The following is a 59338-nucleotide window of genomic DNA, read 5'->3' as shown; positions in this document are numbered from 1 at the left end:
CTGTATCCCACTCCCATGACAACTGCAGCATCCTGCTCCCACGGCAAGGAGTAGGGGACCCATTTGGGGTGCCAGTGCCACTCTGGCTTCAGCAGGAGCCCAGTGCCAGAGGGGCAAAGGGTGAGAGCTCGAAGGTCCCTGGGGACCCAGTACAAACCAGCACTCATTTCCTTTGGGGTGCTGAGAAAACACCAGGAGCCATGGGCACCCCTGGGACACATGAGGATGCTGGGATCCATCTAGGACAAGAATACACTGCTCCCCATGCCTAACACCCCAGCTCCCCACTCAGTGTGCCTCCTCCAGCCTGTTGTCCCCCTCCCCAGGCCTGGGCTCTGCTCCTGTCCCAAGAGACCAGGGCGCTGAGCAGGGGTGCTGAGCGTTGGGCCAGCCCTGCCCTCTACCGTCATGGGAGCTGCTCCCAGCAGGGCTCAGCCGCAGGCTGCTCTGAGCTGAGCCACTGCAAACTCCTCGCATGGCCCGCAGAGCTGTGCAGGCTCTGGCAGGCTTCCCACGGTCCTGCAGCATCACCTCCCACCCGACCACTGCTGCTGAGGGGACACGAGGATGCATCCTGGACCCTGCGTGGCACCATGGTGACCCCTTGCACCACAAGCCCACCTCCCGGCTGCCCGAGGGGGTGCGTAGGCAGTGTCACCCCAGCGCAGGTGCCCTGCTCCCCAAGCTTTGAGAACATACAGGCACACCAGCACTGGTGATAACCGCCTCCCCCGGCACCCCAGGTCAATAACCGGGCGGCTGAGGCACCCAGTGGGGATGGGACGGCGTGAGGGCACGCCAATGGGCGCCCGCAGTGGCGGGAGAGGGAGGGGAGCACCAGAGGCTGCTGGTTAAACTGGAACGAGGCGCGGCAGCCTCCCCACGGTCTCTGCCCTGGGGACTCTGACCCCACGGGCCAGCGAGGAGAGCCAAAGGCAGGCGGTGCCGAGTAGCCCTGCAGCCGCTGGGAAGGAGCTGGGGAGGAGCAGGGCAGGATGGACCCCACCGTGGAGCTGGCAGAGGACCCCAGGTGGGTGCTGGGGACCCCATGCCACTTTGCAGCTGGGCAAATCCAACTTTTTGGAGCAGGGTTTTGGGTTATTCCCTCTGTAAAGGAAGGGAGGCACTTGGGGGTGAGGCGAGCCAGCCAGGGGACACCGGGGACTCTGCGGGGCTGGGTGTCTCCGTGTCCCTGCCGGCCCTGTGCAGCACTCCCCTTCTTCTCCGCAGGTTCCCCCGCCCGTTGGTGGAGATGCTGATCAGGAACTTCAGCGTGCCGGCAGCCTGCTTCTCCCTGCCACCCACCTCCGGGCAGCTGCTGCAGCGTAGGTGTGGGACTGGGTGGGGGGGACCCTCCTCTTGCCACGGCCGGGAGCAGGACAGGGATGAAGGAGGGAGGGTGGCTGCAGCAGGTACAGGCAGGGAGCAGCCCCGAGGAAGGGGGAGGCAGTGGGGTGCTGCCAGGGTCTCAGCCTCCCACCTCAGCCCTGCCTGCAGGGCTGGCCCCAGGGAGGACCAGCGCCAGGGCAGGTGACACAGCAGCAGGGTAGAAGCACCAGGTCTGGCATGGCCAGATGTGCCGAGGACACAGCAAGGGGCTTCCCAAACCCATGGAGTGGTGGGTCAGCTGGCAGCTCCCTGCCATAGTGGCCCCAGGGGGGCCAGGACAGGATGGAGCCGGCTTCTCACCCCTCCCTGGCAGAGCTGGACGTAGCCCAACTCGCCATCATGGGCCTCGCCACCATCATGACGCTGCTCTCGGTCGCGATCTTCGTGGAAGAGGCTTTCTACCTCACCCGCAAGATCCGCTGCCCCATCAAGATGAAGACCCTCCGCTGGAGCAGCTCGGCCCCTACAGTGAGCTGGGTGTGGGGGTGGTAGGGGACATCACCCCGAGGGGCCAGGGCCACCCAAGGGGTGCCAGCCCACAGGAAGGGGGAGCGGCGGTGTCCCAAGCTCACGTCTCCCCCAGGTTGTGTCTGTGGTCAGCTGCTTTGGGCTGTGGATCCCGCGCTCCATGATGGTGGTGGAGATGGCTACCACAGCGTGAGTATTGCCTACCCCGGTCACGGGCACTGAGGAGCCCACAGGGCCTGACCTGCCTTCCTCCTCTTCTTCCTCAGGTACTTCGCCATCTGCTTCTACCTCCTGATGCTGGTCATGGTGGAGGGCTTCGGGGGGAAGGAGGCAGTGCTCAGCACCCTGAAGGATGTACCCATGGTGGTGAGCACTGGGCCCTGCTGCTGCTGCTGCCCCTGCCTGCCCCGAATCACCATGAGCAGGTGAGGGAGAGCTGCTCCTGGGGATGGCTTTCACTCCCTGCTTCTGCTGGGGTGGAAGAGAAGTCCCTGGGCAGGGGCTTGGGGACCTCAGGCTGCTACCGGTCTCTCTCGCTGTGCCAGGAGAAAGCTTCAACTGCTGATGCTGGGGACTTTCCAGTACGCGTTCTGCAGGGTGGTCGCCGTCTTCCTGGGGCTGGTCCTGGCCGCTGATGGCAACTACAACCCTGCTGATGTGAGTGCCAGGGCATGGGGATAGGCAGGGTGACATCCTGGATGGGGAGCATCCACCAACCCTCGCCTTGCCCAGCAGCTTTGTCAGCCCTGGCACGTTTTCTGTGTGTGTCCCTGCTCAGATCTCAGCGGAGAGCGTGGCCCTCTGGATCAACACTGTGGTTGGTGTCTCCACCCTCTTTGGGCTATGGGCCCTGGGCATCCTCTTCCGGCAGGCCCGGCTGCACCTGACTGAGCAGAACATCAAGGCCAAGTTCTCCTGCTTCCAGGTGAGCCCTGGTCCTGCTTGGCTCCCCACTACGTGAGGGGCTCCCCTGGCATGAACAGGATGAGGTGGGGTGGGGGGAAATGGCATGGCAGGAGCCGCTGGTGGGCGAGAGCCAGGTCCGGCTGTGGGAGAACGGGGAAGGTGAAGGGCAGGAGCCTGGCAGCAGCACAGCTCCCACCATCTCGGGTGTTGGTGGTTGCAGGTCCTCCTCCTCCTAACGGCACTGCAGCCCGCCATCTTCAGCATCCTGGCCAACAACGGCAGCATCGCCTGCTCGCCACCCTTCTCCTCTAAGGCCAGGTCGCAGCGTAAGTCAGGAGACGGGGGAGCGGTGCCATGTGCTCCCGGCTGAGCCCCGCCATCGCACGGCGGGGCGTGGGGAATGGGCATGGTGGATGAAGGTGGCTTCAAATGACCCTTCTCTTCCAGAGATGAACATGCAGCTGTTGATACCGCAAACCTTCATCTTGGCAGTGGTGACGCGGATATACTACCGCAAGCAGGATGACAAGCCGGGCTACCAGCCCGTCAGTGTCACACCCACAGGCACTGACATCAAGGCGTGAGCAGGAGGGAGCAACTGGGGTGCTAAGGGGCAGAGCGAGGTGAGGGGCTGGTCTGCCCTGTACAGCCATCTCCTCCTCTGGCCCTGGGGAGCTGCTGGCAGCAGAGAAGGCAGAAGGGGAAAGGGGATCTCGGCATGGGGTGAAAGGGTCTGAAACCTGAAAGCCACAAACCAAACGGATCTATGAAGCCGCCTCCAGCCCAGGGCGGCTCTTGTCTAGCACTGAATAAAGATAAATTTGTACCCGAGTCTTGCGTTGGTGACTGGGCTCAGATTGTCTCCTGCCCAGGCTGGGTGGGAGATGACTCCACACACGGGTATGAAGACGGAGCCCAGACCAGCACAGCCATGACACGGGGCTGTCACAGGGTGCCCAACACCCAGCTGTGACACTGACCTCTGGGTGCTGCTGGATGGGGTTGACGGCCAAGGTGATGCCAGGGCAGAGGCGTTTTCTCCTGAGACCTCTGGATGGGTCTGGCCCATCCTTGGGGCATGTCCTCCACAGCAGTGGCTGCTCCTGAGAGCACAGTGGGAGCATCCACACCTGCCAGCCTGGGGCCAGGCAAAGGAAGGAGCCTTGAAGCACCTTCATAACACAGGCAATTAGTTAATGCTGTCTTAACCAGCCTTGCTTGGGATCTGCTCCAGTAGCAGTATCTGCTCTGCACTCACAACAGAGCTGGGGACAGATATCAGGACAACGATGATTTGCAGAAACCACTGGGTAATCTTTTGACCTCCACTGAAGCATCTTCTCACTCCAACCACTGCTAAAATGGCAGGTGAAGAGACCACAACAGGAGCCAGCTGTGCTAGGACAGCAGAAGGGATCTGGCAGACACTGACTAAAATGACTTTGCATTTATTTGGCTAAACATAAAAGCCAAAACCCCAACTCCAGAACAAGCCAGTAAGACACACAGTGTGCACACAGGCCCATACAGAGAAACCAGCACAGCAAACACTGACCAGGAAGAGCCAGCTCAAACCAGCTGCTGCTGCACAGCTGGAGGTGACGGCAGGACTGGGTGATGCAGCATGACCAGAGATGGGCAGCAGATGCCAGATCGTCAGCGCTAAGACCAGAGCCTGCTGCTGGGCACCACCGAAGCTTCTCCTGACCTGCTCTCTGGTGCCCTCCCACCATAATACCTCTGGCCCGTGTGACATATTGGGGAAGCAAAGTCAGAAAGCCAAAGCTCCCAACTTTTATTTAATTGATTCATTTTGGGCAAAAAGCAAGTTTTCTGTCCCATGAGGAGGGGGGAAAAGTGACTCAGAGCTTTTCGCAGGTGGCTGTGTTCGAAGCGAAACTGCTCAGCCGGAAGATGCCCTGGTGATTCATTACGAGATTGCCAAATTTGACAGCCTCCTGCAACAGTACACAGCCATTACCAACATGGCTTTCTAGGCACCAGCAGAAGTGCTGGGACCCATCAATCTCATGGTTTTGCCAAGAAGCAACACCCAGGCAAGCAGCAAAATATGAGACTCACCGTGGCCCCCCCCGCCCCCATCAGAGAACCAGACTCAGCTCCTTACCTGCGGCAGGTAGGAAACCCACACCTTTACACCAGGGAGCCCTTGGCAGCGAGAAGCCCACCCTGAGGGCAGGGGGCAAGACACAGGGACAGTCCCAAAGTCACCACTACTGCCAAGTGTATTCGCTGCTCCAGCACCTGCCTCTGGTTACAAGAACCAGACTGCACCATGAAGTCCCAGCCCTCTATAAAATGCACAAAATCATGTCAGTGCAGGTGTGTGCCATAATTTTCTCAAGAGATTAAAGATCTTCTCCTACAACTTTAAGCAATATGCTGTTAAAGTGCCACACTCTTCATGTCTTGCTTCTACCAGCATCCTTGGCACCTTTCAGCTTTGCCCTGCTGCTGCTGTCCTTTGCCACCAGAAAATCCTCTCCCAGGGGCTGGCTGGCTGTTGGTGCCAGCAGCCTCATAGCCCAAATCTACAGAGGAACTGAGGTAGGGCTGTCTCGCAGGAGTCGACACTTCTGGATTTAGCAGCATCAAACTCCACACGTTCTTCAATGCATGCTAGTAAAATTTCGTTTTTCCACTCTACTTCTTACTTCATCTTAATTCAAGCATGTCTCTTCCGGATGCTTCTTTTGAAGAGTCTGGGATGGGTTAGGGGTGTGCAGGACAGCCCTGAAGCAGCAGCACTTGCTGTATCTGCAGATAACGAAATGTTCCTGGAGAACTTGGCTCATGTGTTTTGCCCAAAGATCAAGCTCTGTCCTATTCCTGATAGGACAGGGCAGTGCTGGACATGTGGCTGGTCCAGCAATCCAGGAGGAAACAAAAAAACAAAGGAAAAAAAAAAAGACTAGTCTGGGATTCGAGTGTCCAATTTAATTTAAGTGCAAGGAAGAAGCAGGGATTATTGGTTACAAGAAACAGCTCTGTTATTCCAAGCTACATGTAAAACCATGGCTGGCTTCTTACCAAGCACCCCAGGTTTGGCAGAGAGACCAAGAAATACGTTAAGGTCTCTGCAGAACAATCCACCATCCAAAACACTATTGTTATCCAAATTTACAGAACACTGTTACATAACTTGTGTTTAAAACAGTAGTAAGGCTCTAAAGCAGCCTGGCCTTCGTGATCTGGCTCGGGAAAGCAACGCAACACCCATACTGAGGGAAGGATGAGGAAGGGAAGGTGGGGAAGATGAGGGAAGAGAGAACGTGGATGATACAAAGTTAAGTGCTCTACCACTCATAAACCAGGGGATTAACAACTCTCTTGTACCAAGTGACCATTATTTGCTCCTTACAGCTTAAAATCCATAGCAGCCAGCCACACTCCCAGAACCATGCACATCCCTGCTGAGAGAGGTCCAAGTGGCAGATGAGGAATCCCCAAAATACCCTTTCCCATACCGGCTCTGGCCTCAACAGAAGCACAGAGTCTCCGTCAAGCCCTTTAGGCAGCGTGACAAAGGATCAGCAAGATAAAAGCTGGAAACAAGCAGCAGCCTGCTCCCACCACAGGGCCACTGCATCCCCTGGAAGCACTGCACCGTGGCAAAGCCTGTGGCAGCACTTGACGATTCGCCTCCTTCCACCCGCTGCTCCCCGAGCCCTGCATCCCGCTCTGAAGACCTCCCTGCAGAACTGCTGGCCAGGCTCTGAGCTGTCTGTCCTCTGCTCCCAGCATCGCAGGAGGATACAGGCAACTCAGCCCAGCAGCTCCACCCAGAGACAATGGATATCACAGGCAAACCCGAAGAGAAAAGCAAGTGAGAGCTTCACAGCTATGCAACAGCAAGTCCAGTCCCTCCAGCGCTGGCTGCGGGGACAGAGTGCACCGACCTGCTCTGCACACAGGCATGCAGCATGGGGAGGGCAACTGCCCGCGGGCAGCCGCAGGCCACAAAGCTCTGTGTTTATTACAGACACAACAGCAGGCACGACTTGGACCATGGTTTCAAACGAGCAGATTACATGTTTAAAATCTTAAAAAGCTGCAGCGCTCTCTGATGCTCTTTCTGGCCTGCCTCAAGGAGTAAGCGGGCACTGATTTGTGCATTTATTGTGCAAGCCGGGTAACTGTCACACAGGACCGGGACCCTTCACTGGGGTAAAACGTGCCCTTCATCTGTCCAGCTGCACACACCAACACGGACAGCAAACTGGCTGTACGAATTCACGTTTTGTCCTTATAGCAGCGACTTCATGGCACCAGTGTAAAGGACTGCTCCAGCCCTTAGAGCACAGCAACTGAAACACAGACAAACACGCACAGAGCACAGTGTTGAGGGGCCATTTAGACAGACAGTAAAACTTATTACACACCAGAGACCGGGACAAGGAACTTCTCAAAGCAGTACACACATTCATTTCCTACCTGGGCTCTCACACACCCAAGGAAATGCACAGACAGCAAGTGCCCTGAAGCAAAGATTCATTCTCTTCTCTCCAACAGCAACTGAGGGCTGAATTTTAGCTCAAGATTTAGCAGTCTTGTTAAGATTAGCTGGAAAGGCCTTTCCCCTGCAGCCCCCATACAATTTGGAGCCGCGAACGCTGCGCGCTTATGGGGTGTGCAACTCTATGATGCTGCGAGTTCTTCCAGGGTGTAACTCCTGCGTGCTAAACTGGTAGCCCCCGACCCAGCACGTCCTCACTGCAACACGCTGGGAAGATCAGCTAAGAGGCATGCAAACACTACAGGGTCTCCTGGATAGATTCCCATCGGTTCCAGCGCACCAGAGAAGTCTCTATTTCCTAGAAGGCTCTTTACACCACCGCTTGCTGCGTGCTCTCGAGGTCACGCTGGTTGAGGAACCGAGGGGTCTTTCGTTTGGCAGCAGCACAGATACCGCCTGGGGGTGGGGGGGGATAAGACAGAGGAGCTGAAGGAAAGAAGAGACAGATGGGGGTCTTCCCACTCTCCCTCTTGCCTGGAGGTTTAACAAGGGAAAAGAAACCAAACAAAAGCCACGCTTGAGTGCTATTCTTTGCGCTTTAAAAGAGTATTTTCTTAAAATATAAAAACCATCTTCCCCCTGGAAACCACTAGAACGTAAACAATAAAAAGGGGTTTTGGGGAGGAGAAGGGAGAGGAGGTTTGAATGTGCTTCCAGGCAGCAGCCCTTGCTAAGAGCAACGGGTGCCTCCAAGGCCCTGTGCTCACCGTCATCCCTGTTCCTATGGCTCTCTTGCTCATTTAGAGTTCCCCAGTGGGTCTGGACTTAGGATTCGGTGATCAGCTTAATCTTCTTCATCCTCACTGATGTCATAGGTGACTGCAGACTCGTTCCTGGAGCGGTTGGCCGGCGAGGAAGGAGGAGTCTTGGTTGAAAAGGGCCAGCGGAAGGAGGGAGACGGGGAGCGGTCGTGCGTGGGGCTACTGCTGGGACTCTGCTTTGGGCTGATGGCCTGCAGCATCCGGCCCTTGCCCTCCTTCAGCATGTGTTTCTAGCGATGCAAGCAGGAAGAGAGTTAGCATGGCTCAAACAGCGATGGAAATGGATGCTACTTACAGCTTGTGCAGCATTTGAGTAGTTGTGTCCCCTCAATGCTTTGGGCAATGTAAGAACAGAAAAAGCCCAAGCATTGCTCTAGGCTGTGGAAACTGCATACAGTCTAATCATCACCCATTTTCAAGCACTTCTAACATGAAGTGCCTGTGATATTTACCCAGCAGAACAGGAGAGCCTGGCAAAAACAAGTAGCTTCAGACTCATCCCAAGCCAGTGACAAAGTGACTGCCAATCTCTTGGCTGCTCAGTGGCCTGCAGGACACAAGCTGGAGTTTACAGGCCGGCTTGTGGGACATGGGGACTTTTCATGCTACGACCGTAACTGGTGTTATCCAGCTGGCAAGAGTGAGGGCTCCCTGTAAACAGGCTGCCCAAGCCTGGGACAACTTGTCTGGAGAATGGCAGCACATTGAGCGCTGCAACAAACCATAAACCTTTGCTCTGCAGAGTGTGGGCTCCAGAAGCCCTACAATGACTGCCAAGCTCTCCAAAATCCCCTTTCCCCTTTTCCCAGAGCGGCTCCTTACCAACGCGCCTTCTGGGCCAAACATCTCCAGGAAATTGCCGATGAACTCCCGGGACTTCTCTTCCCACTTCTGAATGAGATCAATACTCTTCTCCTCCACTTTCTGGACAAATTCCTTTGACTTCTCCTCTACATCCTTCACCCTCTTTTTCACCTTATCCACGCGCTCCTGGAGGTGGTATTTCTTCTCCTGTACAGTAAGCGGTGCATCAGAATACAGCTCACCAGATCTGAGTGGTGACCACCTCTGCTCTGTGTTATTACACTGAACTGCTGCTTAAGACTCAGCGTCTCCGTTAGTCTTGTGACACTTCTCCTTCACTTCAGTGACACTTCTTCCCTAGACTAAATGGCAGACACAGTGGGGCTGTGAGATGCTTTGTGGCAGGCAGTGGCACAGTACACAGAGCAATACTAAACCCCGAGATAAGCACTATCTAATAGGAGTGCATGGAAGAGGGAAATATTTATACAGTATACAGATTAGATTTGAGTGACCTGCTGTAGGTCTTCCTGTATATCATGATAGCACATGTCTTTTTGCTGGGCATTTTTAAACAGAGGCAGAGAGGCCAAGCAGCCACTACCTCTCCTGATTCATTTTTGTATTCCATGGTATTTAAAAAAAATAGCCATAGTATCTGAGTGATAAAAAAAAATGTTTACTACTTTACTTCCAACATCAGAAGTGCCTTCTGCCATGTATTCTGCTTGTGGGTAGAGCTGCTCAGCACAGGATCAAAGCATGTCCTTCTCTCCTACCCAAGCGCTGCTGCTCCTGCAGCTCCAGGAAGGGAATAGTACAGTGAGAACAGGGTCAGATTTTATCCTAACAAATTACTCTACCTTAAGAGGATGGCTGAGGGAAGAGGAGAGAGACGAGACACAGCAGCTGCTACCAAGAACAACCCACACTTCATTCAATTAAAGAACACACACATGTCACCACACACCCTGTCTCCAGTTCTTTCAACAGGTAAAATGTCACCAAGACATTTCTGACAATGGAGCACTACTAGCAAAACTCCAGTTCCTCTGGGTAAGTCCCAAGAGGCAGTTTCAGGGGCAGAAGTAGTATAATTTCTACTCCAAGGACACTGGTTTGGTGCAACTGCTTAGCTCTGCAGACTGGTCTTTTACTGGCATATTGGAGGACCCTGCTACCATCAGACAAGACTCTACACCTCCACACTGTAACTTTCTGCTCATGCAGCTTGTGGTGAGACACACTTCAACTCACGTTTATGAAGCTGACGTTTAGCTCTTTAGCTGTGTAGCCCCGCTGCAGGTTCCGCCTGGCATAAACATCATAGTCCCGCACAATCCGGGTGATGATATCTGATGTTGAGATCCCCTCAGTCCTCTGAGTTGGTGCAAACATGCCTAAAGTTGGGGAACAGGACCCAGGACAGCTGTAGCAAGACATATGGCAAAACGCTGCTGCCACCTCTTTTAGGAAACAATACCTCCTGTCAAGAGCTCATTTCCTAACTGTCCTCACACCACCATGTGTTTGCCCTTGAATGTACAATACCAGGGTCCTCCTTTCTGGGACTATGAGGAAGACTTAAGTAAGGCCAAAGCATGTCAAAACCATGTCAAAATACCATGTCTTCTAATGAAAAGCTCTTCACTTTAGCTGGTTTAAAGACTATTGACTATAATCCACTGCATATAGAATAGTGTGGTGACAAGGACAGGACAAGGGCTCCTGCAATTTCGTGGGTGGAAATATAACAAGCTCTGATGGCTGGGTTTGGATAGATTTAAATAAACTGCACCCCCACTAAGTTTTACAGCAAACAGCTAGAGGAGCCACTTTGCTAAGTTCATGAGATTCTCCATTTGTGAGAATCTGTAAGCCAAACCATAGTATTTTTTCAAAAGGTGGTAATTCAATCACAATAACTGGATTGGAAGTAGGAATTAATGCTGGGCGATCCTTGGCCTGGGACATGGAACAGACCCAGCCTTATGAAGTAGGGCCTAAAGCTGGGCTTCTTCCTGCCCTCAGAGCCTCCTGGGTAGACCTTGTTCCCAGAGCCACTGCCACTTCCCCAGGCATAATCCTGCCATACAGGAGCACAGGAGAAACTACAGCAGATCTTTGACAGGAAGCCCTGGAGAATCTGACCCAGACCCACCTGCTTCTTTTATATGCTTATAAACATCATCACTGCCAGCAGAAGAATAGGGGATGTCATCATGTGCAACAAAGTCGATCTGAAAATGAAGAAAGCAATGCGAGTCAACATTTTATCTTGAACCTGCAGGTCTCCTGCTTTTTGTCAAAGGATGGTAACTTTTTGCTCAACACCTCCACGCAGGGGTGTGACAGAGAACAGCAAGACACCTTCCTCTGTTAAAAAGCAACACAGAGTAGTCCCAAGTTCTCACTGGCAATTGCATATCAATTGTAAGCACAAAGCAGAGAGGAAAGGCTGGGACTAAGGACACAGCTGTTTTAAGCTCCACAGAGAAATAGCTTGTTAAGGGCAACAAGGGTAAACTAAGCAAACTCCCCTGGAGACTCCTTCACCTCCCAAAGCAGTTCAACAGATGTTAGAGACTCCTTTCACTTCATCTTACCAGCTGATAAAAGACTACTCTCAAGACAGCTTGCCTGGTCTCCTGCTGCAGGAAAGCTGATGTAGATCTAAGGCGCTCCTGCTGTAAGCAGGGAGTTGGACCAGACGCCCTCCAGAAATCCCTTCCAACCCATGTTATCCTCTCCCTACTGGATTTCACACCAATCTGTAACCAGCATCAACTTCTCCTGGAACAGCGAGAACCCTCACAGGCTTTTTCACCATGTCACAATCGCTACCTTATTTTAACACTACCTGCCAGCTTAGCAAATGCTTCTAGTTTCCCAAGAAACCCACTTGATTCCCGTAACCCAGTTCATTCTATATTTAAGGACTTTCAACAGAAACAGGTTGCTCAGGCAGAGGTCACCCCCATGGATGAATTCTTGCTGTAAACAGCAAGCACAGTCTAATCAAAATTCAGAAGGATTAGATGTTACAAATTACCCTGTGCTCTGCCAGGAACTCGGGGGTGAGTGTCCACGGCGCATTTCTCACCACTTCATCCACGTAGCGACAGTGCTGCACAGCATCATACCGTTCATTTTCATTCATTACCGTGAAGCCCTTGAAGTTATGGGTTAGCTCATCACTGCAGACTGAAGAAACAGGCAGAGAGAAAAGTGAGCCTGAGGTACTTACCCCAGTGCTTTACAGCAAAAGGACCCTGCACACACTGCTGCTTAACCAGGCAATGCCAGCTACTGACAGGGGCTGGGGCTGGCACTTTCAAACCCAGCTCTTCCAGCCACAAAGCACCAGGAACAGGGAGTGCTGCAGGGCACTAAACTCCTCAGCAATTCTAGGCAGGCTGTTTGGAGGATTTCTGACCAAGCTGTGGACCTACACCCCAAGCCCTCAAGGTCTCTAGAGCCTACAATGCTTACCAAGAAAACCAGCCAATACGGAAGAAAACTCTCCCGTATGAAATGGCACCTGGGGCTCTATCAGGCAGAAACCTGCTTATTAAACTATGAATGTACCTTTGTACTCGGCACTGGTGAGGCCGCACCTCGAATACTGTGTTCAGTTTTGGGCCCCTCCCTACAAGAAGGACATTGAGGTGCTGGAGCGTGTCCGGAGAAGGGCGATGAAGCTGGTGAGGGGTCTGGAGCACAAGTCTTATGAGGAATGGTTGAGAGAACTGGGGTTGTTTAACCTGGAGAAGAGGAGGCTGAGGGGAGAACTTATTGCTCTCTACAATTACCTGAAAGGAGGTTGTAGAGAGGTGGGTGTTGGTCCCTTCTCCCAAGTGACAAGTGATAGGACAAGAGGAAATGGCCTCAAGTTCTGCCAGGGGAGGTTTAGATTGGATATTAGGAAAAATTTCTTCACCAAAAGGGTTATCAAGCATTGGAACAGGCTACACAGGGAGGTGGTTGAGTCACCACCCCTGGAGGTATTTAAAAGACGTGTGGATGAGGCTCTTAGGGACATGGTTTAGAGGTGGACATAGCAGTGTTAGGTTAACGGTTGGACTCGATGATAGTAAAGGTCTTTTCCAACCGAAATGATTCTATGATTCTATGTCTCAGGCCTGGAAAGTGAAGCCCATGAAAAAAAACCATTCCCTAAGCTCTTTTTTCATAAAATGCCATACCACAGTCTAGTTCTTGGAAAGTTGTATTAAAACAAAGAGTGAGTTCACAGCAAATCAAGTCAACTTAATTATGTTCTACGAGAAAGTAAATGAACTACTCTTCATAATCTGCAATGTAAGACATTGAGAAGTAGGGAGTTTTATTCTGTTATCAGGCTCAAAAGTAAACAAAGCATTACCAGTCTAACTGGTATTGGACATATTTATGTTCTACACAAACAGATGATAAAGAGCGGGTGAGATTGCTCCCAGCTTGGAGCTTATGTTCACTTGGGCTCTGGCCTCTTGTCTCAGTTCCTGGTGCAAGAGGAGCAGTTCATTGCTCTCCATCTCCTCACCAGTCTCCCAGAGGCAGAGAGCGTGGTTACACACCTTGCTACATTAACGTGTTAATAGTTTGACCTGAAGTTATTTTCCTGTTTGATGTACAACATTTTTGTACATGGGGATGTCTTTCCGCCTGCAAGATTTCTAAGCTCAGAGCGTTTTGTAGGTTGCAGCAACTATTTCAGCTCTCCTCCCTCCCTTCCTCTTCCAGACACTACTGTAGCACACACAAAAAAATGCAGAAGTACCACTATAAAAATGCCCTCAGCAGCGAGTGAAACTGTGATAAGGGAACAAACCACACAAAGACGTTATGATTGTTCTATCGCAGGATCAGGGTTTCATTTTGCTTCAGGTAGTTGAGAAAACTAGTTAAAATTCTCAGCTCTGATACTTTAACATGATTATGCAGCCTGACCAGAGGTCACCTCCTGATAAACATGTTTTTAAGGTAGGTGAAGCTACGGGCACAGAGGCACTGCCTGGACAGAGGCAGAGTGTATTACAGCAGCTAGAAGTGTTTCTTCTTTCCCGTTATATTCTTGAAGGAGGCCTGGCTGAAACACCTCTGCTAGATCCCCTCAAGCAGTCAGCAGGATATTCCTGGCATCATCTAAAGACCTTTGAACCTAACAGACAAAGTGGGGAACCCTTTTTTGCAGAAATGGGGCCTCACTGATTTCCATGTGGCCAGGCACCGTGCCCGTGAAACCACCGTTATCCCCACGCTCCTAGCGGGACCTGTTTGGGATTAGCCATAAGCAATCCCCAGCAGAGAGCTGGAGTAGGGGGGTAACTTGCAGGGTGATACAGGTGACACAAAGCTCAACCAGTCACGGAGGGACTGTTCCTCATTTGTTAACTGTCTTGTTCAAGAGGCAGATGCTCAACTGCCCCTAATATATTTTGATACTCAGATGTGCAACTCACCAGTATCTGCCACAAAATAGAAGGGTCAAATTAGAACAGCCTGATCAGAAATCTTTTCCTCAAGCGCTTGTTTGGTACAGGATATCTTTCTGCAGACATATTAACTCTCAATATATTGCAATAAGACTCCAAAAACATTTGAGATGCAGGGAGAGCCACTAAGGCTATAAAGACAAAAACTGTGCTATGCCATCTGTATGCACAACCACGGATGGAGGCAAACTGTACTCCTTCGACAGCCAAAGTCAACAAGGTCACTCCTTACCTCCGACAATGAGGTATGTGTTTGGGAAGAGGTTCTTTGCTTGCATCAAGGCCCGGGCATGTCCAGAGTGAAACAAGTCAAATATTCCATCTGCATAAACTCTGACGGGGCGATCCACTGTGCCAAAGAGACAGAGAGACATTTGTGAAGATGCCTTCCTGGAGAAGCAGCTGCTGCTCATGCCCCCATTTGGGGTCCTCCTGAAACTCATGGGGGTATTGCAGAAAACTGGCAGAATGCAGAGCCATAGCCAGGAAAGATTTGTGAAGAGAAATGGCTGGCGCTCTGCCTTCCCACATGGAAACAAATGCTGCTGAGCACAGAGCTGAAATACAACCATGTTCAACGACAGACTCAAAAGCTACCACACACCCATCAAAACAAGGTGAAGGGAGACCAAGGGGAAAGCAAACCCTGAACATTTCCCTCCTACAGAAATCCAAATGCAGCATTAATTTTTCGCACAGCAGTGAGCTACCAAAGGGGAACTGGCCGAAACATTTCATAAATGCCTGATTTCCCCCTGCCAGCCATGATGGCATCTCAAGACCTCTTCAGCATCCTCCTCTGCAGCCTGCTCCCACAGCTACCAGCCTGGCTGAGGGACCAGACTGTTCTGATTTTCCACCAGCATCATTGGATCCCCTCAGGCCTGTGAAATACATTACTGTATCCAAAAACCCAGCTGGACTACTGAAAGAAAAGCAGATACAATTCTGCTGAACCGCTGGCATTATCAGCTAAATCCATAGGTAAATAAGGAAGAACAAAGTTTTCCTCAGGCCACCTATACCAGGGGAAATTGTAGCTCTTCTCTTTGAGGTCAGCACAGATGTAAAGTGAGATAGTGTAGCACTGCCACGTAGTAGCAGAAGGCTCCCTGACTTCTGGTCTCCTGGGACCACACAGGACTCCAGCTCTCTTGCTACTGGTAATAGAAAGCCACACATTCTTGGTATCCAACACACCTGGGAATGGCCTGCTGCTCTCTGGCCCAATTCAGGCAGACGGACTCAGAAGAACAGTGTGAGCAGAGGCACACCAAAGCTGCACTGAGGAAGGGGAAGAGATAAGACCTAGCAGGAGAGCTGAAACCCCATGGGCCTGAGCAGGGCCCTGAAGGATCCTAGAAACTGGGAGGCAGCAAGAGGCAGAGTTGATGCAAAGGTAGGGTTGTTGAATTCCAGCTAAGCAGAGCAGTCAGTTTGAGGACAGCCTCTTACAATCACTTTTCAGCAAATCCACTTCAGTCTGAAGATGCCAGGAGGCTCTGGAGAGCCAAGATCTGGCAATCTGAGACTGCAAAAGCTTTCTGTATGCCAGAAGAGGGCTGGTCCTGGCAGGCCTTTATTAAAGTGCAATCATGTTCTGGAAATTGGCTGGGACATCCTTCCCTTTTCCTCCACACCTGCAGCAGCTACAGTTCCTGAGCACAGGCATAAATAGCAACAAGGAAGCATGCAGTGTATTTTAGTCTTAGCAGGCAGGATAGCCATCACTGTTGAAATCGGAGACCTTTGTGCAGGCTTTGGAGACTTTCAGCTGGGAAATTAATGCGGACTGTGAAAAGCACTGGATTTCCAGAACCTCCTGCGGGAAACCACTGCCAGGTCTGAGCAGCTGGCTCATCTCTCAGCAGCAGTCAGGCAGGTAGAAGTGCAGCATTTTTATTGTCTCAGTTTCCATAACAGAGAGGCCAAGTAAGACGGCACTGTCTGCACACTCTGGCAAGAGAGGGCATGCATCCTTCAGTCAGGAAATCAATCCTGCCTCTGCCTCCTCTTTGGAATTGCAAAAAGAACAGTGTTTCTCCTAGTCTGGTTTAGAGAATAAAAGGACATGTTCTTGTTGTGGGCCTGGCGTACTGTGTTTAATGACACTGACTTTAATTCAAATCCAGGCTAGAATGGGACAAAGATGCATGTTGGTTTTACTTGCCCATTTCAAATTTCAGAAGAGATGACTTTTAAAGTGCTTAACTTTAAGCTGCCTCAGACAAAGTAATGCAGAATAATGTTCAGCTCTGATACTACTCTATAGCTGTCAGTGGCACAGGAAAAACTAAAACACAAATATCTATTTGATTCAAATAGTCTTACTGGTGAAGATACAGCTCCTCACACTCAAAGGCTCCAATTTCAGTTGTACTGGCAGGCCCAGTTTCACGTGGGAACAGTTATCTAATCACCAAAGCATTAACTAAGTCATTGGCTGCAAACCTGGTCTGACACACAAGGTTGGATCAGTCTCAGAGATATCAAAAATCATACCCCGCCTCCCCAAAACTCAACATGTATACAACCCTTCCAGTCTGGTTTTTACTTACAAGGGGTCCCTCTCATCGCTTCTTCATATGTCACTCTGACGTATGGCTTGCTGTAATCGATTTCCACTTCATCTGAAAATGGAGCCGGTTCCCTCAGTCCCTAAACAGCCAGAGAAGGTTAGCTGTGAGAATGCAAAGGTGAGTACACTACATAGCAGCAGCACTGTGACTGCAATGTCCTAGTCACTGAGTGACTCACCGTGTCTCTGCACAATTCAAACACATGTACTGAAAGACCAATTAGTGTTAAACCTCAAAAGAGCCCTGCAGGCTGATTAGCCTGAGTTTAGAGAGAGAGAGAGAGAGAGAGAGAGAGAGAGAGAGAGAGAGAAGTCGACTTAAGAAGGTGATAATTATACTGGACCCAAGAAAAGTGGAGGCTCAGATCTGCAACTGGTAAAAACAGACTTGACAAACAGCAGTTCACAGCAACGCAAGCCAAGCTTGATCAAACCTCACTGTCGCAGCTCCAGCTATGCCCACCCGGGCAAGACCATCACTTTGCTGTGCTTGAGTGCTTGTGCTGTGACATACAAATTGTAACAGGTCCTCGATTTGAGTATATGAACGAGCAGCAGAAGAACGATACCAACAGCAGCACAAACTCCCAGGGAACATGTGTATCGTCACCCATTTCCAAGCCATACACAGTGAGAAACCGGCATCAATCTGTGGCAGAATATCTCCAACTGCGCAGGAAAACCCCTCAAATCTGCTAGCTTGACCACAGCAGCATGATTAACCAGCAGCTAACATCCAGGTATCATTTCTGGTCTCCTCTGAATGAAAACAAAACATCTGCCCTTCCCACAACAGAACAAACAGCTCAATTTCCTTCTAGCAGGAAGGTGTGCGGCAGCAATGGATGTCTCTTTCCTGAGCCAGAAAACTAGGAAACAAGCTTGCAGATCGCTACAATAATACCATCAAGCTGCAAAAAGCTAATCAGCAGTTTCCTCTCTGGAAACAGGGTGGATTTTAACAACAATCCAAGGATATTAAGGCTCTGTGGGAGAAGTCACGCAACAGCTCAAGCCTCCATTCCCAAAGCTTGCTTCCCTAATTCTCATTGCTGGTGCTGCTCTTACTTCGTTACCATCTGTCAAATGCCCTGGGACAGGACTGAAATACTCCTGAAGAGCAAAATGTTGTTATCAAAGAGGAAAGCTGCAACACATCACCATATTTTGCCAAGGACTATGACCCCAGTGTGACGTGGCAGGGATGGTAGCTGGCTTTTGGCAGAGATAAGGAAAGAGCAACTAGAGCACACATGATATGCAGGACAGCTCCACAAAGAGGGCAGAGAAGAGCTGTAAAAAGCCCATCATCACAATATTGTAGCAAGGACAAGTTAAAGTCAACTCTTTATACTGGCATTAACTGGCACAGGTCCCCTTTAAAAGAGACGCCACTAGCTTTAGCTTGTTAAAGCTGTCCCAAGGTTGATCTAGAAGGAGAAGTCCTTTTTTTTTATTTATTTATTTTATGAACACTCCTGGAGTATCAGCAACATAAATGCAGTCTCCTGCCAGACCAGGAGAATAAACGAACAGTCACCTTCCCACTGTTTCAGAGCACGGATTCAATAGATTAATTCTGCAGGTGCTTACAACTTCAGATCCTCCTGCAGCTCCCCTGACTTTAACAGGACTGCTTTCTGCTAGGTGCATGAGTTGTTATGTGCTTGCTTGGAGTATTCCTCCCTTCCGCCGGGTCACTTAAGAAAACCCACCTGTGAGAAATGAATGCTTACTTCTCCATGGATATCTATATGCATGCCTGTGTGGGTTCAGCTTAAGTGACTACAAACAAGCCAGACACACCACAAAAGCAGCTTAGCGATGCTTGCCTCAGACCTAATTTAAGACCACGTTGTAAGCATGTTATTAGTACGAACAAAGGAAGACTTTAAACTGGCTTTGCAAGAAGGATAGCTACTGTCATTTGCTTCTTCCCCCCACCCCCCTTGTTTTCTGTGTCCACAGAAAAACCACCACATTTCTCTTTCCGATGTTATGGCTCCATGTCCTAATCTTGCAGGCACCTAAAGCTCCTATCTCTGCTTACTTACAAATGAGCGTCGGGACATTTTTGGAGGGATTCCATCCAGCTCTGCGGCCCCATTGGGGCCAGATCCATCTTTTCTTCTCTTTCGGGAATTCAGCCTGGAGGAGGTCGGCGGCTCCATCTTGCCAAGCACGTCCAGTAAGAACTGGAACAAAATGAAGGAGAGGGGAAAAAAAAAAAAAAAAAAGAGATATTTCTCAGCTCTTCCAAAGCAGAATCAGTCAACAGCAGGCACAGCGTACAGAAGGTCAGCGCAAAGACACAGCCACCTAACAAGGGGCTTAGCCAGTTGTATTTGGTATCAGCTGCCAAGGCTTGACAAACAGTGCCTGGTGGGAATACTGAATCATTTAATGCAACTCGGAGCTGTTCTACAGAGAGAAGCCCGCAGCAGTTCGCTGGCTGGAGAGAAACTCATGCAAGAGTTGCAATGCAAGTTATAAATCACTACTACAAGGCCGATCATGCTACTTTAGCATCCGAAAAACAACCTAAAGTTTAAGGCATGCCCAGCTCACATTCAGCCCTCGCCCAGCTCTCATTTTGATGAATGCAAACACTCTCCTACCCTTCTGTGCCTCCCCCTTGCCCACCAAGACAGCTGGTGGGTGTGCTGCATCCCTGTACAATCCTGAATAGAGGAAGGAGCAGGTTTAAGCAGGACAGGAGTGAGGGAAGGGGTACAACCCATGGTCATAACTTCAATAACTAGCTGGCTTGCTGTTTGCTTTGTTGTTTGTGCAAGACCAAGCTGCAGCTCCCCAGTAGGGACAGCTCACCTTGGGATGGCTGCCACTGTGCTCTCCTCTCATCCCCTGTCCCCACTGCAGTGGTGACTCAGCCGACGGCGAAGCAGCTGCTGACACCACATTAGGGCACACTTACTTCTGGCACTTTATGTACCAGGTTGTAATTAGTGGTGGTTCAGCTGAACTGCTTCTGTGATGAACAGACAGACAGACAACCAGTTTGGGATGGAAATCACGACAGCTATTTGGAAGTAAGCTATCCTTGGTTTTGAGCTGGAGTCATTGTATCTTCCCAAAAGGGCCCTGGAGCATTGGGAAGCCCAGCACTTCACGATCTGAGGCAAAGCTAGGAATTTATAGAAAGGCATGGCAGCAAACACTCCCTTTTCAGCTGCTGCAGGAGTTAGAAACGGGTGCTAGATTTGCAAAGCTTGTAACTAAAGAGCAGCATTATCTCTCTTGGGCACTTGAGGTGTGCAGCTCTCCACTGCAGCAAATGGCACTTCTGACCTGCCATTCCTGAGAGCAGCATGACCCCTCCGCCCAGGAATGATGCTTATGTGCATGCCTCAACACCCTAATAATAAGAGCCGTGTGGAATTTAAAATGTCTCCCCACCCACATGCAGTGGGTGTGCTGGAACATGTTAGGTGGGGCAAGCACAAGGTATGAGGAAGGGCAGATGTCCCTCTGACCACCACCCCTCTCCTTGGCAGAGGGTCCCTGCTGAGCGTTCCTACTCAGGACGAGCTGAGACTGTCCTCAGTAAGGGCTGCTGGGCAAAGCTCTGCTGTTGAGCAACCAAGAAGTGTGGGCTTTGTGAAAGAGAGCTGTTGAGAAGCAGATTTAGTGATAGGACTCTCAAGCACAAACGACTCCACGTCAAGGAATGTTCCAAAGTAAGGAGTCAAACGCAGTTTAATAACACACGAACATACCGCTCTCCCCACCCAGCATCAACAAGATGATAACCTTATGAACAGCATTAGGGCCAAACACAGCTGAACTGGTTTTGGGCTACATGCATATGAGTACCCCAGACTGCTCCGCTAGACCTACCACAATGCACTAAGAACAGGAAAAGAGAATCTTGGGTGAGTGGGGAGCCAAAAAAATACTGGGGAGAAGACAAAAGTGACAGTGAAAAGTAGCCACAAAGACATTTCAGAACCACATGAACCATCCAGTGCTCACTCCATAATGCCTGCGAGCCAAGTTTGCTGAGTTTCCCCCATTCCAGTAATTAATTTACTATTTCCTAACAACTGACAAACACATGGGAGTGTGCAAAAGCAATCTCTGGCAAAAAGAGTTTGCAACCCTGAGCTCCAAGTCTTCAAACACTTAAGCGAACATTTAACTTTCAGGCAAGATCTGTGCTATAAATGCAGAAGCTTCCAGAGTGCCTCTGTGAAAAAACAGGGTATGACACAAGTAATTCTTAGGTTTTGCAAGGTGTCATCTTGCAAGCACACTCTGGATCAGTTATTTTCTTCACCGCAGTGGTCCTAGCAAAAACCATGCAGTTCACAAAAAGCAGCAGACCTCTCTCTCTGGTTCAAGTAACCCCAGCATTCATGGAAACAGTGGGGGGAAACAGCAACAGATTTTCTTGTTAATTGGTCAAAATAATTTCATTGTGCTTCAAGTCACCTGTTGGTCTGCTCAGCTGAAATCTCCAACAGCTTTTTCCAACCCCTCCCACACCCAACCATCCGCTTTCCAGCACCCTAACTCACTTTTCTACTTCTCAGGGTCTACGTAGTCAAATGACGGCAAACAATAGCTTAAGCGAATGGATTTGCTTTGCATTAGATAAGCAGCAGTTGTCAGACAGCACCAGCCACGCCACAGCAGCAGCTCTACCTGACATACCATGGGAGAAACCAGCTTTGAGAACAGCACAAATACGCTCTATCTGCTCTGATGTTGCAGACTAGATGTTGTTGAAGGAGCCTCTGCAGTGTCCAGAGAGCTACGCTGGGTACCTCGTGAGTGACATAGCTCTGCTAATTACTCAAATTAATGCAGAAATTAAACAATAATTTTACCACTCTTCAGAGCTTTAAAACCTCTGTCTTGTGGCTAGTGCATTTCTGGGAAGTCCTCCCAGCACCAAACTCGTCTTCATTAAAAACTGGGAACGCATTGTTCTTAAAAACAAACCATACCTTACTGCAGTAAAGCCACTAATCTTAGAATGTTTCATTTTGACCCAAATGACTAAAATAGCATCCCAAACAATTACTTACTAACAATGGGATCCAGCATCTGTAGCTGAGCTTAACACATGAGCACACAGCTTTGCTTCCCCAAACGTGTAAAACACTGACTGTTCTAAAATTAATTACGTTTGCAGCAGATGGGCAAGCGGGAAGAGAAGATAGCTCTCAAAACTCATTCTGAAAAACTACAAGATAAAAAAACCAGGCATAACCAGAAGAAAGAGTCCTGCTGTAAAACATTAACATCATTCTATTTTGTCTAAGGTGTCACCCTCCTGCATTACTGAGAATATGAGAAACTGCTCGCTAGGAGCAAAGTTAAGAAGTGCCCCATTTGGGAAAGCCATGGGCAAATCACAGGCTCTGCGCCACTTTACAAAACACTTCGGGCTTTGCTTCCAAAACTTACTTCTTTGGTGCACATCCTGTATCAAAGAAGCGCCTTGCATCACCTGCCAGCTGGCTCCCTTTGAGAGAGAGTTGTACGCGCTCTGCGAGGAGCAGCTGACTGCCAGACTAGAGAAGAGTTGCTCTCCCCGTCAGGGAATCACTCCTCTCAGTCACCAAGTCCAGATATTGAATGAAGGAGGGGAAGTGGTGAAGGGAGAAATAGGAATTTTCTTTAAACTGTGGCAATAACAGCCTTCAGAAATCATCCAGCACTTTGCTGAGAGTAATACTATAAAGCTCAAGTCATTTCCCACCGAAACGCAGCCACTTCTGGGAGCGAAGAAGGACAAGCACTGATTATCCCAAAGAGAAAAAAAATATATAGGCAGGGAAGAAATGCAAAACTTCTCCCTTAGTGTGAGTTAACTACACCATCATCCGAGCTGGAATTTAACCACGACACCAAAGTTAACACCTCTGGCAGATGCAGAAGGTCAGAATAGGCTCGGCAAATCTTCTTGCTTAGCCAAAGCCTTACCTCACCATCTGCATCTTCGTGGACAGTACTGATGTTTTGTTTAGCCTTGGTGGTGTTGGAGAACTGCCTGCCTCAGACTACACCGGAGAAGGAGATGAAACATTTCTGCACCCTAAGCACACCGATGGCATGCGGACCTGGCCCATCTGCATTCTTTGTGTTTTGATATCCCAAGGAATTTCTTGAAGAATAGTATCTGCAAATCTACATGCACTAGCAGGAGTTCTTCTGCGCTTCCGCTGCTTTTCACTTGCAGATTTATGTGCCAAGGCAAAATAAATCCTGCTACTTAAACTCGAAGCCTGTGCAAACCAGGAGCTTACTGCAACAACTCAATAAATGCTCCAGCCCAAAGCTGCTGCATTTCCCGCCAGGGATCCGAGTCAGCGCAAGGCTGGCACACTGGAGCAGCGAGGCCCCTCCGACACCCGCAGCTCCCAGGCTCGCCGGGTGGCACAGCCTGCTCCCAGGCTCCCCCATCGTCCCTCTGAACTTAGAAGGCATTGGCACAGTCAGATGTGACTGTCATGTGCTGCAAGATCATTCCACTTTACAGGACCAAGCTATTTCTCTTCTGCTGACTCATCTGCAGGCAAATACTACTAAACTTTGCACTCTGCCAGCTGTCTGCAGAGAATTGCCTTGACACATGGACAGCTCATAAGCAAGAGCCTCAGGGAAAAGGAGTAAGTCCTGTCACTTCAGATAATTCCCCTGCCAGGCTGTAAAGTACCCAAACGACCCTGCATTCCTCGGTCATGGGGCCAAGAGAATCCTTTTCCCCCTGTTCTCCCACACCTCCACCCCCAGTTTATGATTAACCTTACTTGCGTGTATCCCTGTAGAGATCTGTTGTAGACAGAAAGACTCAGAAGAGGTTAATGACAGAAGACTCATCACAGTGAGAAACTGATGAAAGACTGTTTACAAGATGGGGGTTAACCTGTACATAATTACTGGGAGAGATCAGGATCTCTCTTCAATCTGTGCCTAAAAATCTTGCCCATCTCCAAGGCAACTTCATTCCCAGCCCAGGTTTGCAAGCCCCAGATTAGCCCCAACCTCCAGACTGAGAGCATCTGCTTAAAAACTGAGTGCTGATGGCTGCGACTCAGCCTGTTCACCTCCAGAGAAGACTGCGACTCTCCCCAGCACGGCTGCTCTCCCCACAGTCAGCATCTGCTCTGCCTAGACAGTCTAAGCCCTTATAAAGGTTACTGCAGGATCTGGCCCGCAGAGTCCTGTCTACACTTGAAACACAGGCTGCTTCAGCAACTCTGCTTGAGCAAAAGCAGCTATCCTGCAGCACATTAATAGCCACATGAACATATAAAAAGAATTCCAGTTCAGCCAATGCCACACACTGGTCCAAGAGCATCCAGGCCCAGACCTTTGCTATACTGGCTAAAAAACACCTCAAGCCTTGCATCCCCTACTGCTACAAGCAGGCTGATAACATTTGCTCAAGCAGAGCCCGATCATGCAGAAGATCTGGTACCCGTGTCCTGCAATCGATGAAAAGATGCTGCTTTTCACCAACAAAGTCCCAAATGGCTCAAGATAATTCTCTCCACCACAACTGAAAACAGTGCAGTGTGATCACCTAAGCAGCACTGCTATGAAACACACACACAAAAAAAGAGAAACTGCTGGCAAGACCTTCTCCATGAATTCACGGCCCTTCTGGGTACACCATAACCCTGAGGCACTGAGTGTCCTGGCATGCAATAAAGCCTCTGCTGCCGTTAGCGAAGCAGCAAGAGTAGGGTTTATGCAGAATATCAGAGAAGATTTAGAGCCTGCCCAGGGACAATAAAGTACAAGGACGGGTGTTCATTCTGTCCCGACTTTTGTGTTGAATTGCACGGTGTTTTGTTTTTAGGGCTTAACAACAGAGCCTTCTGAGACTTCAGGAGGCAACCTCCTTTAGTAGGTTTACACATCAATACCAAATCCTTGCTCCAACAATTATTGTTTGTGGCTCATTCTACAGTAATTTCAAGACAATTACAACCCAGATCTTGGACCAAGAAAGTTGCTAGTCACAAGTTTTAGTAATTCTGTATATACAGCAAATTCCTTCAGGAAATAAAGCATGGGTATTTGTCAACTGAATTTCAAAAGCAAATACGGTGGCTGTCCTCAGGCCCAGGAGTCCTGCGGGTGGAAACCGACAAGTACCTGCTTCTGACCACGCCAGTCTTCACCAGCCGCAGGCTGGGGGACCTTGTGCTCGCAACGGCACAGGGTGGGGACAGAGGAGGAAAGGCCACCTGCAGCATCCTGCACCTACCTTCACAGCGAGCGAGGGCTACTGAGGAGCATCGCAGCTCTCGGAATTCCTGCAGACTTTAACTCCAATTACAAAACCACTAATCAGCGCAGCCAGGACTTCGGTGGACACAAAAAGTGCGTTAGAGAGGATGTGTGTCTGCAGAGCAGTCAGGTCACACCTTCCTTCTCCGCAGTCAGGGCCACCTCCTCTTGTTCTGCTCCTCTCTCCCCGAGCCTTACCTGCGTCCCCTAGGTGGGGGGTGTCCCCCAAAGCCCCCACACTCCAAGCCCTGGGGTTGTACTCCAAAAGTTTCCCAAAGCATCTGCTGCTGTCTCCTCTCAGCCTGCGCCCACCGCAGCCGGCCCTGCCATCCCCTCAGCACTGTACCCGAGCCCAGCCTCTCCCCAAAACCCCACAAAGGAGAAGCAGCACAGCGCGCCCCCTCCCCAGCAGACACTGCCCCTTGCCCAAAGCCAAGGACCCCATGTCCCTACCAGCCAGCACCTCCCAGAGTCCCCCTGCCCCACAGCAAGCCTGCCGCACCGAGGCGGGGCTGCCCCATGCCCGTGCCACGGCCACCCCGCTGGGAGAGGGGTCGCGGGGAGGGACCCCTGACCGAGCCCGCAGGGGCAGTGTGAGGTGCCCCTCATGAACCTCCAACAGAACCCCCCCCACCTGCCTCCAGCCCCTGTGACGGGCACCCTCCTGGTCCCACTGCGAGTGCCCTGTCCCCTGCACCCCCAGCGACAGACCCCGCAGCCATCCCAGGGCCCCCCGCGTCCCCCCAGTGACAGACCCCGCAGCCCCCCAGGGCCCACCATATGCCCCAGCGACAGACCCCGCAGCCTCCCCGGTGCCCCCACGCTCCCCACCGACACCCCCCTACCAGCGCGCCGCCGGCCGCACGCACCTCCGCAGCCCAGGCCGGCCCCGCCGCCGCTGCCGGAGCCGGAGCCGCTCCCGGCGCCTGCCCCGCCCCGCTCCCGCCAACGCCAACGGGGCGGCGGGCGGAGCCGCTGCGTGTCGGGCCGGGGCGGCAGGAAGGGACCGGCCGCGCCCCGGGAAACCGCGCCCGGAACCTCCGTTCCGGCTCGCAACGGCTCCCCCGCCCACCGCGGCGCTGGTCTCGTAGCGTCGAGGGTGCCCCGGGGCTCCGCGCTCGGCCCAGGCGGCCAGCAGCGGGGGAGTGGCCCAGCGGAGGTTCGCTGCTGCGGTCCTTCACGTGTCAAACATAAATTCTGGGGACTATAGAAGGAGGGAAGCCAAGCCCCCCTAAAGCAGACCTGGCTGCTCTGGGCCATGGCAGCTTCGTCGCAGTCCTTCGCACTCACTGCATGGGCGGCCTCATCCTGCTCACGGTGGTGGTGCAGGAATACCGGCCCGCATTGCTTCAGCAGCTGCTTGATCTTTCTCCAGGGAAAACAGCACCCGTTACCCAGCCCAGGCCACAGCCGAGGGTGGCTGGAGCTGAACGATCACAGACTCAAACCCGCTTTGTACAACGCCTTTGTGAAACAGCTGTTAAAAGCCTCCGAAACAGAGCGAGCACAAGGTGAAAAATTGTGATTTAATCACCGTGACTTAACAGAAGTGTCAAAACGAGTCTGAGGGCATATACTATTTCCTGGCAAGTGTCTTTATGTGGAGGGTTTCACTGTTGTCCAAAACTTGCACTCCCAGGCTTGTGCTCAAACAAGCAGCACCATTGCATCTTCTCCGCAGCTCCCTTAACGAGTGGCAGCCACAGGTAGCGACACAGCAATCAGGGAAGTCACCCTCTATTTCCCATCAGAGGAAAATGAGAGGAAGCCACTTTCAAACAAACATAATAAACAGGAGTGTACTGCCTCCAGGATTGTAGCCAAAAGAGTGATTCTAGAAGATACATCGTAACTTGTTACCCCACTTTCCAAGAGTTGCATGGACAGAGTGACTTGTGCTCTAACAGCCGGTGAGGGTAGGATTCAGGATTCACCTCACCCAACTTCAGCACGCTAAAAGCCATTCATGCCGCTGAAATTGTTCAGCGGTGTTTGCTCCTTGGTCAGCACAGAGAGAACAGGCATCACCACACAGCATCTCATCCCATTTTCTGATGGGCACCTGAGATGCACTCTCGTGGCACCCAGTCTCTCAAGAACCAACCCAGTCCTCTTAACTTTTTGGAGATGAGGGACTTCAGCAGTCCTTTTCTGATCTACAGCAGCCTTTTCTACTGCTCCTTTCTGAGGCCTAACAAATTTGGGCTCCAAACATTCACTCTCATACCTCAAAACAATTACAGAGAGGCAAAGATTGAGAAAGCACTGCCATATCTACTTAAGAGGGCAATGAGCAGTGATTATTCACAGTGTCCATGGGTGCCAAATCACACTAAACCAACGAGGAGTTACAGCAGGGAGGAGTTTCGGCAGTCAGTGCAGTGTGTAGGCTGCTGGCCCGACCTAATGTCCTGAATACCTTGTCTTCCTATCAGTTAATATCATCTCCTGTCATGCTTAGCGGGGACTCACAGCCCAAATCTTATGGGAGTCACAGGAACAAGTCTGGATAACCAGAATATGAGGTTGGCTTTATGGGTTAATTTACAAAGAATCCTCAGAAAATGCTCATCTGCGAAGCACAGACAAGCAATCAAGGCTAGTGCATCTTGTAGAGTGGAGGAAAAGGACAAACAGTGGAAATAGCAAGGGTCAAGCCACAGAAGAGGAAGTATTAAATACATAGATTTATTATGTTACATTTCTTATAAATATTTCCTTCATTTCAGAAAATTAACAAAAATAAAAGCAACAGAACCCTTTCAAGATGAGAGTTGAGTTTGCCTTAAAAACAACGGCTATTGGCAATACACTTTTTTAGGACAAAACCAACTGTATAAAAACAAAGGGTGATTTAAATAAAGGGCATAATAATATTGTGCTTAAAGCTATATCAATATCCACAAGGAAGAAGGAATGTTGTAGTGTGTAGAACAGGTGTAGGACATGCTTTGTAGAGCTGGTATTTTGTTAGGTGCTAAAGGAAGAACATGATGCTTTTGTGCACTTTAACAAAAAATACCCTACAGCGTTCTCTCCCACCTCTGTCCTTCTGTGCAATATTTGCCATCTTCAATAGTAGAAGCAGCCAAATGCAGCTACCACACAAAACAGGCTGTCCTGGGGAAAACAGAGAAGGTTCCTTGTTAGTAAAGGCAAGCTCTTTGCTAGCCTGACTGAAAAGGCTAACCTAAGGGAACATTTAGACCAGAGCATAACATCATATTGTAATATATTGCAGTTTTCTGTCTTTTAGTTAGTTTCTTATTCACCTCACTTGTGGTGTAACGCAGGTCAGTGTGTCTGTATGCCAGAAGTGCCTCAATTTACTCCATCCACACACCTGCAGGTGTCTAGGTGTCAGTTTAAAATAAAATAAAAATAAAGTAATAATGAAACAAAACCTTGACTTTTGCCCAGTCCTGGATTCCAGCCATACTCCATGACAGCAGTTCAGCAAAGCATATAAGAAAAGACTTTATCTTTTGTGCTTCCTCTCCCCACCTGTAAAATGGTGTGACTATAATGACTTTCATATAGTACTGTATGTCCTACTCAGGAAATAAGTTTTAGTATGCTGGATATTATATCTAAGTATCTTTTATGAATCAGGATATAAATCACACTGTTTCAATAGTCTTGGTTCCTTCCTTCTAGTGGTTGTTTTTTTTCTGCTCCATATTTAAGGTCACTCTGCCCCTCATACAAAAGCAAGCAGCTTTACACTTTCCCATGGTAAAACAGCCGATACTTACATTCATGAACACATCGTGAGCATAGCTGTCAGTGTCAGCATCCCAGAAACATCGTGCAGCCATACTAGACAAAGGACACAGAGCAGAGCCATTACCCACAGAGTTTACGTGTAAGGACCTAAGTGATCACAGATACTTTCCTTGAAAAGCAAACTGAGCTTCCTTTAAAGATAAAGGAAATGGGAAGTGCTCTCCTGAATCCTGACACTAGATCCCCACTGCTGAATTCCACCACATGCTGTAACCCCCTATGTATGCGGATCAATCTCCATCTTCAAACTCATCAGCTATCGACCCTGCCACCTCCGCTGTGCAGCAGGGCTTGAAACCTCATTGCTACAGTGCTTAAGAATCTTTGACTTCTGGCCTATGTGTATCGGTGGCTAATTTAGCTTATTTGTTCTTGTCCTTCACCTCCTGCACCCTCATGGTACATAGTCCCAACTTATTTATAGAGAGCTATCGTATTCCTTGGCAGACGTCGTGTCACTGGACGACAAGCTGAGCTCTTCTAGTCCTTCCGTATCTATACTCTCTGTTCTCAGACCATCCTGCTGGTCTTTTTCTACACCTGCTTCAGTCCAAGCCTTATCTTGAAGACAAGCAACCGGACCGTAACAGGATATTACAGACAAGACCTCGTTGCTGCCTTGGCTAATGTCATCGACACTCCCCTTTCTCTGCTGCAAATGCCCAGCTCCCTGCCAGTCCCAGTCAGTCTCAGCTGACAGGATCCCTGTTGTTCCTAGTTCCTACACGTATGACTTAGTGTTATAAGACTGTCAAATTTAATCCTTTTTTTCTATTACCTTAGCCCTCAGGGTTATTCTGGTTTTGGGTTTTTGTTTTTTTTTTTTTTTTTTTCAGTCCAATATTCCGCTCTGCCTCTGGAATTCCCTGTTTACCCAGTATTTTGCATCAAGTATGTCAGTGATCATGCTTCAGTCTTGCCTCCTGCCTATTGCAAACCAGAGAATTTCCCCAATTGCTGTCAGTCTGTGTTGCTGGGCTTCACATTTCGAATTAGACCACCTCATTGAACTGGTCACCCTGGTATGTTCTTCTGGAGCAGTCTGCCTGCAGACAGACATTCCTGACAAAAGCCTGAACAGCAGGTACAGATATTCCTTCCTGACCTCCAGAACATTGAGGCAGCAGATCTGATTACAGCTCTGCTGCACTTATCTTCTGGGGGAGTACCAGGCACAATAATAAAGATAAGCCCAGAAGATAAAGCACATAAACCTTGTGGGCTGTTCTCTTTTGTCTTCTCCCTGCTCACTAGTAATGGAAAGCTACAGCCCACTACTGCAGCCAAGAGGAATTCTTTTGTCTGATTGCAGTCATCTGGAGCTAGACTGCAAGCGCTCAGCACCCACAGCCTAGGCTTGATTCCCATGACAGTACTGCATGGGGATCACAGAAATTTAAACTTCTGAAAAATGCGTACCTGAGGGGATTAAATGCAAATGAAGTACTTATGGAAATCTGGCTTTAGACAGAAGTGAGTTACCATGGCTCTTGTGCTCCAGCAGGGCCTTGAGAATGGACTGAGTGTGTGCTCCAGTTTGTCATGAATACAACGTAAAATGCCTTTCTGGAACACTTCTCACAAATGCTTTTCAGCATTTCAGCTTGCTAAGAACCACCATACAGCCAATTATCACCATGTCATTCAATCAGCCACAATCCAAGCCCCCACTTGCCACTTAAAGAGAAAAGAAAGTGCTTTACACTTTATCATCTGCAGAGAGATCTTTGTACGTAGGAAAGTTGGAAGCAGCTTCCAAGGAAAAAAACCACCCAAACCCAACAAAAATGATAGAAATACAATCAGAAGATGCAAAACTTACTTCACTCCTTCTCCTCTCTGCTCTCCAATCACAACCTGCACCACCATTTTGTACCTGTCAAATCCCTCCTCTGGAGAAAGAGAAAAAAAAATAATAGTGAGAGCAACAACTTGTTTAAAATATGAGCCCAAAACAGGATCCAGAAAGCTTAAGATTTTTGATTACAAAGCAAGTGTCCTGTACAAGTCCATGCAATTGGCAAAGTGGACAGACTGCCTTGTGGCTTCATTTTCCTAGGTACAGAGTACCATGGTCCAACTGGAATTAAAGGGTGAACAGGGTATTTGGCATCCGTCAAAAGATGCATCTAAGGTAGAAGACACCCCTGAACAGCCACACTATACGTCAGCATTCTACTTTGACAACTTTCAAGAACTGAACACATGGAAAGAATGTAAATAAGGCGGCTAGTGGACAAAATCCAATTTGAAAAAAATTGGCTTATTTTAAAACTGTTCTGATGCAAAGGTATTATAGATATTCTTCTGCCACATAGGTGTTCCCTTTGCTTCTGAGCTGGGACAAAAGGCCACATAAAAGCGGGTCTACGTTATGTGTCTGCAAAGATACACAGTTGGTTTACAATAGTAAAGAAATACCTTTGGGGCACAGACCAGATCCAATCAGGCCATGGCAATGTTCCAGAAGCCAAATCAGAACAAGCATGTTTAAAATAAGATACAGATCCTAATGCCTGTCTTCAACAAAGCAGTGTCCCAGGAAGACTCCGGTGCACTGCTTCCACTGGAGGATTGAACACAACGTGTTGGGTCTGGTTACATCCACCATGTCAATACTTATCAAAGATGCCAGCTGATACAATGGCCGCACCGGGCCAGTCTCGCTTCAGGCTACTGTGAGCGTGTTTACAGATTACTGAAGTCAAGCCCTGTGCGTATTAGCTCAGCATCAACACGTGCTGGGACTACAGCTGCTGCTGATTTTAAAGCAGATGTGTAACTCTGGGAGAAGCATAAATTCACGGTTCCTGCCGAGGGTGATGGTATGTCTGTGTCACCATGTCAGGCCAGGCCAGCAGATGCAGCACCAGCCTGTCCCCAGAAAGAAGGCAAAAAACCAGTGACTGGGCCAACGCACATTGACATACTTTTTCCAGCACTGCATACAGGAAAAACCTGCTGGAGCCTGAAGTTTAGTTCTTGTACTCAAAAATGTTGGAGGGCATTCTGCGCAGCACCACCACAACATTTTTCCAGTGCTGTAAGGCTGTAGTCACACCCCTCCTTGGCTGACTGTGCTCCTAACTCTCTCCCCCTTCGCTGCTCCCACTGGGATCTGATCTCCCTGCTATTCCACTCTGACCCAACTCTGATCTAACTTGCAGGAGAAAAAAAGCAGGAATGGTTCTGTTTATGGAAGCAAGAAGCAATGAAGCATCACGTCTTTCTTCTCTCTAATGCAGCTTCTTTCCCCCCGCAGCCCCTCCAAGGCTGACATCCCACACCAGCCAGTCTATATGAAACCAAATCTTGTCTGCTTGAATTAGGTTTCTAGTTCTGCAAGCGAGGAACGTATGTATATAGGCCAGAATGTTTCATAACGGTAGACTCAAGTCAGTCAACGGGAAAGAAATATATTTCAAGAATAAAGGAGGAAAGAGGGATTTTGTCAAAGGGAGAGAACACAGTAGGAAAAGAAACGACTTCCCCAGCAAACCTACTTACCTTTCAGTCTGTCTTTTATTGTCTCTGATAAAGACTTTGTAAGCTGAGGCATTTCTTCTGGGATGTACTGTACGTTGGCCAACTTCTCCTTCAGTATCGCATGGATGCATTCTTTTACCGTGGATGATTTAAATCTATCAGGGTAACAAAACAGCAACAGAAGGCCCATAAAGTTCACAGAACGTGTAGAAAGATACATAACCCCACCTGGAAAAATTTAGCTTTCACATATTAAAGAAAAATGACAAATGAAAAACCAGGGGCAAAAGAAGCCCAGGTAAGATGGAGATACTTAGCCAGCCCTGCCAAGAGCCAACACCCACAAACACAGGTGAGAAGCCAGCCCTGTTGGAGGTCGCCCCTTCAGCGGCTTCCCCCACCTGTGCTCCCCTCACCTCCCCACCCACATCCCCCTACATCTCATGTCAAAGTTGGTCTGGGACCCCAGTGCCCCCCAAGTCCCCAAACCCCCCGGGGCTCCTCCATTCCCAGCACACCCATCTAGCCCCATACCAGCCCCCCATGCCCAGGGACCCCCTCCCCGACAGTCCCACCGCAGCTCCCACATCCCCACGGCCACCCCCCCCAGGCTGAAAGCCCCCAGGGCGCCCCCGCCCCCAGCATCCCCCCTCCCTCCCCGGAGCCCCCAGGCCACGCCGGCTCACCGGCGCTGGAGGCCGGGCCGCAGGCTATACGTATTCTCGGCCCCACCATCCGGGCCCAGCTCGCCCATGGCCGCAGTCTCCCACGGGCCGCCCCGGCGTTGGTTACCCTGGCAACCTCCGCCACTTCCGCCTCCGCCGCGTCACGGGGCGCCACTGTACGTCACGCGCCGCGCAGCGCCCCGCCCCGCTTCTTGCGCGAGGCGGGGCTTGCGCGTGGCCGTGAGGGCGGCGCCGCGGCACGGGGGGTGCGGGCCCCGGGCGGGGGGTGCGGGCCCGGGAGGGTGCGGACGCCCAGCGCCGGATGCGGGCCGGGGAGGGGGGTGTATTTTTGACAGTTGTCAAAAACTTTCTGACATTTTTTACAGTTAAAAAATGCGTACACGAACGTAATCGGTAAATAAATGGTGAATAATGGCAAGAGTAATTGTAATTGTAAGCCAAGGGTTTGATGAGCCTGCTGCCTGGGGAGGTGCGTGTGGCAGGGGGTCCGATGGGGAGAGGGAGCGGCCTCTCGGCGGGGAAGACGGCCTCACGGCTCTGGGTGCTTCCCCAGTGCCCTCCTCCCCCCGCAATCGGCGGGCAGGCACAGCCCGAGCCCTGCCTGCTCCCTGGCCCGGGGCTCGGCGCGCTGGAGCGGCTGCGGACGCGGCGCCCGCGCAGCCCGGGTGCCGCCGGGCAGAGGGGTCCCTGCGCCCAGGGGCGTCCTCGCAAGCCGATGGCCTCAGCTGGAGAGGGGCTGTGCTGATGTGCCAGTCCCCGGCGCCGGCTCCGGCCGCAGGAGCCTCACTGGGCGGGCCCAGCTGCTGCAGGGGCAGCGGGTGCAGGCGGAGGAGAGCGCAGCCTGAGATCGTTGCCATTACAAAGCCTATTTCCCCAATTCCTGCCTGTGTGTTGCTGCCAGACCCTGTGCTCCCTTCCTGTCTCTGGCCCACGCATCCCAACCATCATCACTTGCTCCTTTCCTCCAGGAACTTCTTACATCTTCCAGAAAGGCCTAAAAGTGTCGCTCCTCGATATCCTCCTCCCCATCACACCCATGTGCTCTTTTCCCTGTGTGCAGCTGCTGTCTGTCCCAAGGAAGGCTGGCCAACGACGGCTTGGCTTACGTATGACACAGCCCCCTCCGGAGAAGCTGACATCCTGCTTCCTCCGCTGTTTATCTTGATGCAACAATCTCTGCGATAGCGCTTCCTACGTGCAGCTGGTGACACCGCTGAGAAAGGTCCCCGGGCGCTTCACCCAGCTTCAAATGGAAACAGCGTGAAGGCGCAGCTGGTGCCGGGGCGGAGCGTGCTGCTGCTGGGGACGAGGGGCTGGAGGGGGCCATCACGTGCAGCAGGGCTGGGGGGCCCCTGGGGTTGGGGCTCTGCGGGCAGGGTGCTGCCTGGAGGTGACCCTCAGGTGCCAGGAGGGTGTGAGTTTGCACCAGGAGGCAGGAGGTGCCTCTGCCGGAGTTTTGCTTGGGATGCACGGTCACATCCCAGCTGGTGCCAGGTCCTGCCCCAGCCCGCTCTGAGTGCGGATGGGTTGCTGAGACCCTGAGCAGCAGCAGGAGCTGCTGCTGATTTCCATGGGCTTTAGCAGCACCGCTCGCTAGAGATGGTCCATCAGAACCCTTAGTACTGCCGGGCTGGGCATCAGCTCTGCCAGCCAGCAGGAACAGCACCTTGCTGCCATGCTGGAGGTGGCAGTGGCCCCATGCCATACCTGCGTGGCACCTTTGCCTCGCAGCTACCATTGCCCTGCCCAGGCCCTGCAGATTTCCGCTCGCTAAAGGAACAGTTTTGTGCCTCCGCTCCATCCCTCCGCTTACTGCTTACTCACCCCTGGGGCCGCTGTCTTTCCCCGCAGGTTCAGGTGTTGTTGCTCATGCAAATCATTTGCAGCAGCCTTTCTAATTTCTGAGAAGTATCTGAAAGACCTGGAGCTGTGTTTATTTGCAAACACTATTAACCGTTTCCTTTTCTTGCTCGTCGCCTCCTGCCTGGGTCAGACCCACAGATGTGAATTCAGTTAAACTAGCGGAGGAGGGATCTTTGGGACCCTGTGCATTTTTCTTCCTCAGCACCTTTTTGTGGTAATTTGTGTTCCCCATCTCATTTGGGAAGCTTTCTTTTCCCTGGGCTTTGAGGACATTCAGCTCTGGGCTTCAGTTGGCTCCATCTGAGGTGTTTGGTCATTGCTTTCTTCTTCATCTTCCAAATTTTCAGTGCTCCTTAAATACCCCAGATGCTTTTAAGCCGTTTTGGGACTGACCCTCGATCCTTTGAGGTGACTGCTCAGGGTGATAGCTGTGTGCCCTGACAGTGATGGCTGCAGGAGGCCAGGGCCTCATCCGAGTCCTGGCCGCGTTGGTGGGACCCTTGCCGACACATTGGGCCAGCTTCTTGTTGGGGAAAAAAAGGACATTTGTGCTTCAATGAAGTGGTGTGATATGTGCTTGCTGAAGTTCCTGGCTCTTAGTTTTGAAGAACAAACTGTTTTCTCAGTTATTCCTCTTTCTCCTTCCTTTTTAGCCCTTCTTTTGCTCTTTTGGTGGTCCAATAGAAGAGGACTGCCCTATGCAATTCACCAAATTCCAGCTCAGAGAAAAGAGGTTTTATTTTTTTAAGCATCAAAGGATCTTTTTCAGCCCCCCCTGCAGCTAACCCCAAGATGTGGCATTCACCTCATTTGGGCTGGAGGGAATTTACCAACATGAGCGGGGAGCTGCAGCCTGGCTGGAGTCAGGCTGTTTTCCTTGGTACTGCAGAAGCTGGTGCAAGAGCCAGCAGGAGCTGTGTTGGTCTGGCAGGGTGCAGGCAGGGTGCAGGCAGGGCGCAAAGCCTGCCCGAAGCCCGTGGGCTGCTGCAGGGCTGGAGCCAGGCTCCTCCGTGATGCTGGCACCTGGGGCACACACTGGGCTGCGGCACAGCACCGCTGCTCACCTTGCTTTCCCCTGCTTTGGCTTCCTAGCAGCAAGATCGATCTTTTCTTTTATTCTCTTCATCCCCTTTTTTTTTTTTTTCAGCAAAAAGGGGAAAAAAACCCTGTTCTCGCTCTGGTAGTGGAGCAAGCTCTCCATCAGCACGCTGCCGGAGAGCTCCTGCTCGCCCTCCCCTGCGGTTTCTGCTGCACGCTCTCCGGCTCTGCGAGCTAACCGGTGCTTCCTGGCCGCACACGGCCTCATCCTGCACCGAACGCAGCCTGGAAAGGCTTCAGTGTTGGTGCCGGTCCCCAGCCTGCCGGGGAGCAGAGGGGGAGCACTGAGACATGGGTTTCCAAAGGAACCTGAGCATCCAAAAACATTGCCGTACAGTCTGCATCTAGTCACCACTGGTTTCCAGTGGATGCGGCAGCCTCCCAGCCCCAGCTACCAGCTTACGCCCCATTTTGAGCATGCGTTGGAAAGTTTGAGCAATTCGTGCTACGATTTTAATCAGAGCCCTCCGCTGCTGTGCGGGGTGAGGGGAGGATGAGCCAGTTTTTCCTGCCGATCCCTGGCTCGGTGAGTCGTGATCTCGGCAGTGATACCCGTCACATCTTCCGCCTCTAGAAACCAAAACATGTTGCAAGTGCCAAACAAGCCTCCCCACACCTGGCCCGTATGCCTGGTGTCACCATCTGGGGACACAAAGCCTCAAGGTGGAGAAGCGTCCTTGCTGTGAGCTTCCATATTTTCTGGAATTCAGTTTAGTTTAGTTTAGTTAGGTTTTTTTTTTAATGAGAATGCAAGAAATTGTGAAGCAAGAGGTGATGTCCACCTTGGAGCCCACTGGCACCATTGCACATGGTGGAGAGTGCTCCCCTTGCCACCCTGCCAGGTGGTGGCCTTTGGCCAAGCGGCATGGAAAGGTGACAAGGAGGGGACAGCTCCCCAGGCTTGCTCTGCAGCCCAAGCAGGGCCAGAAGCTCACGAGAAAGAAGTGATGCTGCAATGCCGGAGGGAGACTGGAAAAGAGGACCCAGGACAGGCTGGATTGAGCCACCAACCCAGGGTGAGCCCTGCCTGCCCCGGCTCAGAACCCGCTCCTTGGCCATCCCAAATTAGGGGTGGCTCCCCAAGCCTGCTCGCCTGTCGGGGCCATGTCTGAAAGTGAGAGGTGAGCAAGCCCCAGCCCCACAGCTCATTTCTGAAAGCCCGGAAAATAATGAAATAATCATGAGCATCACATCCTTCACCCCTATTATTAATTTTCCCCTGATGCTTTCCAAAGCTGTGGCGCACCGAGGCTGTGTTCGAGAGAAGCGGAGGAGCCAGCCACAGTGTGCTTTCACCTTTTGTTACTTCCTATGCAACTATTAGTCAGCAAGGCGAGTGGGAAACATCGCCAGTGGAGAAATTAAAGAAGTCTGCTGCAAAGGTCACCCCAATAACAGCACCCTGGCCCCAGACACCTGCCCCTGCTCTCTGCAAATCTGTCTGTGGAGAAACACACGTAAGGAGGCAAAACTTCTCCTTCTCCTCTTTCTCCTTCTCCTTCTCCTCTTTCTCTTTCTCCTTCTCCTTCTCCTCTTTCTCCTTCTCCTTCTCCTCTTTCCCCTTCCCCTTCCCCTTCCCCTTCCCCTTCCCCTTCCCCTTCTCATTCTCCTCCTTCCCCATCTCCTTCTCCTTCTCCTTCTCCTTCTCCTTCTCCTTCTCCTTCTCCTTCTCCTTCTCCTTCTCCTTCTCCTTCTCCTTCTCCTTCTCCTTCACAGAATCACAGAATCACAGAATCAGTACGGTTGGAAAAGACCTGTAAGATCATCGAGTCCAACCTGGGGAAAAAAAAAAAAACAAACAAAAAAACCCACACAACATCAAAAAACCCACAAAAAAAAACCCCACAAAACCCACGCCACACAACAACAATAACAAGCCACAACCCACCCAACACCACACAGCACCATGTCCATCAAGCTACATCCGACAATGCCACATCCACACGCTCCTTGAATACCTCCAGGGAGGGTGACTCTACCACCTCCCTGGGCAGCCTATTCCAGTGTTTCACCACTCTCTCAGTGAAGAACTTTTTCCTAATGTCTAGCCTGAACCTCCCCTGTCGCAACTTGAGGCCATTTCCTCTAGTCCTGTCACTAGTCACTTGGGAGAAGAGACCAACACCCACCTCTCTGCAACCCCCTTTCAGGTAGTTGTAGAGAGCGATAAGGTCTCCCCTCATCCTCCTCTTCTCCAGGCTAAACAACCCCAGCTCCCTCAGCCGCTCCTCATAAGACTTGTGTTCCAGACCCCTCACCAGCTTCGTCGCCCTTCTCTGGACACACTCCAGCACCTCAATGTCCTTCTTGTAGGGAGGGGCCCAAAACTGAACACAGTATTCGAGGTGCGGCCTCACCAGAGCCGAGTACAGAGGCATGATCACCTCCCTGCTCCTGCTGGCCACACCATTTCTGATACAAGCCAGGATGCCGTTGGCCTTCTTGGCCACCTGGGCACACTGCTGGCTCATATTCAGCCGGCTGTCGATCAACACCCCCAGGTCCTTTTCTGCAGGGGAACTTTCCAGCCACTCATCCCCAAGCCTGTAGCGTTGCCTGGGGTTGTTGTGGCCGAAGTGTAGAACCTGGCACTTGGCCTTATTGAACCTCATCCGGTTGGCCTGAGCCCATCGATCCAGCCTGTCCAGATCCCTCTGCAGAGCCTTCCTACCCTCAAGCAGATCAACACTCCCTCCCAACTTGGTGTCGTCTGCAAACTTGCTGAGGGAGCACTCTATCCCCTCATCCAGATCATCAATGAAGACATTAAACAAGATTAATTAAATTAAATTAATTAAATTAAATTAAATTAAACAACATCCTTCTCCTTCTCCTTCTCCTTCTCCTTCTCCTTCTCCTTCCCTTTCCCCTTCTCCTCCTTCTCCTTCTCCATCTCCATCTCCATCTCCATCTCCATCTCCATCTCCATCTCCTCCTTTTCCTTCTTTCTCCTTCTTCTCCCTCCTCTCCCAACCCTTCCCGATGGGAGCAGCCTGCCAATAGGTGCTGCATGGCTGCTCAGACCCTGCCTGACTGCCCAGGACCACATGTCCCCTAACATCCCACTACCATGGGCATCCAGTGGGAGCACCCATGGGTGCCTGGGAACCCAAGACAGCCCTTTTACTTATGGGCCAGGCTTGGAGCTGAGGACTTGTGCCCTGTGGTCCCTGCCTGCTCCATCCCTGGGAGCTTTCCCCAAAAAGGGTGTGGGTTTAGTGGTGCCCATCCCCACTGCTTGGCAGCTGGGTGCCTATGTATGTGGGAGAGTGCCGGGAGCATGCGGGGAGTGGAAGGGGCCAGGCCCGGCTCAGCTGATCCCTGCCTCCGCTGGGAGGAAGCTGGGGGCGGAGGCAGCCCGGGTTTCCCTCTGGGGCAGAGATGGGCACGTTTCGTTTCCACCCCAGCCTCTGCTGTGCAAGCAGAAGAGCAAGCCGCCAGCGCGGGGAAGGAAGCACGGAGAGAGCTGGGGGTGGCACAGCACGGCACGACACACCTGCCCAGGCAGAGGACCGACCACCTCGCCATGGCTCCGGGTGCCTTGAAGAAGATGCGGGGCAGCATGGAGGTGGCCCTGACCAGCCTCTGCGCCGTCATGCTCTGCTGCGGCCCCGTGCTGGCTGGCTGCCGCCGTGGTAGGTACTGGAGCGTGGTGTGCTCGTTGGCACAGCCCGTGTCATTCGCAGCTGGTGGGAAATGTATACGGGCTGGGGGCTTTGTAGTTAAAAATAGCTCCGGCATCCAGAAGGCAAAAAACCCAAAGGTTTTGGGTATGCGCTGCTGGCGCAAGGTAAATGGGGATGCTCAGGGTAGAAATGGGGTTAAAGGATGGAGAAGGGGACAGGTCCCAAGCCTGCAGTTGGCCACGGTCACAGTTTGGTGTTGAGCCTCTGGGTTTGCCAGCACCAGGCAGGGTCTGGGGTTTTCTGCTTTGGCTCTCATGGCTTCAGGCTGTGCCTCCTGGTTTGGGCTTGACCCTGAGGGAGCCAGGGTCCTGTGTGCAGTTTTGCTCAGGGTGAAATTTGAGGGAGAATGGGAGGTGGAGGGGAAGGGGTGAGTCCGGGCAGGGCGAGTGAGAGCCCTGATGAAGCCGTGTCCCCCCTTCCTCACAGCCTGGCTCTTTCCTTGGTGGCTCCAGGTGTTTTCTGCCCCGACGGCAGGCGCTGAGCTGGGCATCCCTTGGACCAGATATTACCTCTGGTGCTGGGAAGATGCAGGGAAACATGTAAACCCAACCTCTGCTTTCAGAAGTGCTCTGAGCGCTTCATTCATTGCTGGCAGCAGCACTGGCTAGGAAGCAAAGCCTCGAGCCTGCTGAATATTTCCTGTTAAACACAAGAAACCCAGAACACTGCAAAAATTACATGTCTCTGTGCATGCAGCCAGTGCTGCCCATGGGAGCCGGGGCACTTCCCTCCCTCCCTTCTCCTGTTCAGTCTCAACCCTCATTTCTCAGCCGAGTTTTCCATCTAATCCCGTATCTATTCAATGAATCGTCCCAGTTCCTTTTCTCGTTGGTGATGCTGAGGTCATGGTCCTACTGCCTCAGGCCAGTGCTGGAGGGATGGGAGGAACTTTCTAACTCTGCCTGCAAGCCCTGGGGCTGCTATCGGTGGTGATTTCTGAAAAGGGAAGATAAATTTCTTAACGGCAGGGACTTTTCAAAGCATTGGTGGTTTGAATTGCTTGGTCAGATAACCCGTGTGAAAAATGCTCCTTCCTGCTTTTTATTGCTCCGAACTAAAGTTAATGCAGCAGCTGCCTTGTCCTGTTGGATGGGGCTGACTGAACTGGGACGTTGTGAGTCTGTGTTTGCAGCATCACTGCTGCCCGGCAGGGATGAACCCGCTGGGATCATGGGCAGGGAAATGTGGTGAAGCAGCAGGGCTGGTGCTACTGGCTGGGGGGGCTGCGGCCGTGGCCGACTGCCCTCTGTGCTGGGAGCAGCCTGGCAAGCCCAACTGTGACCCCCCCAGGGGGGGTGCCTGGCTGCCCATGTACACTCGAGGAGGGGACAGGCAGCTGGAAAGGGATGGCATTGTAAGCTCCAGGTCACTCTGCCCTGTTAGACAGTCTTAGGCTGGGGATGGCAGATGCTGTGCCCCGGGCAGCCCCTGCCCGCTCTGTGCTCCCGTTGGGGTTGTGGGGAGCCGTGGGCAGAGCCGGAGCACGCCGTGGGCAGAGCCGGAGCACTCCGGCAGGCAGCCAGGCACATGATGGTCTTCACCAAGGGGCACTGCCCCATCCCTGGGACTTGGTCCTTCTGCTCGCTTTTGGAGGCAACATCAGCTGGAGGAAAGATGACTCAGACATTAAAATTCAGCATAGATTTTAAAATAATACAACCCCCAAAGTCTGTTTTCCCAGCGCAAGTGTTCTGGGTAATTTTAGGTAGACCAGAGCACAATTTGCTCTGCTGAAACCACTTCATGGTAGAGTTACTACCCCTAAGCATTTCCCTCCAGCCGGCAGGCACACACTCAGGAGGGGAGAGACATGGGCTGATGTCCCTCCCTGTGATCTGGGGTGATGCTGCCGACTGGCCAAGCGTCAGGCTGCCTGCATCGCTGGCAAACCCCAGAGCCTGGCCGCGGGTGAGCGGGGTGCTGGCGATTGCACGGGGCTGGGCTTGCAGGCACTCACTGGCAGGTTTTTGTAAATCCCCTTAGCAGCCTTCAGGAGCTGAGGGTGAAACAGCTGAGGAATGCGTGGAGCCTCTGGGTTTGGGACGTAGGAGCCCATCACCTCTCCATGGGATGGGATGCTCGTGGGGGTGACGGTGGGCTCTCACCCTCTTTGCATCCCTGCTTTCTGCATGGGGGCTACAGCTGTGTCCGGGACCTGTGCCTGCTGTAACCATGTCTGTTCCTTGTTTCCTCTCTCCCAAACAGTGACCTTCTTCCCAGCTGTGTTAACTCTCCCTGCAGGCGACTCAGCCACTTTCTTCTGCAATATCTCTACGGACAACGACTCTGGCTCAGAGTACAGCCTCAACTGGTACAAAGAGACCAACCACAGCCAAGCCCAAAAAATTGCTGAGATCAGCCGGAACAACCTCCAGACGAAGACGGAGAAGTACTTGCTCACCAACCACACTCCTGCCTTCAAGATCGAGATCCTGAACCTTCACCAGAACGACTCGGGCTCCTACTACTGCGGGCTGATCACCTTCTTTGAACCCAATAAAGTGATGGAGAGCAACCGGTCCCAGCTGGTGGTCACAGGTCAGCCTGGGGGCTGAGCTGATGGGGACAGGTCGTCAGGGTGGTTTGGTGGTGCTATGGCCCCCAGGCACTCTGCAGCCGCAGGGCACAAGGCAGGTGGTACCCCGCTGGGGAAGGACCTGGTGTGGGTCAGGAGAGAACAGGTCTGCCCTTTCCCCTCTCCTTTGCATGCCTGGTTGATGTCCAGGGACACAGGCTGTCCTCCTGCACTGCAGCTGGATCTGGTCCTGAGGCGGGAGGTCTCCATCCTGCTAGGGTTGCGTCTCCAGCGATGCTGTGGGGAGGAGTGAGTCCTTACTTCTGGATGGAGGCAGGAGACCAGCATAGGGAGCTGCCTGCACCCCTGAACAGCTCCTTTATTTGGGGACAGGGCTTGTGTTTGGGATGACGACCAGGGCTCAGACCCTTTGAACAGCTGGTGTTGGTGTAGATACTGTTCTTGCAAAACCATGCCTTGGGAGGGTCTCATAGCCCCATGATGTGGGAGACTGAGATCTCGCAAGAAGATATGCCATGCACTTGCCTGGCAGCATGGAGGCTTTGGGGGGCTGAAGATGGCCTTTTATAAAAAGGAAAAACACTGCAAAAGTTACTGTCTTTCACAATATCCCCTTCCAACATGAGCTGAAGCTGTGCTGGCCCCAGGACACCGAAGCAGCTGGGAGGCTTGGGGAAGCCATGTCCTCCATGGGGCTCTGCTGGGCATGGGGTCATGCCATAGGACTGCAGTGCCCTGGCCCCTTGCACCCCAGCTATCAGCAGTGTGGGATCATCCTCACCACCTGCAATGGGAAGGAACGGGACATGGCCAAAACATCCCCTATGTCAGCCCAAGTTCAGGGCCCCTGGAGGGATGGTGGGGCTATGGCAGCCTGCCTGGGACTGAGCCCTTTCTGGGGACAGCCCCTGTGTTCCCCTGTTGACTTTCCTGGGGACTATAGAGGCCATTTTACACTTCTGACCTGCTGTTTCGTTCCCCGTTTTTTTTGGATGGCTATTACAGCAGCCCCTGAGAAGACAAATGCCACTGACGAGCCCAAGATGGAGGAAGGCAATCCCCCAGACCACATCAAGGCTGTGCTTGTGGGCACCCTGCTGCTGGCCGGGGCAGTTGTGCTGCTGATCTTTGGCTACCTCACTGTCACGTACAGGAGAGGAGGTATGATCCCTCGTGGGGGCTGTGCTGTGCCAAGGGACTGGGGTCTGCCAGGGGTCCAGACAGGGTGATGCTTATCCAACAAACCCAGCTTGAATCCAGGGCATCTGGATGCCTGCAGCTGCCTGGAGTACACAGGCAGGCTCAACGTGCTAAACTCAGCTGTGGCATGTCCCCATGGGACAGGTATCTCCATGCCTAGGGGAGAAGGTGCTTTGGGCCATACTCACCCTTCATAGAGCCCCCAGGCCACGTGCTATGGCTCTGCACCACTCGTTAGGGTGGTGTCTTAATGCTGCACTTGAGTCCCTCCCATGCACCTTGCCTTCAGGACACCTTCAGGACACCTCGTTGTCTCCCTGCCGCAGCACCGGGCATCGCCTCGGCCATGATGCAGGCACGCGGGGCACTGTCCCAGAGGGGACTCCTGAGGAACTGCACCCCACTAATCCCAGTTAAACCCTGGACTGTGGGCTGATATCTCACTTGTCCTCGTAATGCTCAGGGTGTTAGACCCTGAGCGGAGAAGGAGGAAGCATGGTGCACTCTCCAGCACTCTCCTAGGATGTAGGGGGTGGGTCAGCTCCAGCCTCAGATGCTCACGCTGTCTTGGCACACAATCATCTTCTAACTAAATCTGTTACTTTGCAGATATGCAGAAACCACCAAGTGAAAACGCGCCAGCGGTGAGTTTTCAGTCTCCGACGTCCTGCCGTGCTGCAGGGGAGCATCGCGGCATCGCTGGGGTGCGGAGGGTGCAGGGCCTCCCTTTATCAGCCCTTCACAGGCTTCTCACTTCTCCTGTCTTCTCTGATGCTGCTTGATCTTTTCTGCACAGCTACAACTGCTTTTCTCCACCTGCAGCACAGCCACATCACAAAATCAAAAAAACTGCCTGAGATAGGATGGGACCTCTCCAGTCCAACTCTTGCTCAAAGCAGGGTCATCTTTGACAGTGGATTGTGTTGCTGTAGAAAATGGGAGGAAATGTCCCCCCCCAATACATTAAGCTAAAATTTCTTTCACCGCAGCTAATGCCTGTTTCCTCTCTTCCTTTTGCTGGGCGCTACCTGGAGGAGCGTGGCTCCATCTTCTCTCCAACCCCACTAGGTAGCTGAAGGCAGCAAGTAGGTCCCCATTTGCTGTCCCCTCTCTTTCTCCTTGTGCACCCCATGCCAGCTCAGAGCCCAATGGAGAGGTGGGAAAAGGGCTTCTAGCACAACCCTGCCTTCCATGGCTGGGCAAGCAGGGAGCCCAACCTGCCTGCAGGGGCAGAGAGCTGAGACCCACATGGCTTTGGCAGTGACCCCAAGGCTCACAGTCTGGTTTCTCTTAGCAAATGCTATCCTAGGTCTGTGTGTCTTTCTGCTTTGTATTGCTTTCGCCCTCCTGGGATGCTTGAGCTGGTTTCGGCACTTGCTGTAGAACGGGGGCTTGTGCTGGGGATGGTGGGTACCTCTGGATGATGAATCGCCCTGATGGGGTTTCCTTGCAGAAGGACAAGAAGCCCCCCATGGTGTCTGTGTCCATCGTGGACTACGGCGTGCTGGAGTTTCAGTGGGACCAGCGCACCCCAGTGCCCCCCGAGACCCGTCCAGTCGACCAGACCGAATATGCCACCATCGTCTTCCCAGAGGAGAAACCCACCACACCGGAGCGGGGGAAGAAACACCAGGACGAGAGGACTTGGCAGCTGCAGCCACAGCCCTGCTGATGGTCGGGGTCCCTCCTCGCCGGGGGGTGCGGGCAGGGACAGGCTGTTCCGGCCCCTCGCTCCCGCTGCAGTTAGCAGTTGGGAAAAACCCAGTGTGCCAGGACTGGAGTGACAGAGGTGCCGCTGCTGGAGTTGATATTGGACAGTCCTGGCCACAGTGGGATCATGGCTGTGGGATGGGTACCATGGGACGAGGAAGGTCGCTGCTGGGCTCCACGTGCCGCCTCTTCACTCAGGGCAGGGAGGATGGGCTGCGGCAGAGCAGTGATGCCGACGGGTCTGCACCAAAGGCAATCTGCATCATGTCTCAGTTTTCTACCTCTACCCGGGGCTCTCCAGAGCAGCTGCTTCCCTCACCTGGGTCCAACCCAACCAGCAAAGCACAACTGTGGGAGGAAACATGGGAGGCCAGAGCTGGAGTGGATCCTGGAAGATGCTGCTCGCAGGAGCCCATGGCTGAGGGCTTCTCCTCACCGGGGGCAGAGACTGCCTTGTGTACTGCTATTTAAAGAAACTCCTGGGAAGCTGGTGGCTGGTTTTCCTCCTGTCTCTGGGCACTTCCCTCCTCTGCAAGAGGGGAAATCTGCCCCTGTGTTCCTCCCTCTGCAGGTGGGAGACAGATCCGACTCTGGGGGGTGAATAAAGGGTTTCACGTCCGGGGAGTTTGTTGACTCGTGATGGCAAGCGCGTGGGCAGGCAAATAACGGCTCTTGGCAGCGTGCAGGCGAGAGCCGGGAGGTGGTGGCGTCTGTTGTGGTTCCTGGGCCTCTCTGTGCGATACACAAGCCGTTCTTCCACGAAGCTGCTCTTAATAATTTAGAGAAGCCGCCACTCTTTTTCCTCTAGCCCCTGTCTGAGCTGGTCACCCAGATGCAGCTGCAAACCAAGCCCCCCCTTACCAGGCTCATCTCGGGGTGCTCGCCCAGCCCCTTGGGGATGAGCATCCTCACCGTGCCAGGGGCCTGGCTGCCGCCAGCTGGGGCAAAGCTCACAGCATGGTGCTCGGTGCAGCTTTCTGGCTCCAAGCTTCCATTTTCCCTCCTGAAAGCGATGCCGGGGCCGTGCCGCCTGCCAGAAACCAAAACGGAAAGAAGTGACAACTGCTCAAGAGGGGAGAAACCCTGACAAGGAGTGGCTTTGGAGGCAACAGAGACCTGCTGGGAGACCATGAAACCCAGCGGAAACAGAGAAGAATCACTTGCATCTCACACTTTGGCGGCACTGTCAGCAGGTTTCTTTTTCCCTTACCCCCAGTAAAACCAGCGCAGCCTTGCGGGAGCCAGCCCAGGCTCTGGGGGAAGGGGTGAGGCATGACAGCAATGGCAGTTTGTCCCCTGCGGGGGTTGGAAAGTCCCTGAGAAACCTCCAGAGGGGACCAGATGGGATGAACATCCACCTGGGATGGCTTTCACCCTTCCTCAGGGCAGGACAGTGGATGTGGTGGCCCCAGTTGGTCCCACAACATTCACTTGCGCCAATATGCAGCTCAGCCTGGTGGGACTGTTTGCAAGCAGCAGCCCCGCTCCTTGCCCTGCCATGGCACCATGCAACCTCAGCAGCCCTAGCAGAGTCCTGCGGTGGCCGGTCGGGCTCGGCTCGCCCGGAAAGCCGAGGCAGGAGACAGCCGCAGCGGGCGAGAAGCAGGAGCCCAGTCAGCAGTTTTGGTTTTGGCTTTCCCGTCAGACACGACACTGGCTAGAGGGTGGGTCCTGTTTCATATTTTCCGTCCTGCCTCTCGGGCAGCGGAGGTGCTGGGTCTTCAGCCCTTCCTGCACCCATGGCTCCTCCAGGAGCAGTTGGGGCTGGGTCCCTTCCATCTACCCTCTCGGTAGATGGTGGTCTGCAGCCAGCTGGAGACTCCCAAGCCATCTGGTGGGGTTGGAGGGGTAGCAAAAGCATCTCCCGCTGCCATTTAGGATGGGAGAGCACCCAGCTCGTGTCAGTGCCTGTGCCCCTCTGGCCCCCCAGCATCCTGGCTGCAATCCTGCCCCTTGCAGGGAGCAAGGCTGAGGCCTGGGAATGCGTGGAGTGAGTATTGGTGATGCTCCAGGCTGCCAGGCACCATCTCCCATCCCTGTTTGGAGGACAGGGTGCCCAGCATTGGCAGAGACCCGAGCTACACTCCCCTGTGCTGGGCATGGCACTGGCTGTGCCAGCCAGAGCAGGAACAGGGCTGGGATGAGCTCCGGGTGGGATGCGGGTTTCAAGCCCCCAGCTGAGCATCGTGAACACACAAATGTGGACACAGCTCCCCATGCAAATCTACGCGCACACCTCCAGATTTAAACAGTTACTGTGTGCCAGATACATACACACACCCCTTACCTGTGAGGACATGCACACCCCCTGCAGACACACAGCCCCCCAGCCCTTGGCCAGCCCCAGCTGCCCCATCCGTGTGCTGCAGCTCCTCCCATGCCAGGACCCGGGTGCAGCTGCGGGTGCTGAAGCTGCTGTGTTTCCTGCACACTCTGGTCTGGCAGTTAGAGCAACGGTTTCCAACTGCGGACACCCGGTGCTCCCCTGAGGAGTGGCTGCCACCAGCATCAGTGCCAAAATTCTTTGTCATCTCCCTGGGACCACAGGCAAGCTGGGACCTCCGGAGAGCAGAGCTCATCCCCAGTCCTATGCTGTGGTCTTGCTGATGAGGAATGGCCAGACCCTGCTGGGAGACCTCAGAGAGCTGGGGCTGATCCCTGTCTGCATCTGCAGGAGGCTGGATGTGCAATTTCAGCATGCCTGAGCTATACCTGAGCAAGCAAAACCCCCTATACAGATGCTCGAGAGCCAGCCTGGCTCCTTACACACCCCAGCCTTGATTAAAGGCGATTGGAAACACTGTGAGAGCAAGCATCCTTTAAAGAAACCTAAACCCAAAAGCCATGTCTCAAGAAAACTGGGCAGGCAGATGAAGATGGAGAGGAAGTCATCTCCTGCTGCTTGCAGCAGCGTCTTCAAGGAGAGCCATGCCATGGAGCAGCAAAGCACCGTTCCTGCAAAATGGGACATTGCAGATGCTGTGGGGGAGAAGGGGTGGTCAGGTCGTGTGGCAGTAAGGTCACTTACAAGTGAGGGCCGTCCTGGTCACTGGGAGGTCTCAGAGCTGTGTTTTGGTTTTAGAGAGGTTGGTCTGGAAGTGCTGCAGCGGGGTGTGTGGGTTATTTGGCCCCTGGGTTAATGGGATGATCTTGGGGTGGGACTGGTCTGTTGGGTACTATGGTCTGGGAGCATTGCCATGGCCTTGTCTTGCTGGGACAGCAGCTAGTGGTCCTGGGGTGAGCTGGTGGGTGCCAGGGGTGGTTGATGGGAGAGGTGGGCTGCTGGGCAGGTTGCCTGAATCCCTAACCATGGCCAACTTGCACAGCCCTGATGTGTTCTGAGGGGTCCAGGCTGACAGCATTTCCTCCATCCCGTCCCACCAAAAGCCTTGCCCTGCCTGTTGCCAAGCCACTGTAGGCTTGCAGAACATCTGCGTTTCCTCCCACCGCCCTCATTTTGCTTTCTCTAGTTTTGCTTTGAGTTGGCTCCAAGGTTTCTCCTTCTCTCTCTTCCTCCCTTTGGCGGGATGTGCTACTCGAGGAGCACCCCAGCAGGCCGGATCCTGGCACGCAGGGGCTTGGGGGGCAAGCGAGGCAGCCTGCACCCCCTCCAGCCAGGCAGGACACCTGGTCCTGCCTGCTCCACCCCAAGACCAAACCCACCGCTCATGGCACTGGGGCAGAGCCTTGTCAGAGGGGAAGGAGCTCTCTCCTTATGCCTGCAGGGACCATCACGAGGCCTGCTAGATGAACAGGGAGCCCAAATCCATTTGGGGTGGTACCTGCCTACATCTTCACAGCCACTTCCTCCCTTCAATCTCTCCCCATTGCTCAGCATCCCTTTCCATCCCAGAAGTCCAGGGGACGATGAGGCAATGTCCCCTCTCTACAGTTCAGCTTGGGCATATCCCCATTTCCAGAGGATCCCCTTTGCCTCAAATCCACCCTGGGACAGGTGGACCCCTCTGCTCCAAGGGCTTGATTATGAAGACAGTCCAGCCTGAAAGGGATTCTACAGCCGTTGCTTGTCCCTAGAGGTGGTGGGTTTCACCGTGATGGGGTGACAAGCATTCGCTGTCAACAGTGGTAAGGTTGGAGTGGGACAGGAGTGCAGAGGGCTGGCATGAAGCTGTGTCCCAGGAGGATACGGACGCCCAATTCACCATCTGCTTCAAGGAAGGGGAAAAAAGAGGATCCAGGAAACTCTAGATGAGTCAGCCTGCCTCCTTACCCAGAAAACTGCTGGAACAAATTAGTAAGGCCACCAAGCGGTAAACACTGAGAGGGCAGCGCTGGGGCTGAGAATACAGATTTAGCAGGAACACATTGTGTCACACCAACCTCATTTTCTCTTCATTAGGGTGACGGGCAGGGTACTGCAGGGAAAGTGGGAGCGATGTTATCTTCATGTGTCTTACGTGACTTTCTCATAAGCAAATTAGGGAAATGGGAAATTCTGCCACTGTGGGTGGACAGCTACCCAAGAAGCTATATCCCATCAGCAGTTATCAATAGCTCGTGATGGCAGACACATTAAGCAAGGGTTTTCTGGGGAAGCATGGCTCAAATGAAAGCAATATGCTATTGAGAGAGGGTGTAGGGGCTGTCTGGGAGGAGGGTTAGAAATCAAATTCACCCTGATGACCTGGAGAAAAGAGCAAAAATGCCCTGAAAGAATGACTGATGGAAAAGAATTGGGCATGTTTAGTGCAGGAAAAGATGAGGGAAATCTTCAGAGTGGGGAAAAAAGCCCTGGTATGAAGCAAGCAGTGAAAGACAGAGAAGTGTTTAGGGTTATGCCCTGTTGCTCAGATGGCAGTCCATCTGTCTTGCAAGCCTTGCCGTGCCCACAGACACAGCATCCCTGCTGTTATGGGGATGTCCTGCTCTGCAGTCCTGCCTGGGGACCAGGGTTGAATGTTCCTTTCTACCCCTCCCGGGGACTGCTGGCAAGATGGAGCCACCTGGGTATGGGGTGACCCCAAAGGGAAGGGATGGATGTCCCAGCAGGAATGGGACCAAGCAGGACAGTGTGGACACTTTGTCCCTGGGCTGGAGGGGTAGGGGATGGGGAGGCTGACACACAGCGAGAAATGGAGAGGAGGATAAGGAGCCTCGGGAAACCTTCCTCCTCTCACCTGGGCGGCTCACCTGGGGGTGGGAGCTGAAGTCAAAAATAATTTCAGGCTGTGTGAAAGCGGCAGGGAAATTACCGCCCGGGCTGTACCTTGTGTTTACCTCCTTCACGCATCCCGTGGAGGAGCCAGGATGAGCATGCTGGGATGGAGAGTATTGGCAGGGTCTGTCCCCAGCAGGGACTCTCCAGCCCAGCAGGGTCATGCCAGGGCTGGGACAGGGCTCGTCCCCAGTCCCTGCTGAGGCTGGGCTGTGGGGGGACCTGCAGGAGCAGCTTTTGTTTCCAGGCGGGTGCCGGTAAGTGGCAAGGTGCTCGAGCAGCACCGGGAGATGTGTGTGAAGTGGAACAGGACGTCAAAGCAGTTTCAGCTCTGTAGGTGGTTCTGGGAAAGTCCCTTTAGTAAAAGCAAATTAAAGGCTTTAATAGAGGGACCAGCACCGGGCTCCTTCTCAGAGATGACTGGAAGGGCTCAGTGCATCGTGAGTCGTGATTTGAGTTGTGTTGCCATGACGTAACGGGGGGCTGGTTTCCATCGCAGCTGGGTTTTGGAGGCAGGGGCCCGTCCCCATGCCAGGGGTGCCACCGTCCCCCCGTTGAGCCACATGCCTGAGGGGCAGTGTTTTGCCCGCTGGGGTGGGCAGCATGGGGAGCAGTGTCTGCCCTGGTGGGGAGCATCTCTCTGCCCTGCGGCAGCAGCCTCGGGGAGGAAGGGCTGGGCTGAAGCCACAGATCCCCCAGATGAAGAGATCGGTTTGTTTGGGTGAATATGAGAGCGCTAGGAGACAGGGCTGCCTCCCTGGGGGGCTCCTCCACCTCAGAATATCTCAAGGTGTTTAACACAGGCGTGGCTGCCCTCAATGAGATGTCAAAACCTTTAGGTTTTTCCTGCATTCAACCAGCCCTGGGTAAATCTCAGCCCCTAACACAGAGGGGTCCAAGGGGACAGGTAGATGCTACAGGGCAGGTGGTCCTGTCCTGGTCACCCTGCTGCTGGTGGCTCCCCATACCATGCTGTGGCACGGCGATGCCAGGCATGCATGGTGCCAGCTTTCTGCACTAGGAAATTTGCTGCCCTGGAGACCCCTCTGTGGCGGAGTGCACAAAGGGGTCTTCTATAGTAAGCCTATAGAAATGGGGGCCCCATGCTCTGGGAAAAGAGTAGGAGGGGGGGCAGGGGGATCTGCTGCTCCCTCTCTTCCTCCCCACGCACCAGAGCTGAGCCAGGGATGTCCCCCGGTCCTACCTATGAGCATTAGAAACGCTGGTGGAACGACCCTTCCTTCACTGTCCTGCTTGTAGGGCGCTGCCCCAGCCCAAGTGGGACCCATGTCCCCATGGCAGGGCTCTTGGGAAGGGGATTACTCAGGTCCTATCCACAGGTTAGGGCTTTGCCAGCTCTCCATAAGGATCCTGAAGACCTTGGCTTGGCTCCTCTGCTTCCAGGAAACCTCCTTTCCTTCCAGATTGTAGCATCAAGGTGTAATTAAGGGCGGAAGGACCTCAAAGCAGGGAAGAAACTCGAAGCTCAAGATGGGCTCTGCCCCAGGACCTTGTCACCTGCCTCCACTCTCGCCGGAGGGGCAGCACGTGTTCTCAAGGTACTGTAGGGCTCGTGGTACAAATGACTCGCTGGCTTTTCCCTTCCAGCAGCAAGGACCAGAGGCTCTCCGCCAACCTGTGGTTACCGGGACTTATCTCTGTTGCCTGCCTCCCTTTTGGGACCTGGAGGATGAGCCTGATGTGCTGGTGGCTCTTAAGAACTCACAGCTGCTGTCACTTACTGCTGGCAGCCACCGTGTCCCTCCTGCAAGGCCACAGGTGCTGTCCCGCTGCCGTCTCAGCAATCCCGCTGCCCCAGCCGGCTCCAGGCAGGGCCAGCCACTGGCACTGCTGCCTGGGGCACCCGGGCTTTTGGGGTGTCAAGCCAGAAGAGCTGCCATGGGGACATACTTCATCTGAAACCAATGTGAAGTATTTTAAGCCTGATTCCTAGACCCTTCTGCCCTTTTTTTTAACAGTGGTCTGTCCTACTGCAGGCTTTAATATCCTGCAGGCTTTAATAGCCTACAGTCTTTGCGTCAAACCCTCCTTGCTTCTGGGATCCTGAGTGCTGCTCCAGGCACTCAACATGAGGAGCTGCCATAACTTTCCATGGTGGCTTCATCCTCAGCAGCCACCCAGCACATTTCCTCCAAGGCTGGGCCTTTTATGGCATTTTGTGTCCTCTCTGTGTGCAGGATGGTCTCCTCTGAAAGCTTCATGCTAAACGAGATGGTTTTATTTCCATGGCAAGATGAGCTTGCTTTATCAAGCTGCAGATATTCTTCTAACTCAAGACTAGTTATCATTTGGCATCTTATTTAAACCTGGTCCCTGTCCCGCATTGCTCTCCATGGGACGTTCTGGGGTACCTGCGCACCTGGAGAGGGGTGAGCTGGGGGGCAGAGTGCTGCAGGCAGCCCCAGCTCCGCTCTTTATACCTTCCCTGAGTGCTCTCAGCTCAGAGCACACCTCACCTCTTTCGGTTTTACATGCGGTGCCATCCTCCCAGACTTTCCACCCTGCGGTTTCACATCAGGCCTTTTTCTGCTCGAGTTGGCTGAAAGTTGTTAAAAACAGCCCGTGCTTGGTGGCAGCTATTGAGAGAGATAAAGCTACCTGGGGCTTTATCAGCTGCTGAGTCCTACATTTTCGGTGGGTTTCACTTCAGGTTATTCCTACGCTGAGCCCAATCTCTGCTGGTTCGCCTCTGCTGCCGTGACAGTGATGGGCATGGGCAGCCTGGCAGGGGGCTGCTTTTCCAAACTCTCTGCCTATGGACAGAGCAGCATCATGAGAGCATGGCTTCAGCAGGGTCAGGGGTTCATGTGTGGGACTTGGGGAAACCCACCTTGTCCTTACCTTGGGGGACATTTCACCTGGCCAGGACCTGGTGCAGCGTCAGCAGAGCCTGTTGACACAGGGATTGGGGTGGAGCAGTGCTGCTCATGTGGGAGCAAAGGTTCCCCTCTCCAAGTACGTTATGCAAAGAGGAAAAGTTTGGGGAAAAGAAAACTGCACACATGTATCAGCACCCAGAAGCTGCAGCCTGACCCTGGTAACTGCCTCTTCCCCAGCTCCAGGTGGGACCATGGGGACCTGGCAGGAGGTTTTTGCAGCGAAGATTGCAGATATGCACTTAACAGAGCCGTGGAAGCTTCAGGAGGATGATAGCCTGCAGGTGCATGTCCTCAAGCCTGGCTGGAAGGAGTTTGTGCAGCGCCGTGCGCTTGGAAGGTAGGGGGCTGCCGGCTCGGTCCTCGTCGGAGTGGGACCAAGGATGATAGGCTGCCATGCAGACCTTTCCATTTCTCAAAGTTTGCCTGGAGGAAACAGCTTTTGACATGAAAGGGGCAGTTTGGAGGTGGGTGAGGCTGGGATTGATTTTCCCATTTTGTTCCAACCTTGGTGGGTTATTGCCAAACTGGAAAAAAATACGATAATTGGAAGGGAGGGGAGTGCAGCAGCTCCACAGGGCCAAAGGACAGCTGGTATTTGGCCAGAGTTTCTCCATGTTGGTGTCAACATACAAAGAGCTCCTCCAGTGAACAGGAGTAGTTATACCACACTAAAGTAAAATCTTCTGGGTTTGCACCCAGAGGATGAGGAGAGGGAGAGCTGCGGTCTGCTGGGACATGGGGCGATGCCTCAGCAGTCCCTGCATCTGCACCAGGCTGTGGGGTCCTGGAGCAGCGAGAGGCTGTGGCTATGCATTGCTGATGAGAGGCCCCATCCCAACAATTTCGACCCTGGGCAGGACCCTGGGCATCGACCAAACACCCTGCCCGGGTGGCAGCAAATGGAGACCTTGGCTGCCAGCCTCAACACAGATTGTGCAAGTCGGAAAGCTGCGGGTTACACACCTTTTGACTCTTCAAGACATCTCCTCACCTGCCCTGCAGGCCTCCACCCACACCTTCCTTCTATTTTTCTTCTTTTTTTGACTTCCCCGGCCCTCGGCTTGACGTTGGCTTTCCGCTGAGCTGTGATGAGCCAGCACGGGTGAGGGGTTGGAGCACCAAATAGACCTGGGGCCTGATGCTTCCTGTTCCACGGACCCCTGCTCCTGGCAGTGGGGCCAGGATGGGCTAGGAAAGGGGACCAGGGTGGTTCCAGCAGGCAGCCTGGCTCCTAAAATCTTTAATGCTGGGGCCAACCCTGAGCTCACATCTGTGTTGAATTCCCCAGACTGGCATCATGCTGTTAGGGGGAGGACAGTTTGGTGTAAGGCTTGCATGAGTGAAGTTAATCTATCAGCCCTGACTGCCCTGGTCCCTACTGACTGCATGGGAAGCCGCCGGCTCGGCACGGGGAGCCCAGGATGAGCTGGTCTCCTCTGTGCCCTGGCAGGTTTCAGTGCTCCCAGTGCTTTCATGAGTGGTCCTCAGCCAAAGTGCATGTCCTGTTCCACATGCGCCAGCACCGGGGCCGCGGCAAGGTGCGGATGCGAGCCTTTCGCCAGGCATGCAGGCGATGCCCTGACCCCCGGCTGGAGGAACCTGAATTCAGCCAGGAGACCATGGAGAGGCTTCTGCACAACCTGGTGCTAAAGATCCTCGAGTACTTCTACCACCTGCCCATCCAGCCCTCTGACCTCCTGGAAGTCGTGGTGGACGTGCCGGTGCTGGGGCCGCACGACAGCGCCCGCTGTGAGGGCTGTCAGCTTGGTGTTTGCAGGGAGTCGAGGCCGGCCCCGGTGTTGGATGCCTGGGAGCCCTTGATAGATGCAAAGAAGGCCAGGACCCATCGCACCATGAAACACCAGCGCGTGAGGCCCCGTGCAACCCCAACCCACCACCCCTCACCCTTCGATAGCAACTTCCCCTGGAAATGCTGCTGCTGTGTTGGCAGTTCTTTGCTCTGTGTTTTGGCAGTGCTCCTCTTTGTCCTGCTTTATTTCACCAAGAAGTAGTGGGAGCTGGGGCCTGCAAAGAGGAACACGGGTGATGGCTGGGGGCGCTGATGGAGCACCTGGAAAATTGGGTGCCCAAGCTCAGCTCTTGCTTGTGGCATGGCAAGGCTTCCCTGGCTCATGGGGGGACAGGGACATCGGGATGCCTCAGCCAGGCACCGTGTCCCACAGCCTCAGCAAGCCTGGCGGGTCTGATGGTTTCTTATGGGACATATTCTGCGTGAGGACGACCCTCAGCTGCCCCATGCAAAGGATGAGTGTGCTTGCGAGAATAAAACAAGTCCTTTCTCCTCAGTCCAAGGGTGCATTTGTGCTTTTTAATTTCTCCAAAGCCTTTTAAAGGTACGTGTGAGCAGCTCGGAGGAAAGCTGGGGGCTGCCTTTATTCACCAGCTGGGCTCAGGTTCCAGGGAAACACATTGCGATGTTCTCCTGTCTTTGGCCTTGGTGGAACTGGGCACCCAAAATAGTTGAGGGGCACCTAGAGCTGGAGGTTTGCAGCAAAGTCACGGGGAGCCGGTGCCTGTGGAGGCTGGCACTGCCTCCCGTGAGCTGTGTACAGCAGTATCTGCCCTGGCCCCGTGCACCGATGGATGTCCCTTGTGTCACCAGGGGCCCGGATATTGCTTTGTCCTCCAGAAACATCTGGGTGCTGAGCTTTCGCAAGGGGACTCTATCGGGGAGTGTATTGATAAGACGAGGGGTAATGGTTTTAAACTGAAAGAGGGCAGATTTAGATTAGATAGTCGGAAGAAATTCTTTACTGTGAGCGTGGTGAGGCACTGGAACAGGTTGCCCAGAGAAGTTGCGGATGCCTCAGCCCTGGAAGTGTTCAAGGCCAGGTTGGATGAGGCTTTGAGCAACCTGGTCTAGTGAAAGGTGTCTCTGCCCATGGCAGGGGGCTTGGAACTAGATGATCTTTAAGGTTTCTTCCAACCCAAACCATTCTAGGATTCTATGACTACATCTCTGAAAAATGCCCTGGCAAACACAAACCCCTCCCAGCTGGCTGGGCACCCTGCGATGGGGGCAAAGGGTGTCCAATGTTGGCAAGCACTAGAAGGCTGCGTCAGCAAGTCCCAAGTCTCTGCCCTGTTAGGTCAATCCCAGGGAAATTGCACTTACTGGGCTACAGGGTCTGGCCAAAGGGGAGGATGCTGACTCCTGCCTGCTGCTACTTTGCCCTGCAGGGCTCAGGGGACCTGGTTGGGAGCAAAACTGTTGTCCCCCTGCAGCCTGATTCTGAGGCTCTAACACCCCCCAAACTGAGCTGCATCACTCACTCTTTGCCCTGTTCTCTGGGGTTCGTACACTGCCGGGGCGGTTGAGGAGCAGAAACACAGACACTGGGGCACCTGCTGCTCACTGTGAGTAGTAAGAGCTGAAGTGAACAACCCCCAAACTACTCTGGGTACTGAAATTGTTTTTCAGGCTGTCTGGCAAAGGAGTCCAATGAGGGCCAGACCTGCAGAGCCACTGAGGCAGCTGAATCCATCCCCTCTTGACTTTGCAAATGATTTGATGCTGAGGATGGACGTGGTAGAAAAGATTTCATGACTGAATTAATGGAAGAAAGATGGGCTGAAGGAAAGGTGTTGACCAAACCCAGCATCACCGGTGCAGCTTGCACAGCATCAAGCCCTGGCTATGCAGCTTCCCAGGTGCTCTCCTCCCTGCTGTGTCCTGCAGGGCCTTTTACGCTGCTCACTGTGGGTTTGCTTTTTTTGCTGGTGTAAGATTCTCCTGTATTTTCATACATGGGACCTGCAGGCTATTGGTTAAAAAATCAAAATAACAAGAAAACCCTGTGTGATCCAGGGGCCGTGTGGATCTTGTTTCTTAAGCGCTCTGTCCTGCTCATCCCATCAACTGTCCCCTTTCCCCAGCACCTTCCCTGCTCAGCAGCCCCGGCCGTGGAGCCAGCAGATGGAGCTGCGAGATCTCTGGCGCTGCACTGGGAAGCACTGGGACCAGTGACCCGGCAGCACTGGGACAGGCCAGGTTTCCCCAGATGGGAGAAGCCCTCCCCCCATACCTGTGCCCAGCAGTTTCCCTGTAGCGTGGTCCCCCCCAAACCATATCGTATGTGGATAGAGTTCTGGTCTGTGATGAGCTGGTCTTGCTGTGATTTTCCAAGCTCGGAGCACTGGAGATGCCCATGCGATGCAAGGTGCGGGGCCTCAAACCCCTCCTGGCCCCCAGCTCTGCCTGGGGGGCAGTGGTGTCACAGCAGAAGGTCTGGGGACCAGCCTGGTGCCACCAGCAGGGACTTCCCCAGGAAGGAGAGCCAGCATGACCTGTCCCCCTTGGAGTGAATATCAGTGATGCCCGAGCATTTTTGGCAGAGGAACAGTGGCTGAGGGAGTGCTTGGGACCCAAAGGGTCTCGTAGTGGAATGGACCTGTCTTTCTGGAGGAGATCTCTCTTTGCTTGGGGCATCCGGGGCTGAGCGGCTCTGCTGGGGAAGAGGAGGCTGATCCTGCAGCCTGGACCAACTCCCTTCCCTCCCACGTGGCTCTCCCTGCGCTGGGAGCAGCCTGCCCTCTCCCCGCTGGCGTTATGTCATGAAGCAGAGACATGGCCAAGTTTCTTGCTGCCATTGCCCATAGCTCTCTTCTTTCCATGCTGAGGCTTTCCCAGCCCCAGTCATCACGTCTGGCTGTCTGCAGCCTCTCCAACCACCCAGCTGCTGAGGGGGAACTCCCTTGCCTCCTCCTGGGAAGCCAACTCTGGTGGAGACCACATCCCTGCAGGGGTCCTTATTTTCTTGCTTGGGTCTCTCTACTCTTTTACAAGGGCAGAGCCATCCTTTGCTCCCCTGCAATGCCCTCTGCACACACCCTGCACTCCCCCTCCCATGGCCTTGTGTGCATATGCTGCTTTTTCCCTGGTCCCCTCCCTGACGCTGCCTGCTTGCCTGCCTGTCTCCTCATACTGTGCATGCATGTCTGGGGGTCCTCTGCCCCCTCCATCATGCAGCCCCTTCATCTCCTCCCCATTACATAGAGGCACCCGTGCATACGTGGGCTTAGCCACAGCCTTGTTTTTGGGCTCCTTCCAGGATACCCTGCTCCGATGTGCAGTTGTGCCCATCTCCCACTTGTTTTTTAGCAAACTGCCCTCGAAGTGCTGCTTTTCATGGCGATTGGTAATTTTGGAGCCCAGAGCAAACCCCCACAGCTCAACTCAGCCCCCAGGGATGGTGAGCAGTGGTCAGCTCCCCAGCTCACATGGGGCCAGCGAGCCCATGCTGGGGAAGGCAGCTGAGGGATGAAGGATGTTCTTTCTCTCTCCCCGTGGGTCCCGGGCAGGTCCCGGCTATCTCCCCTGGTCTGTGTGGGGCTGGAGTCTGCCACAGCTGACTCTCAGCTCATGCCTGGCACTCACGTACAGCCAGGGATGGGCAAAGCTCACCAAGGGAATTTTTGCTGGCCTTTCACTGCAGCCAGACTGATAAATTGCTGTCTCCACGCCTGTCTCCCTGGAGAGAAGCTCTCACCACTCTGGCAGGTCGCGAGGTGCCAGCAAATGCAAAACCCATTGTTGTTGGTCTCGCTTTTCTCCTCTGCTGCCCGTTCCCAGCCCTCCCTGCAGCCAGCCACAGCGGCTGCGGGGCACGAGGGGTTGGCACTTGGCAGCACAGCAGCTTGGTGGGCAGGGGGTGAGGGCTGGGTTGTGTTGGGGATTTCCCAGCAGAGCTATCAACGGGCGGCAGAGGAGAGTCTGTATTTATGACTGATCTATTATAGGGCAGCAATATTTTTTAACTTGCCCCAGAGCTGTCTAGGCTCAGATCCTACAGATGATGGTTTAATGGTCAGGGGACCATGCCTTGATTTTGCTTTTTCTCTCTCCTCCCCTTCATCCCTCTAATGTCTCTGGACGTGTTAGCAGACCCATGAGCGAGTGAGCTGGACCCGCTGTCCTCCTTCTCCCTGCTCTCAACCCAGAGGAGCCCGGCACTGTTATTTCAGTTCTGTGCTGTAGGAAAATA

The 59338-nt window shown here is 52.9% G+C and overlaps 5 protein-coding genes across 5 annotated transcripts; 3 read left to right on the top strand and 2 right to left on the bottom strand.

The window, feature by feature from the left end:
• The first annotated feature begins 995 nt into the window (after positions 1-995).
• SLC51A (solute carrier family 51 member A) lies at positions 996-3348 on the top strand. Its single transcript, XM_059822914.1, has 9 exons — positions 996-1030; positions 1231-1325; positions 1703-1857; positions 1973-2046; positions 2124-2282; positions 2403-2514; positions 2636-2782; positions 2984-3089; positions 3211-3348. Exons 1-9 carry the CDS (start codon positions 996-998, stop codon positions 3345-3347), a joined length of 1020 nt encoding a protein of 339 aa, XP_059678897.1. The 3' UTR covers position 3348.
• Positions 3349-4239: 891 nt separating this feature from the next.
• Positions 4240-26113, bottom strand: PCYT1A (phosphate cytidylyltransferase 1A, choline). The gene is made up of 9 exons (XM_059822567.1): positions 26076-26113; positions 18993-19133; positions 16919-17018; positions 14593-14709; positions 11918-12069; positions 11027-11105; positions 10123-10265; positions 8884-9072; positions 4240-8291 (listed from the first exon to the last, which is right to left on the bottom strand). Exons 2-9 carry the CDS (start codon positions 19107-19109, stop codon positions 8085-8087), a joined length of 1104 nt encoding a protein of 367 aa, XP_059678550.1. The 5' UTR covers positions 19110-19133; positions 26076-26113; the 3' UTR covers positions 4240-8084.
• A 1813-nt stretch (positions 26114-27926) lies between these two features.
• Positions 27927-33239, bottom strand: DYNLT2B (dynein light chain Tctex-type 2B). Its single transcript, XM_059822812.1, has 5 exons — positions 33165-33239; positions 32500-32633; positions 30815-30884; positions 28962-29025; positions 27927-28326 (listed from the first exon to the last, which is right to left on the bottom strand). Exons 1-5 carry the CDS (start codon positions 33230-33232, stop codon positions 28279-28281), a joined length of 384 nt encoding a protein of 127 aa, XP_059678795.1. The 5' UTR covers positions 33233-33239; the 3' UTR covers positions 27927-28278.
• Positions 33240-36709: 3470 nt separating this feature from the next.
• On the top strand, positions 36710-45219 carry PDCD1 (programmed cell death 1). Its single transcript, XM_059822935.1, is given in 7 exon segments — positions 36710-36807; positions 39533-39610; positions 39612-39760; positions 42017-42349; positions 43353-43508; positions 44157-44191; positions 45001-45219. Coding segments are annotated over 7 exon segments (1068 nt in total).
• Positions 45220-53524: 8305 nt separating this feature from the next.
• Positions 53525-55345, top strand: LOC104260882 (receptor-transporting protein 3). The gene is made up of 2 exons (XM_009816742.2): positions 53525-53670; positions 54784-55345. Exons 1-2 carry the CDS (start codon positions 53525-53527, stop codon positions 55343-55345), a joined length of 708 nt encoding a protein of 235 aa, XP_009815044.2.
• Positions 55346-59338: the final 3993 nt, after the last annotated feature.

Source organism: Gavia stellata, chromosome 11, assembly GCF_030936135.1.
Source record: "Gavia stellata isolate bGavSte3 chromosome 11, bGavSte3.hap2, whole genome shotgun sequence".
NCBI classification, from domain to species: domain Eukaryota; kingdom Metazoa; phylum Chordata; class Aves; order Gaviiformes; family Gaviidae; genus Gavia; species Gavia stellata.
The sequence above is the reverse complement of the archived record's forward strand: the minus strand, read 5'-3'. Positions and strand labels throughout refer to the sequence as shown.

What these genes read in the sequence shown, in the direction of transcription:
- SLC51A (XM_059822914.1), top strand. Translation starts at nt 996, where the DNA reads ATGGACCCCACCGTGGAGCTGGCAGAGGACCCCAG. An exon ending in GGAGCAGCTCGGCCCCTACA is followed by an intron (nt 1,858 to 1,972) that starts GTGAGCTGGGTG and finishes CGTCTCCCCCAG; the next exon opens with GTTGTGTCTGTGGTCAGCTG. An exon ending in CCCCGAATCACCATGAGCAG is followed by an intron (nt 2,283 to 2,402) that starts GTGAGGGAGAGC and finishes TCGCTGTGCCAG; the next exon opens with GAGAAAGCTTCAACTGCTGA.
- PCYT1A (XM_059822567.1), bottom strand. Translation starts at nt 19,109, where the DNA reads ATGGAGCCGCCGACCTCCTCCAGGCTGAATTCCCGAAAGAGAAGAAAA. An exon ending in CACATACCTCATTGTCGGAG is followed by an intron (nt 12,070 to 14,592) that starts GTAAGGAGTGAC and finishes CTGTTTCTTCAG; the next exon opens with TCTGCAGTGATGAGCTAACC. An exon ending in AGTTCCTGGCAGAGCACAGG is followed by an intron (nt 11,106 to 11,917) that starts GTAATTTGTAAC and finishes CTTCATTTTCAG; the next exon opens with ATCGACTTTGTTGCACATGA.
- DYNLT2B (XM_059822812.1), bottom strand. Translation starts at nt 33,232, where the DNA reads ATGGGCGAGCTGGGCCCGGATGGTGGGGCCGAGAATACGTATAGCCTG. An exon ending in CGGCCCGGCCTCCAGCGCCG is followed by an intron (nt 32,634 to 33,164) that starts GTGAGCCGGCGT and finishes TTACCCTGATAG; the next exon opens with ATTTAAATCATCCACGGTAA. An exon ending in CAGAGAGGAGAAGGAGTGAA is followed by an intron (nt 29,026 to 30,814) that starts GTAAGTTTTGCA and finishes TCCTTTGTCTAG; the next exon opens with TATGGCTGCACGATGTTTCT.
- LOC104260882 (XM_009816742.2), top strand. Translation starts at nt 53,525, where the DNA reads ATGGGGACCTGGCAGGAGGTTTTTGCAGCGAAGATTGCAGATATGCAC. An exon ending in CAGCGCCGTGCGCTTGGAAG is followed by an intron (nt 53,671 to 54,783) that starts GTAGGGGGCTGC and finishes GTGCCCTGGCAG; the next exon opens with GTTTCAGTGCTCCCAGTGCT.